Source organism: Podarcis melisellensis (genome assembly GCF_964234715.1).
Source record: "Podarcis melisellensis genome assembly, chromosome: 16".
NCBI lineage: Eukaryota > Metazoa > Chordata > Lepidosauria > Squamata > Lacertidae > Podarcis > Podarcis melisellensis.
In genome coordinates this window covers 23,047,548-23,119,189 of record NC_138533.1, presented here as the reverse complement: position 1 = coordinate 23,119,189, position 71,642 = coordinate 23,047,548, and the positions used below count along the sequence as shown (strand labels likewise).

The 71,642-nt window shown below is 47.5% G+C and overlaps 1 protein-coding gene across 2 annotated transcripts; it reads left to right on the top strand.

Moving 5' to 3' along the window:
• Positions 1-19,071: 19,071 nt before the first annotated feature.
• Positions 19,072-70,840, top strand: CABP7 (calcium binding protein 7). Of its 2 annotated transcripts, XM_081892555.1 has the most exons (6): positions 19,072-20,141; positions 57,831-57,974; positions 63,621-63,733; positions 63,808-63,876; positions 65,842-65,995; positions 70,646-70,840. In XM_081892555.1, the coding sequence occupies exons 1-6, from the start codon at positions 20,030-20,032 to the stop codon at positions 70,771-70,773; spliced, it is 720 nt and encodes a 239-aa protein (XP_081748681.1). In that variant the 5' UTR covers positions 19,072-20,029; the 3' UTR covers positions 70,774-70,840. The 2 variants fall into 2 exon arrangements, with proteins under 2 accessions (XP_081748681.1, XP_081748682.1); XM_081892556.1 differs by lacking the exon at positions 63,808-63,876 and having other exon boundaries at positions 19,081-20,141.
• Positions 70,841-71,642: the final 802 nt, after the last annotated feature.

Sequence of the window (71,642 nt, the reverse complement as noted above, 5' to 3'; positions counted from 1 at the left end):
ATTAGAAACTGCAGGCGGTTGCAGGTTCAATCCCTGCCTGAAACCCTGGAGAGCTGCCGCCAATCAGTGTAAACAAGACTGAGCAAAATGGACTCAGTGTGAGGCAGCTTTCCTGCGTTCCTCTGTTCCTACCCTCAGCCAGAGAAAGCAAACAGCTGTTTAGCATTCTTGAGTACCCCTCAATGTGAAATCGCCCCCCTCTCATGATAAGCCACCCCTAAAATCCCCAGAGACCAAGGAGAGGCCATTGGAGGAGCTGCTTTGCATCTCCCTGAAGACCGTCAACCCTTCAAGGTACTTGTTAATGGACAAAGCAGGTTTATTAATATGCACAGCCTCTCACTCATATGCCCACGCTGGATAATTGTGCTTTGCCTCAGTGCGCCATAGTTTGGGGTGGAAACTTTGTCTTAGCTGGTGCTGAAACCGAGACTTCCCAAGGCATTTTGCTGTCTGTGGCAATGATGGCATCATCCCAATTCCACATGCAACAGCTGGCTGGACTGGCAGTGGGATTTTACTTCAGGCTGGTCCTCTGCCGCACCTGTAAATCTGTCTAATGGTAGGGCTGGCCTTGGCTAAAGCTGGGAGCTGAGTTGCTGACTGCACTCTTCGCACAGTACATTCCAAGCACATGGTTTATCCCAGAGAATTCTGGGAAGCGTTATTATTATTATTATTACCCCAGCCACTCTGGGCGGCTTCCAACAAAACACTAAAATACAATAACCTATTGAACATTAAAAGCTTCCCTAAACAGGGTTGCCTTCAGATGTCTTCTTAAAGTCTGGTAGTTATTTTTCTCTTTGACATCTGATGGGAGGGCGTTCCACAGGGCGGGTGCCACTACTGAGAAGACCCTCTGCCTAGTTCCCTGTAGCTTGGCTTCTCGTGGTGAGGGAACCACCAGAAAGACCTTAGAGCTGGACCTCAGTGTCCGGGGAGAACAATGAAGGTGGAGACGCTCCTTCAGGTATACTGAACCGAGGCCGTTTAGGGCTTTAAAGGTCAGCACCAACACTTTGAATTGTGCTTGGAAACGTACTGGTAGTTTACCTCACACTGAGCTATCATTCCCAGCACCCTGTAAGGTAAACAGTATTGCTGGGATATATTTGCTATCATCATCATCTGTTTTCATGTACCGCCTTCATTATTTCTATCATTAACGTATCTTCTTTTTATGTTTTGACTTTCACGTATTTTTATTGACAACAAGAACATTAGTGGGGAAATGAAGAAACCCATCACCCGGTGTTACATTTAATAATAAATTAAATCCAAGAAGAACTAAATCTAATTATAAGAGAGCCAGTGGTGATCATAGAGGTTAGACGGTTTGAGCTAAGGACCTGGGTGGGGAAGGTTCAAACACAGCCGCCAATTCTGAAACACTTGTTCTGCTATAAGCTTCATTCCTTATAAGTGTGCCATGTCTGTTAATTGCAGCTGGCCTACCCCCAGTGTGGTCAGCATTGGATAGGACTATAGGGATTGTCTGTGTGAACCTGCATTTATTTAGCAAAACTGCTTTGTTTATCACTCCCACCCTTACCCCGCCTTTTATGACAAGGTCCCAGGGTGGGCTGCAGCCATATGACATTTAAAATCCAGTATGGACTGACCCCAACTAAATTCTATGCAGAATAGGTAAAGGTAAAGGGACCCCTGACCATTAGGTCCAGTCGTGGCCAACTCTGGGGTTGCGGCGCTCATCTCGCTTTATTGGCCGAGGGAGCCGGTGTACAGCTTCCGGGTCATGTGGCCAGCATGACTAAGCCGCTTCTGGCGAACCAGAGCAGTGCACGGAAACGCCGTTTACCTTCCCGCCAGAGCGGTACCTATTTATCTACTTGCACTTTTGACGTGCTTTCGAACTGCTAGGTTGGCAGGAGCAGGGACCGAGCAACAGGAGCTCACCCCGTCGCAGGGATTTGAACCGCCGACCTTTTGATCGGCAAGTCCTAGGCTCTGTGGTTTAACCCACAGCACCACCCACGTCCCATTCTATGCAGAATAGGCCTGTTTAAATGAATGGACCTAAGTTAGTCATGTCCATTCATTGCAACGAGCCTCTTCCTGGTATGGCTGATGTTGAGTACAAACCTATGGGAAGGATTCAATAACCAGTCATGCTAGCAGAAGAATCCTCCTGTGTGCTGGATTCACCCTCCAAGAAGTATTTCTGGTGGTGGAACGCAGGGCCATCACGTGGCAACATTCTGTCTGGTGGAACTGCTTGCACTGCCAGAATGATTGTGGTAGTGTTATACTGAATTCCTCCCTGTCTCTCTCTCTCCCTGTCTCTCTATGGAATTGTATATGTGGCTCTACATATTTAGCAAAATGGGTTTATTCATTCATTCCAGGGATTCCTTGTGCATTCTTACTACAATGTCCCATGAGTTATGTTTCTTTCCTATTATTTTGTATTTCACTTATTTATTGCAATTATATCTCACCTTTTCCTCCAAGGAGCTCACGGTTCTCTCTCGCCTCGTTTAATCCCCAAAACAACCCTGTGAGGTAGGTGAGGCTGAGAGGCAGTGACTGGCCCAAAAAAAAATCACACAGCGATTACGCTTGTGCGTAATTTTTATTTTTATTTAGATATTCTGGGCAGGAGGGACTGTCTTGTTTCAGTTGTATGTAAACCACTCTGGGAGAGTTTTTTGGCTGAAGAGAAGAGCACTTTAAATATATAAATAAAAACCCAGGTCCATTAATTTTAATGGGTTTGCTCTGGGTGGAATTTAGCTGGATTGAACCCAGAGATATAGCTGGCCACACACACACACACACGGATACACATATATTGCATTCAGAACATCTAAGGTAGATGCTGCGTCTCAGTCGTGCAGAGATTTCAGCTGCTTCTCTATGATTGCTTTTATTTTTAATTGAATTCCCCTGACCATGCTGAGAGCGGTGGAAAGGGGTGACTTTCAAACATGAATCGCAGCCTAGATTCTCATTTAAGGCAGGGAATTCATTTGCTGCAGAAGTTGCAGAGACATTTCCCCCCAGAATAAACAGTTTCTTTTTAAAAGGGACTCCCGTCTGGTTAAAAATAATAGAATCTTTAACATCTTTCCCCATATCACTAATGACGCCTTTGGGTATTAAAGGCAGAGCAGTGGAACGAATCCAATTCTCTCTCTCTCTCCTCTCGCTCCCTGCAAGTTTTTGTTGTTGTTTTTCCTTCCTTTAGCTCGCATGGTGAAAATAGGGCAGTGCCATTCTTTAGCGGCTTCCCCAACCTGGTGCACTCCACATGTTTTGGATCACAACTCCCGTCAGCACAGTCAATAGGCAGGGGCTGCGGAAGCTGTTTTCCAGCAGAATCTGGAGGGCCATAAGTTCCCCATTTCTGATATAGGCTCATGTCCTGTCCTGGTTTTAACTGGAAGACCACAGGACACAAGGCAGACCAGCAGTTTCAGCACCATGGAGAGCTCTAAGTGAGCTACTTGCTCCTGGAGTGCCTCAGCCTTTTATGCTTCCAGGAACAACACACTCCTCCCACATTCCTCTCCTGTCTCAATCAGTGGAAGGCTGTGTGGTTTGGTCCAGGACATCAGATTGGGAGAAGACTGGTGAGAGAAGAGAGCACAGGGAAGAAAGATGGAGTTTGGTTCAAAAGAGAAAAGGAACTAAAGGAAAAAGGCTGGAGTCAAAATCTTGTCATCCCCACCCCCCGCAAAAACAAACCTGTAGCCCAAAGCATCTGGAAAGCTACCTGGCTGGTGAGAGCCATTCTTTGCTCTCCAGATAGGATTGCCAACTGACCAGGAAAACACCCAAACCCTGTGCTTATGAATGCAGCTTTGTTTGCAATAATAGAAGTGATAGGTGGAGCTTTATACAGCAGGGAGAAAATCACTGTCAATTGCTAAAGACCTCGTGCCTTCAAGACACAGAAACATACTGGTGGGCTGTTTTTGGTGTTAGCTGTTTTTACTCCTGCCACCCTTTCCTCAGTTTCCCCGTGTCAGTTACTAAATTCTAAGCTAAATAGTACAAGGGACTTTTCCTCTGTTGCTCTGAACACTTGTACTTTGAGCTGCTTTACATGCACTCCAGTTTCACTGTATAAATCATTCCCCCTACTTTTGATGCTCTAGCTTGTGAATGCCAATGATTATGCCATCGTGGCTGGTGATGTAGTGACCTACAGTTTGGGGACCTTGAAGCCTGAACTCTCATGTGCAAAAGGGGGAATGTACTCTGCTGTATGAATAAACTCACTATAGCGTGAGTTAGGAAGGATAATATTTAATCAATATATCCTCTCTTGCTACCCACAACATTCCCACAGTTCCTTCGGTGCTTCTATGCCTGTTAGCTTTCTGTGTTGGGAAAAGGCTTCATTGGCTGTGTTTCTGAGAGTCGATCCGCTGTTAAATATGCAGGAGAAGGAAGGGAGCAGCCATTGAGATGGAGGCCGCCCTGCCTGAGTCCACAACAGCTTTCCCAGCCGCCATGCAAAGGCTTCTGAGAGGCCAGGGAGGGCAACTGAATCTATTGAAGTCCAGCTGTACATTTTGGCAAGATCCTGGAGGCTGCGGTGGCGTGTCTGAGACCCAATGCATCGCGGATAAAGGAGAGGCCAATTAATGAACAGACTGAACAACAAAGTAAATGAGCAAGGCATTAAATGAACATTAAGTAAATGAATGTGAGGTGCCAGTATCCCAAAACCATCGCTACGAGGTACCCAGTTGCTAATAACTTCCAAGCCAATTTCTCAGAACCATCGAAGGGACTCCCCCCGTGGACTCGTAACTCTCACCTATAGGGAAGGCAGGAAAAAAGAGAGCAGAGAGGGATCAGACAGGATGAGGATTAAGATGGGGAGGGGGATATGTGGATATGCCGAAGCATTTCGGGAAAAGGACTTGGATGGAGGGCAGTTTTGTGAAGCTTCCAGGCCAAATCTGGTCTCCCCTCCACACGCCCAAGGTGTACTACAGTTTTATTATTGCCATTATATCTATTTATGCCCCAGTTTTGTCCAAAAGTTCCCATATTTTAAAACAACATTATAAAACACAAAGAAAATTTTGGGGAGGTTAAGAACAATAATTAAAGCACATCAGAACATACCGTATTTTTCCATATATAACACGCCCCCATGTAGAAGATGGCCGCTATTTTTGGCGACCCCAAATTAAGAAAATGGGGGGGAGATTGCCCAGAGTTGTTGAGCCAATCGATTACCCACCTGGGCACCGCTGCCCATCACACACCTCGCAGAAGCCACCAATCGACTGCCCGCTCGCCACCATTTCTTTACAATAAAAAACAGTGTCTTATCTTATACGTGAAAAAATATGGTATTTAGAACAAGCAACTAAAATCTAGTTTGCCCTGAGTGCAGCTCAGTGGCATCTTAGTTTTCAGTCTGAACAAGAAGGTCTGCCAGCAGGAGGATAACAGAAAGGGAGGGACTCCCACAATACTGGAGCAGCCACAGAGAAGGTTCTCTTTCAGGTCATTGACAACAGTGTTTTTCCGAGGCAGCTTTAAGGGCAACCTTGCACAGCGCACAATGCAGTAACCTAGCCTTGAGCTTAGCAAAGCAGGAAAGGCTTGCATCTCTCCTGGACGCCGTATCCCAGTGTTGGGGGAGCAGTGATGCTGCACCTGGCGAACTTTTACCTGCCATGCAACCTGTCAAGGCACAGCACCTCTGTCAAGGGATGGGAGGCAGCAGCATAAGCTTAGTGGGGAAAGGAGACCCAGCTCATGGGTTAGAAACATTCAGGAATGGCTTAACAAGGAGGGGGAAGCTTATATAAAAGCAAGAACCAGGCCTGAGCTCAGACAGTATCAAAGAGCCCATGTATTGGTAATGAGGGCCTGGTTTTCTCTCTCTCTGCCTTACAGTGTAAATCACTTTTTATGCTGTGTAAACTTAGGGTGGCTGTTAAGTTCATCTGCACATCTCAGGTGTAACTCCATGCTCACTCAGTGCAGCTCTCTTTCGCCCTCTAGTGGCTGCTGCATCTATGCAGGTGTGTGTGTTGCAGGCCAGTAGAGGATTTTCCAACACAATTTGTCCACTGGGAAAAGCGGGTCCATTTCCCCCCAAAGATTTCCAAAATATTTCCAACTGGCTTCTTTAGGAATGTCCTTGGTTCTTAGCACTGCATCAAAAGTTTGCAGTATACAGGAGGGAGTAGAACATCTGATGAGACATCTGATGAACAGGCTGATGGACTATCTAGCCAGTGGTAGATCAGGAAGCCTGAAAGATGGGTAGGAGCAAGCAACCACGCTCTGCCCACCTGTGAGTCCCAGCAACTGGTCTTCAGAGGCATAATTCAGAGGCATAATGTTCCCCCATGCTTGGTGGAGGACTGGATCAATTGCACCACAGAACACCCCAGAAGGTCCAGAAGGTGATTGAGATCCCTGATGATGTCCAGAGATGCCCATTCCCACAGTTCAATAAACACACAAGATGTAACCGGTTTTACGTTTGAAAAAATAATATATACTATTCATTGTATTGAATTGTAGATTTCAACAGAAGTAGCTCATAAAGTTCAATGAAGAAAGGAGAAGACCCAGTGGATCAGTTCATTCTCTAATCAGTTTATGTGTAAGTGTCTATTCCACCTGTCTGTTCATAGAGTCCAACAGTCCACACGAAAGGTTGTTGCAGTTCCACAGAATCCTTTCCCAGAGTCTAAGACAAGGATTTCCGGAATATTAGCCTTGTTTCGCCGCCTTGGGCTTCATCAGTAGTACAAACTCTAGGTAATGCAAATAAATACAATATCGTAATCTCACACATTTTTACAGCAAAAATAATATAAAAACCGTCAACAACCGTACATACGATATATGATATCACAGGACAGTGGATCTTATAGCACAGTAGTTTTGTGCATTCCCACAGTTCAACTTCTTAGATCAATAATCAGAGCACTCAGCATTTATATTACCCCATTCCAGACAGTCTGTAAGCCTCTATCTAAGCCACTGGATCAGGCCAATGGCCCATTTAGTCATAGAATCATAGAATTGTAGAGTCAGGAGGGACCCCAGCGGTCATCTAGTCCAACCCCCTGCAATGCGGCATCCTGTTCTGACAGTGGCAGGCCAGATGTCCCTTTGGGAAGCATGCAAGCTGGACATGAGTGCAACAGCCCCTCTGCCCCACCTGTGATTCTCAACAACACTTATCCAGAGGAGCAATGCTTCTGGAAGGAGGGCGAAGACAGTCATCATGGCTAGTAGCTGCTGGCAGCCATGCCCTCACTGAATTTCTCTAATCCCCTTTTAATGAGAGAGGCGCTCATTGTATAAGCCCCAGCAGATCCTGACTGAGAGTTCGCCACGCAAGTTCCCTGTGCCGTGCTATTGACCTGAAGACTGAAGAGTCTGTCCCCTGCCTGTCTGCAGGGCTGGAACAGGACTGGAGAGACCCTTCCTATAGAAACAGAGGTTGTTGATTCAAGATGAGAACCCCGAGCCAAGCCACTCCAGGGGAGTTTTTGAGAAACTGTTTCCCGATCGCTGCACCGCTGAGCACTTGAGGGGCTCCGGGTAAGGGAGCGGAAGAGAAGGAGGGCACTCAGCACTCAGAAGGATGCGGCTCCCAGTGAGCCAGTCTGTTCCTACCGCAGTGTCAACACTCTGGTAGGAGCCCAGTCGTAGCAGAGCTGATTAATATTTGCAGAGCACTTTCGCAATGAGAGGCGCTGAGCGGGGTTAAGACTGCAAAGCTCAGGATGTGGCTGTCGGAACCTCACTGCGTCTGGGAGTTGGGAACAGCTGGCCCCACTTGGGGAGCAGGAGAGGGTGCCTTGCAGTGGTGCGGGCGGGGAGGGGGGGACAAAACCCCATCACACAGCAGCATGTGGTTAGAATGGGAGTGAGCAAGCTTTTTTTTTCCTACCAAAGGCCACATTCCCTTGGAGATAATCTCTCTCTCTGTGTGTGTCTCTTTCTCTCTCTCTCTACACACCCACACCCACCCACCCACCCACCTCTCTCTCTCTCTCTCTCTCTCTCTCTCTCTCTCTCTCTCTCTCTCTCTCTCTCTCTCAGACCATATGCTAGGATGAATTTAGCCCAGTGGTACGTGGGTAGAGCTGTGGGTTAAACCATAGAGCCTAGGACTTGTTGATCAGAAGGTCGGCAGTTTGAATCCCCCCGACAGGGTGAGCTCCCATTGCTCGATCCCTGCTCCTGCCCACCTAGCAGTTCGAAAGCACGTCAAAGTGCAAGTAGATAAATAGGTACCACTCCAGTGGGAAGGTAAACGGCATTTCTGTGCGCTGTTCTGGTTAGCAGTTAGAGGATGAGGTGTTGGACACTGAAGAGGTAACAGGGTTTCGTGAGCAGGAAGAGGCTGTGTCAGAGAGCAGTCCAGAATCAGAGGCAGCAGTGGAGGCTGGAGGGGAATGGGTACAGGAGGCAAAGATGAGGCTGGCTGTTGAGTAAGTCTCCCTCTCCAGATGGGATCAGCTCCTCTCCCCCTTGGTGTCCCCGAACCTGACGAGGTATGAAGAGGGTGGATGAAAGTCTGATAAGACAAAGGAGGCAGGGAGCTTCAGTCCTCATTGGGGCAAGACCTACTGAAAAGAGCTGCTGTGATCATTAGGCCTGAGCTGCTTTGTTTCTTTGAAAAAAGAGTTAACTTCCCTGACACCTTGTGAGTTATTGCTGGCCTGCTCCTGACTCCTACCTTGACGTGCATCTGGTTGGCCACCGTGAGAACAGGATGCTGGACTAGACTAGATGCTGCTCCAGATGTTTGGGGACTGCACCTCCCATCAGCCTCAACAAGCACAGACAACGGTCAGGGGGACGATGGGGATGTTGTTGTTGTCCAAAAAAAGCTAGAGGGTCACAGAATCCTTAGCCCTAGACTTCAGGATGGCTTGGAGGTTAGAGATGCTGAACCCCAGATGGGCAATACAGTGGTACCTCAGGTTACATACGCTTCAGGTTACATACGCTTCAGGTTACAGATTCTGCTAACCTAGAAATATTACCTCGGGTTAAGAACTTTGCTTCAGGATGAGAACAGAAATCGGTGCAGCAGCAGCAGGAGGCCCCATTAGCTAAAGTGGTCCTTCAGGTTAAGAACAGTTTCAGGTTAAGTACGGACCTCCAGAACGAATTAAGTACTTAACCAGAGGTACCACTGTACTGACCCCTTTGCCTTCCACTCAGGAGCCATAAGTAGCTGACCCAATGGGATGATTGACAGAGCACAGGAGGCTCCCAGCTTGAATCCTCTCTGATCCTAAGAGGCAGAATCCCCTCGCGATGCAACACCCACACACCCTGGATGTATCAAGGTGGGCCACCCACACGCCTGTTGTCAGTCGCTGCATCTGTTCCGCCACCCCGTGAGAGGAGCAGAGTGTGCCTGCGGAGGTTGAAACGAGGACAGAAAATTGACCGCGCAGCTCTAAAGAATAAAAATGAAGTGGCTGGGGGAATAAGGGGGGAAATGGCAACGTCGAGCTGGAACAAAGACACAGCTGTTGTGTACATCTCCAATGCACAGCTGCTGGTGGGTTGAGGCTGTGGGCGATGGAGGGATCTCACAAGTCCAGCCTTTCCAAGCTCAAGGACACAGTGTGGAGGTGCTTAGCCCAAGGGCCACGTTACCTTCAGGGGAACTGCTTGAGAGCCATGTGCCAGGGGAGGGTGGGGCAACAAATACAACTCCCCACCCAGCTTTGCACAGTAGGCTGGTTTCTTCACACCCACAGACATCACCTCTATCTATCCAGGCAAGCAAAAGTCATCAGTGGTGCTTTTCTTCTATATATATATATGTCAGGCGGCAGAGGAACCAGCTCCCACGGCAGGTTGCCAGGAATGGATAAGACAAGGAAAAGTCCTTATCACCTGCTTATTAGTCAATATTTACATAGAGAGGCGTGGGAATGCAGCCTCTTGGGATAATGGTGTTGTCCTGAGTGACTCTCTACCTCCTTTCCCCCCCCCCCCACTTCCTCATTCTCTTCTATGGGTCGCACTGAGGGCCCTTTGCTTCTGAGGCATTTGCTCTCCTACTTTCAAGGCTCGCCGGGTTCTGGGATAGGGGGCTCTTGAATGCTTTCTAAAGACACTGTGTCCGTCAGCTGGTGCTCCCTCTTCCTCCTCCTCCTCTCCCATTATTTCCCAGCTTTCCCCCTCACCCGCCTCTGAGCTGTGACCTCCCTCAAACCCCTGTTGTAATTCTGAACTGTCTTCTTCTTCTCTGGAAGGGCCAGGCTGGGGAGGTGGTCTCCACCCAGTTTTATGTATATAAAAGGTTCCAGTACCCACCATGAAATTGCTACTGTAAGTGTCACACTTTTATCCAGTGTTTTTCTTCTAGGAAAAATGGTGCCGGCCACGGGCGCCATCTAGGGGGGAACAAGGGGGCGAGGGCCCAAAAAAAATTTCAAGGAGGGGTCTGGGGCCTCTGAATATTCCACGACCTATGGTGTGAAGTGACAGCATCTCCCAGTACTGTGGGGACCAGCATGGTCAAGCAGGCCTGCAAAACGTTGGGAGGAGCAGGTGACGTCACATGTCTCACATGTGATGTCACATGTGTGCGCCGGGCTTCTTCGATCTTGAGGGCAACCCGGGGCCTTTGGTGCTGGCACTGCGTACACCTGAGGACTGCTAGAAGAAGAAAGCACCATTCATAGACTTCCCAGAGTCTTTTCTGCCCATATCCTCTGCTGAGGACAGCACAACCAATCGCAAGCAGCCCGTGGCAGCTGGTGTCCATTGAGACTGGTATTGCAGAAAGCAGGGAGACCCACAGTAGGTAGCTCCAGAACCAACAACTGGTGGAGTCAGTTTGAAGACTCATTGTAAACAACTTAAAACATTAGCAGGATTGACAGCAAACCCATGCAGTAAGAAATAATTAAAAGGGAATGCAAAGGGAAAATAGCAAACAGGCTTGAACTGGGTATGTTTTTTTTGTTAAATATATTTGTAAAATGAGGGGGGGAAATGGGGGGGGACACACAACCTGGCAGAGTCAACTGAGTAGGTTTGTTTCTATCCTCCTTACTGAGTTCCGTGAGGGAAACACCATAAGGTGGAGGAGGAAACTGACAGCTGTTCTTATCAGCTTTGGTTCTGTTTGACTCCTTTTTCAATAAGTATATACACTTTTGGTTTAAGGAATTTTCAGGGGGTGGGTTTTATTGGATCTTTCAAAAAACAGAGTAGTTTGCCAAAGGCCACTAGATGAACTCCTACCGGTAATGAGATTTAAACAAGGGACTGCCTGGTGCACGGCTTAGCCTTTCAACCGTTCAGCCAAACAAGGTTCTCTATTTACACAATCGTGTTAAGTCGCAGGAACAATCCTCAGATTTGCTTCATCTTTTGCCTTCTGTTAATAGGAGTTCTGCTGTGTGCTTTACTCGTTTAGTGCACAACGGGGATACACAGGATCCAACTCCTAGAGGAAGAGGTCCCTTCGTCCCCTCCAAAATAAAATATTTGAGGCAGCCTAGCCCCCCCCCAAGTTGATAGGTATTACCATTCAAAAGGTATGTGTGCACTGTGTCTTGTGATCGAATATGCGAGGCAGGGCTTACCTCCCTCCCCCCAATATTTTATTCAAGTTGACACCCCTGGAATATCCTGCCTTATCCTGAATCAGACCACTTGCCCATCCAGCTCTATATTGCTTACACCAATGGGGTCCAAACTTTTTTCAAAGAGGGCCAGATCTGATGAAGGGCATGAGGGCCCAAAGTTGAGCTTTTTTTAAGATTACTCCCTAAAGCAGAAGAGGAGAGGAGCCAGACCGGGCTGGACTTTGGACATGGCTAGCTTACACTGACCGGCAACAGCTCTCCAGGGTTTCGAACCAATCTCTCCCAGTCCCACCTAGAGCAGCCAGGGATTGAACCTGCGACCTTCTGCATGCAAAGCCTATGCTCTATCACTGAGCCTTCCACTATACCACTAGCTGATCTAAGCCAGTGGTGGCCACACTGGCTGGCAGCAGTTCTCCTGTGTTTTTAAAAATGCAACCTGGAGATGCAGTGGGATTGAACCTGGTTACCGTCTGCAAAGTGTGTTATGTGTTCACTTTCTCTCTTCAGGAGTGTTTGTGTGAATCACCAGGGAGATGGTGCCCACAGCATTTGCTCAAACGTTCAAATGTATCCAAAATATTGGTGACCCTGGAAAGAAAAGGCAAGTTGCCAGCTCCCTTCCTACTCAAGAAGGGGAAAAATCTAAACCCTTTTGAGCAGCAACTCTAAGAAATCACACTGGCAATGTTTTCATAAGGTATCCTCCAAAGGCAACAGGGAAGATGATGGTTTATGGAGTGCCAGGAAACGGGATCTGTTCCTGGGAAATAGGGACAGTTGAAGCATATGCTGTGAGCCCGTCGGCTATTTGTGCGATGTCTGCAAAGAGTGCTAAATAGGCCTCCAGCCTTTCTGGGTGACTGGCGCCAGCAGAACCTTACAGACGCTTCAGAACATTACGCTGCAGAGTTGATCGCAGCCTCACATCTGCCAGGTGAGTCTGCAAGCTTGGCACAGACAAGCGATGCCAACACAGGGGCTGACTGCACCTTCATGCAGCAAGTAGTCCTCTTCTGTCTGAGAGGCAGCTTGGTGCAGTGGTTAGAGTGTCAGACTAGGAGCTCGAAGGCCAGAGTTCAAATCCGTACTTCTTGGCCATGAAACTCACTGGGGGATTTTGTAGGCCATTCACCGCCTCTCACCCCAGCCAACCTCTCAGGGTGGCAGTCCAGCCCCCTAAATTCACCCTTTGCTAGCAGTGCCTGGTCAACCTACACATCTGCCAGCCCCACCAAGCCTGGAGGTCTGTCTCCATCCAAGAGCCAAAATCTCCCCATTTCAGTGGGTGGGGCGCTTCTGTGATCACTCAGGTGTGCCTTTACTTCTTATAAGTTTGCAGAGCTTCTTTTAATCAATGGCAAAGTGAGAAATAAGTAGGGAAGAATCAGGGTTTGAGTGCAACCTGGAAATAATAGAAGTTGGGGAAAGAGAGAGAAGGTTTCTGAGCTGGAATGGATTTCTGTTCTTCTGGGCTACCCCCCACCCCCACACTGGCCTTCTGATGAGGACAACTGATTTCAACAGCGATGCAGCTTGGGAGCAACCAGTCATCTAGCTCAGGGAAGGAGGAGGAGAGAGAGAGAGAGAGAGAGAGAGAGAGAGAGAGAGAGAGAGAGAGAGAGAGAGAGAATATTACCCTGGAGATTGAAGTGTTTATTTGAGTGTCTTTTCATTTTCATAATTGACATGCCCAGCAGCCGCAGTTCCTGCCTCCCTGTCCACAGCTGCCAATCAAAAGTCATGGAAATCTCACAGAGAGCGAGACCCTTTTGTTTAGCAGATCTCTCCATTCAGGAGGCAAGTGATGTGTGTGGCTCAAAGCTTCAGCTGTGCGCTTTCAGCAGAGCAGGGGAAAGCAGGGGGTTCAAGGAGTGTGACACTGAACCAGGAGGTGTCAGTGCAAGGCCGGTCCAATACCTCAAGGGGCCTTCGGCACAGTACCACTGGCCCCACCTCAACACCACCCCCAGCCCCATGCATGCCTCTTCGGCCAGCGCTATGATCTTCCATTGCATTACTCACGTATCCATTCATAAATTGGCGTCTGTTGGCATTATGCCTTTCTCAGGCAAAAGCAATCAGTTCCTGCTCCCTAGGAGGTGACATTCCTTGTGATCTGAGCAGTTCAGCCAATGGCAGTCCCTGGGACTTAACCCAGGGGCAACCCAGCAAGATGGACAGGGTATAAATAACAATTATTATTATTATTATTATTAAACATCCCACAGCAAATACAGAATTGTCCCAAGCTAAAACCAGTGTGTTCCTGGGTCTGGGTTTGCATTGATTCATTTTCGTGTCCACATTCTGCTTTAAATTTATATCTGTGGCTTACAATTTCTATGTTTTGACATATTGGAACAGACCAATGTAGCTAACTGCATAGGTTTGTTTTGATGTTATAAGACCATGTATATGGTTGCAGGGTTTGGGACTTTTTAGTTTAGAAAAACGGTGAGGCAACATGCTAGAACATTATAAAAGCATGCATGGTGCAGACAAAATGGATAGAGAAAGTTTTCCTCCTCTAATAACGCTAGAACTTGTGGACATCTGATGAGGCTGAATGTTGGAAGATCCGGGACAGATAAAAGGAAGGGCTTATTAACGCAGCGCAGAGTTAAACTACAGAACTCATGACTGAGGTGGCGAGGCAGTGTGGTGTAGTGGTTAGAGTGTTGGACCTGGGAGACCAGGGTTCAAAATCCCCACTTGGCCATGAAGCTCACTGGGTGATGTTGAGCCAGTCACTGCCTCTCAGCCTAACCTACCTCACAGGATTGTTGTGGGGATTAGATGAGGAGGAGGAGAACTGTGTGCAGTGGTACCTCAGGTTAAGAACTTAATTCATTCTGGAGGTCCGTTCTTAACCCGAAGCTGTTCTTAACCTGAAGCACCACTTTAGCTAATGGGGCCTCCCGCTGCTTGCGCACTGCCGGAGCACAATTTCTGTTCTCATCCTGAAGCAAAGTTCTTAACCTGAGGTACTATTTCTGGGTTAGCGGAGCCTGTAACCTGAAGCGCCTGTAACCTGAAGCATCTGTAACCTGAGGTACCACTGTACACTGTCTTGGAGAAAAAGGTAGGATATAAATACAAAGAAACAAACGATTTTGTTAATGATCACCATGATTCAGGAGACTGAGCTAGGCTGCTGCTCTCAGGTGGGAGGCAGGTTGCTGTTCTGTCCACAGTTCTGAAGAAAGATTCAGCTGCCCTTCTGGTCAGCTTCTTTATAAGGAATGGTAGGAATCTTGCCCTCTGCCTCACAATATCTTGGCTGATTGCTGTCCCTGGTTTGTCTTTTTCTCCCTCCCGCATCTTGCAACATCTGGTTTGAGTGCAAGCCGCTGGAGTTGTTCTTCTTCTTCAAGGCTCACGTCCTTTTCCAGAGTCAAACCTCAGGGAGCAAATGTATCGTAGCACTGATGCATGTGTGTGGACGTAAGTCCATAAGAACGTAAGAAATGCCTAGTGGATCAGGCCAATGGCCCATCTAGTCCAGCCTCCTGGTCTCACAGTGGCCAACCAGGTGCCTGTGGAAAGCCAGCAAACAGGATCCAAGCTCAAGAGCCCTTTCCCCTCCTGTCATTTCCAGCAACTGGTACTCTGAAGCATCTCTGTCTCGGAGGCGAAGTATGGCCATCATAGCTAGTACCCATTTATGGAGCCTTCCCCTGCATAAATTTGTCCAATTCTCTTTTAAATCCATCCAGGTTGACGGCCAGCACTGCTTCCCGTGGGAGCAAGTTCCATAGTTGCATGAAGAAGGACTTTATTTTATCCCGAATCTTCCAACATTTGTTTAAAGTCCCTGCGTTTAAACTCTGCCTGCCAATTCATTCATAGTACCTGCTAATGTATATTTTGAACTGCTGGTCGTCTGTTGTAAGGCAATTACAGTTTTCAAGTGTGCCATTAATCAAAAGCACAAACACACTCCTGGATTTTGCAGGAGCTGAAGTAAAGTCTTCTCCAACAATGTGTGTGTGTGTGTGTGTGTGTGTGTGTGTGTGTGTGTGTGTAAAAGAGAGAGTGAGAGAGAGAAGGTGACCTTGAGCAGTCATCATACAACGGGTGCCCCCCGTTTTCATCTATAAAAAGGCAAAGACATTGTCCTAAAGCCACATCCACAGCTCATCTTTAAAGCCTGCAGCTTCCCCTCAAAGAATCCTGGGAACTGTAGTCTGTAAAGGGTGTTAGGCATTGGAGCTCTGCAAAGGATGCGCTGTGGTTCTCAGGATTATTGGAGGAAGCCATGCACTTTAAATGTGCTGTGAATGGATGGTGTATGGGTGACCTTGTACCTCTCTAGCCCTAAATCGCACCACATGTCTCTGAAAGTTCTATAAGTTTCCTCACCTCCAGGACCAGCCCTACCATTAAACAAAGTGAGACAGCAGCCTCAGGCAACCAAAGAAGCTGGGAGGGGAGTGGCAGCAGCATCCTGTAGGACAGAATGGGAGTGCCATGTGGCCTGCCTTGTGTTAGTCTTCTTTCCTCAGGTGCTGTGACAATTGCTGTCCCATTACCAGTGGTGAAGCAAGATCATTCATCTGCTGGTCTGGTCAGCTTCAGTACATGGAAATAGCTTTAACAGAGGATTGGACAAATTCATGGAAGCTACTGATGGGTACTAGCCACAATGGCTATTCTCTGCCTCCACCATCAGTGGCAATGATGCTTCAGAGTACCAGCTGCTGGGAACCACAGGAGGGGAGAATTGCTCTTGTGCTCAGGTCCTGCTTAAGGGTTTCCCACAGGGCATCTGCTTGGCCACTGTGAGACCAGGTTGCTGGACTAGATGGGCCATTGGCCCGATCCAACAGGCTCTTCTTGTGCAAGGCAGATAGCACCATTTTCTGGGCAGCTCAGGACCTCCACACACACTGTCCAGGCTTGTGCCCCAGGGAGGTCACTTAGGTGCTGCTAACGCAGCAGTTTGACTTCACCACCGGAGGTACTCTCCACTGTCTCTTGAGACAGATGAATACCAACAACAACAATCATAACTCAGTGATGGAGCATCTGCTTTGCTTGCAGAAGGTCCCAGGTTAAATCCCATGCATTTCCTGGCAGGGCTGGGAGAGACCCCTGTCTGAAATACTGTAGTACCACTACTAATCAGTGTAGACAACTAGGTGAACCAATGGCTCTGACTCAGTATAAGGCAGCTCCCTTTGTTCCTGTGTTCCTTTGTTCTGTGCCCCAAGTGGCAAAGCTTTCAGATGCATTGCTATTTCAACAACTATGTTCAAAATCATACAGTATGGAATACCAGTTAGAGTGTCAGGCTAGGAGCCAGGAGACCCAGCTTCTCAAATCCCCGTTCAGCCACATGGGTGACCTCCAGCTACACAGCCGTCATCTTGATGGGAAGTTTTGCTTCTGCACATGACTCTGGCAAACCATTCTAAGCTGAAGCATCCCTTCCTCACCCTAGAATGTTCAGTTCACATTGAGTTCATGAAACATTGTACCCTGACCTGTTCTTAATGCATGGTTGACCACATCTACGGAATGTGATAGTTATGTTCTTTTAAGCCTTGCTATATCAATCACTAGTAATAGTTTAAGTCTTGCTATATCAATCACTAGTAATAGTTTAATAAGGAGGTTTTCATGCCTGTCCAATTCTGTGTTCCCTTTCCCAGCCTTTAATCTATTGATGATTAATGCTTATATGCAACCTTTGCATTGTATTTGTGTTAACCAATCAGCAACAAGCACATATGTGGCAATGCTGTAATATTCAATAAAAGGGACTCCCCGAGACGTGCTCGAGAGATGCCTCCCATATGACACTTGTCACTCGTCTGTCGTTTATTTCAACCCAACATCATCTCTTGACCTAGCCTACCTTGTTGGGCAGAGGAAATGGAGACAGGAGGGGGAGAAGAACCATGTGCAATGCCTTCAGCTCCTGGAAGGGAAAGTGGGATCTAAATGCAATGAGTGGATAAAAACAACAGCAGGATCCAGAGATGCTGCCTTGGGGTGTCCATCGCTGTGGTCTAGAAGAGATGGGAGGCCTTTCTCATCCCAGCTGGAGACACTTTAGGTTAGGGCCAACAAGGCTGGTGCCTGTGCCCACTTTGCATGCGCTGGGTCCTGGGTGTTAAGTGCTCTACAGACCAGGGGGCCCAACCAACAAAGGCCCTTGTGCTGCGGTCTGAATTCTGGACAAATGAGCCCAATGGAGATGGTGTTCTTTGGGTTTTTTTACGCATTGCTTCTGTTCTTTCTCTCTTCTTAATCCGTTCCCATCCCTCCCTACCATTTTGGGCTCCCCCTCTGCAATCAAACGATGGCTCCTTTTCTTTAGGAGATGCAGGGGATTTTAAAATAGATGAAATGCTTGGCCAGCAAAGTGGGAGGCCTTTGAACATGTACTACAAAAGATACGAAAGAGAACAGCAAGACCAAACTGAGTGTGGCTGTCTGCATACAAGGTGTGTGGCTGCCTTGCAAGGAGAAGGCCCTAGATCCAGCCCCCAGCAACTCCACTGGGGCCTCCTGTTAGAAACCCTGGAGAGCTGCTGCCACTTAGTGTAGACAATACAGAGCTAGATGGACCCCAGGCCTGGCTCACTATGAGGCAACTGTGTTTGTGTGTGCGTGTGTGTAGGGATGTACCGGCACTTCCTGGCTGTTGCCATTTTAAAATTTCCAGGTGGGATCTACAACCATGTACGAGTTTGCCCAATCAAAGATGATTTAGAGCTCTTGTGCAACAAACCTGCCTCCTTAAAAGACCAGACATTTTTGCAGTAAGGTAAGTGACTGGGAAATGCACTGGAAACCGCAGAGTAACATTTGCTTGGTGTAACATTGCCTGACCTCCTCGCAAACAAATCAGGAGTGCTCAATAAACTGGTTCTCCACTGCCCTGTGTGTCTATTGTCGTCCTTTCCCACCCACATAAAGGATGGTTTGAGAGGCCCAAACAGCACCCAGAAGGAACGAAGGGTTCTTTTCATTTATACCTACTGCTTGGCCAGGCTCCAGGTGTTCTTAAGCCAACAGCCTGTGTGTTCCAGGGCTGGGAGGACACACAAAACCCACACTGGTTGTGGGAGGCAGTAGCTGAGCAGCCAGAGCATCTGCCTTGTGTGCGCAGGGTCCGAGGTCCAATATCCCAGTAGGGCTGGGAATGAGAACTGTGTCACTGCCAGTCAGTGTCGACAGTACTGAGCTCGGTATATAAGGCAGCACCCTCTGTTCCGGGGTGTTGTTACTGGGCAGGGGGAAGCTTTCTGCCTTCTGGATGTGTGGGTGCGGTGTGCTCCCCAAGGGCAGCCAAATGTGCAGTGCTCAAGTGTGGCGTGTGTGAGATGAGGGGTGGGTGGAATCTGAGCAAGGAGGTGAATGTTTCTCACCTGCCCCCACCGCCTGCTCTCTCTCTCTCTCCTGCATGTTGCTGATCTTTTCCTCCTATTGATTTAGATGTTCCGCCACTCAGATGTTCATTTGGTTGGTAGTGGGGGGAGTCATGTGTGCATTGTACGTGTGCTGGGTGTGTGTGTGTGCATGAGAGGGGGAGACCGAGGGAGCAAGCAAGAGCGGGAAGAAGCCACACAGCTACACCGATTGGAGAGGCAAAGACTGCAAGAGAAAGGGAGATTAAATTAAGTAAAAAAAATTAGAAAGAGTCTGCCACTCAACTCCTACCGAGGGAAAACTTGCCACTGGGGTGGCACCCTCTCCCCCTCCTCTTCTCCCACCCCCTCCCCATGTGCAACCTCAGGGAGCTGGCCTAGAGCCATGCTGTGCAGCATCTAGCTCCACGAGGTCTTCTGCAGCTGAGTATTTTTTTCAGGCTCCAGCGAGGAAGGATTGCAGCCTTGCGTTGTGACACGCTCAGAGCCAGCAGCAAAGGGACAAGAGAGTTGCTGGTGAATGGAGAAGAACTGATTCTTCCTCTTCCTCCCCGGTTTCGAGGCTGGGGGTTTAGGAATTGGCTGCGGCGGGTGGCGAGGGGGGTGGGAGGGAGAGGAATCCTTTCGCCCCCGGAATTTTGCCACCTGGTTATTTGGATGCGGACAACAGGAGAAAGTCTCGCTGTGCTGTTCACCTGTGCAGAAGCAGCATCGGAGGCGGTTTTTGGAGAGAGAGAGAGCCCTTTCCACCGTGGCCCTAAATCTCTTCGAGGCCGGGGTGGCGAGGCTCCGATCTCAGCCGGAGTCGTCGGGATCTGCCGCGCCAAGGATCTGTTGTGACTAACATAACAACCACTTTAAAAAAATATATTAAAAGAGTTGCGGTTTCTGCTGTGGTTGGGGACAAGGAGGGGGCTTCTCTCTTTGGCTCCGGGAAGACCACAGGTAGCCCCGTGGCAGGTGCGAGCCCTGCCTCCCTTTCCTGCGCTGCTGTGTGTCCGGCCAGGTCGCTTCCTATGACATTTGGGATTAAAGTTTGGCTTTCTGAGAGCGGCTGCCACCATGCCTTTCCACCCAGTCACCGCGGCGTTAATGTACCGGGGCATTTATACCATCCCCAATATCCTTGCAACGGAGCAGCATCCTGTTGACATACCTGAAGATGAACTGGAAGGTGAGTCTGTTTTGGGAACAAGCGTTGAACCCCCCCTGCCCCCCCCAAAAACCCGGGTTGCTTTCTTCTCTCTCTCTGGGATGAGAGAAATGGTCCGCAGCGGTGAAAAACAACCAAGGTAGAGATGGTGGCATCTCAGACCCGGGGTATCCTTCGGTGTTGACTTGGGTCTGTGTTGCAGGTAGAGAGGAGAGGGCAGGATGGGACCCGTTTGGGGTTTGTTTGTATGTGTTTTTGGTCCTAGGGATTCCAGCAGTCGAGGAACTGGGGTAAACCCCGAAATACGCATCAGCCAGAAGGAGATGGCTGGCTGGCTATTGTGTGCTCGCGTGTCAGAGATCGTGTGTGCTTGCGCGTTTACTGTAGATGTCACTTGGGAGGACAAAGGGCAGGAGGGCGAGGAAAGAGAGGGGTCAGGAATGGGGTGCAAGCCTGGCCAAGTCCGGATCAGGTCCGGGAAGTGAGGCGGAAACACCAGCAGCCTCAGGACAAGGAAGCTCCCCAACCCCATAAAAAAGGATCTGGTTTGTTGAGGGAAGTGGGGTGGTGGAAGGACCAGATCCAGGTGGCTGGGAGGCCGGCAGGTATCCGATGGGGGGTGTCGCAGGTGGGGAGAAAACTTCCGTCCGCGCCCCCTTTCTCTCCCTCTCCCTCGTTTTTGCACCCATCATCTCTCTCTCTGTGGGAAGGGAGATTTTCTGCAGTCCGTGCGTGGTGGTGGAACAGGTAGCGGAGGTGTGCATGGAGGATTTGCTCCGGGCGTCCACGAAGGAGACGGACTCCTCCATGCGTCTCTCTCGCCAGTAAGGCACCCACTCCTGGCTTCATCCTGGAGTTGTAACTTGGGAAGCACGCACGCCAGCAACCCTCCTTCCCCTCCTAGATGCACCTGGGACTGTGGATGCCCTAATGCAGGTGGGGTGCCCCACCACCACCCGGTCTACCTTGGGCATCACCAAGCCTGACGGCGGTGGCCCCAATGCAGAAGAATGTATGTATGTATGTATGTATGTATGTATGTATGTATGTATGTATTGGGGGGGGGGTCTGTGCCTGCTGCACCCGTGAGCTGAGGCTGTGAAGAGGGAATCTCTCAAACCCCCCATCACTTCCTTTCCACAGCTCGCCCCCCCCCCCCACTCCAAGAGCTCCCGACCGTTCACTGCGCTTCCCCCGATTGAAATTCCGCTCGCCTCTCTTGAAGAATCCAATCTGTTTGGGTTGAAGGCGAAGCGGAGAAGAAGGCTCTCAAGCACCCCCCCACACACACTCAGTCGCAACCAGCCCCCCCCCCCCATCTCCGCCGCCTTCCCTTCCTTGCCTCAGTCAATCTATCGATTTGCCAAAGTCATCAGAGAGTGGCAGGGCGGGCGGGTTTTGTTATTATTATTTTTTCTTTTTTAGGAGAGGCTTAATGGAGATTGGCAGTGGGGTAGAGAAAGCGGGGGGAAGGGGGCGAGTGGTCAGAGCTCTTGAGTGTGTGCCGGGGGGGGCAAGGGGGCGGCTGATGCTGTGTGTGACTGAGCACGGATCAACAAGTCCCTATCCGAAAAGTAGCAAGGTCCTTAAGGATCTTGCCCTGCTAGTCTTATCTCCGTGGGAGGGGCTGTAGTTCAAATGCTTTGAGTCCAGAAGGTCCCGGGTTCCATCCCCGGCCTCTCCGTGCAAGACTGAGAATGTTGCCCATCTGAAACCCAGGAGAGCAGCTGCCAGTCCGTGTTGGAAATACTGAGCTAGGTGGACCGATGACCTGACACAGTATAGTGGAGGGCAGTTGCTGTGGCAGAGCACCGGCTTTGCATGCAAAGGATGTCAGGTCAAACCATTGGATCCATCTAGCTCAGTATTCCCTACACTGGCTGGAAGCAGCTCTCCGGGGTTTCAGAGAAGAGTCCTTTCCAGCCTTCCTGGGACCTTCTGAATGCAAAGCAGCTGCTCTACCGCTGAGCTACTGCCCTTCCCCTAGGACGCATCTCATCCTAAGGGACTAACCTTAAGGATAAGACAGATCATTGGTCCGTTTAGCTCAGTATTGTCTGCACTGACTGGCAGTGGTTCTTGGGGGTTTCAGTCCTTCCTCTAAAGCTGTTTTTGGACACTACACTGAGGGTGGTTCTTGAACCTCTTTTAGCTTGCTTGTTCACTTAACCCCTGCTGCTTACTCTGACTGGCAGTTGCTCCCTGGGGTCTCAAGCCATTGACCCTTTTAGCTAGGGAACCAGCAGCCTTCTTCAAATCATGCTCAACCACCAGCTCTTTCATACAGAAGAATGCTATGGATAGCTACTAGCCATGATGCCTATGTTCTCCCTCCACCATGGGAGACCCCCATGCTCCTGAATACCAGTTGCTGGAAACTGCAGCTCTTGCGCTTCGGTCCTCCTTGTGAGCTTCCCATTGGAGCATCTGGCTGGCCACTGTGAGATCAGGATGCTGGACTAGATGGGTCATTGGTGTGATCTAGCAAGCCCATCTTATGTTCTTCTGTTCCTCTTGCCTCCCCTAGTGAATGCTGGGCTGGATTTTCTGGTGCTTCCAACATCCTTAGAAGCTCTGTTTAGAAAGGGCAGGGGTGGCTTTTTGCTTCCTAGAACAACTATTATTATTATTATTATTATTATTATTATTATTATTATTATTAAATGTATATGTCACCCTTCATCCAAAGTTCACAGGGTGTTTCATAACATAAAACACAGAATTAAAACACAACACACACATCTTAAAAGGTGCTCCTATCCAAGCTGAGGCTAGGTCATCCGGAAACAATGGTTTGCCTTTACTATGGTTTTCCATGCATTTTGCCTGCTGGGCAATGCATGGAAAGATACTTGCCATTCCCCAGTTATTCCCCATCAGTTGTGCCAAACTAGCAGCCAGAGAGAGGAGAGGACCACTTCCTAGGCAAGGCCCCTTGGCAGACAAGAGCTGCCTGCTGGGACATCGCTGCTGTGCTGGATAATATCACTGTGCAGAAACCTGCTCTGAAAGTCCGCTTTGCCATCACGGCTTTCCTCTGCATGTGCCTATAATTGCTAGTAAAAGAGAGAGAGAGGAAGCTGCTATGTAGTCCAATATTGTCTACACTTACTAGCAGCAGCTCTTTGGGGTTTCAGGCAGAAACCCATACCCTGAAATTTCAGGGACTGAACCTTTTTGCATGGAAGGAATGTCCTGTAAAGGAAGCTAAATCAGAGTGAGTCAAACCATTACTTCATCTAGCTTGGTATTGTCTACACTGGCTTGCAGCAGCTCTCCGGGGTTTCAGATGGGACGTTCCAAGCCCTACCCAGAGATGCCAGGGTTTGAACCTGGGACCTTCAGCATGAAAGGCAGGCCTCCTACGATAGGAGGGTGTCTTATTCTGAGCCAGAGCATTGGTCTGCCTAGCTCACTATTGTATATTGTGGCTCTCCAGGGTTTCAGATCGGGGAAGTCTTCCTTTCCCAGCCCTGCTTGGAGATTCCTAGGATTAACCTGGGACTTTCTGCATGCAGAAAAGATGCTCTTCCCCTGAATCCACAGCCTGTCCCTACTACAAGGCTCTCCCTGCAATCAGGGACCTCAGATGAAACAATTTACTCTAGATGGTGGAAGAGAACCTCTCACCCTACGGGAGAGAGTAAAGGTAAAGGTAAAGGGACCCCTGACCATTAGGTCGAGTCGCGGCCAACTCTGGGGTTGCGGCGCTCATCTTGCTTTACTGGCCAAGGGAGCCAGCGAACAGCTTCCGGCTCATGTGGCCAGCATGACTAAGCTGCGAACCAGAGCAGCACACGGAAACACCGTTTACCTTCCCGCTGGAGTGGTACCTATTTATCTACTTCCACTTTGATGTGCTTTTGAACTGCTAGGTTGGCTGGAGCTGGGACCGAGCAATGGGAGCTCACCCCATCACGGGGATTCGAACCGCCGACCTTCTGATCGGCAAGCCCTAGGCTCTGTGGTTTAACCCACAGCACCACCCACGTCCCCATATGGGAGAGAGTAGAGGGGTGCATTTGGGGGCATCCTCAAGGAAGGGTCAAATCTGCACACTCTGCTGTTGATTCTGCTCTTCACAGAGATGGCTTTCAACTGCAGAGCCTGATATTACTGCCTCACACATGCAGTGGAACAGATGGCAAGCCTTGGACACGGCGTGGTGGTATCTGCGCTGGCTTCCTTCTGATGCAGCAGTCATAAATGGGCAGGGGCATCCCCAAGACCACCTCTCTCTGTGTGTCACAAGAGCACAATACATCCACTGATCACCTAGTTTGCAGTGGAGGAAGCAGTAGAAAAGAAGATGGGTCTCCTGCGCCTTTCATAGTTGCGTAAAGGAAAGGGGGATTTCAGCAGGTGTAGCTCACCATGTCAATGATGATTGCTCAAATCCACTTTGTACTCAACTATTAAAGGAGTGGAGGCAGGATGGAACATTGGAAGATGCCTGTACAAAGGAGAAGAGAAAGTTCCCTTACGTTGAGTGGGGCCATTGCTCCATCTAGCTTATTATTGTTGACACTGACTGGCAGCAGCTCTCCAGGGTTTCAGGCAGGTAATATTCACTGCTTCGTCTGGAGATGCCATTGGGGATTGAACCTGAGACCGGCTGCCTGCAAGGCAGGTCTCTATGCTGAGCTACTGTCCTTCTTCAAAAAATAAATTAAGATTCTAGTCCTTATGGTTTTTAAAAAAGATAACTAAATTAAATAGGAATCAGACCATTGGTCCAGTAGTCCAATATGGTCTGCACTGACTGGAAGCAGCTCTGCAGGGTGTCAGACGTGGAATCTCTCCCAGCCCTACTATGGCAGGGATTGAACCTGGGATCTGCTTTGCCACTGGGCTATGGGTTTTCTATGGTGCCTTCCTCGAGGTTTTTCTCCAAACTGTGTTTTTCCATAGCTTGTAGCATCTTTTGACTCGTATTTGATCATCTGAAACATGGGTGCCTATTGATACTGTTCTCCTCCCAGAGCTACAGTTCCCAGAGTCAATTCCTCTTCACAGGGAATTCTGGGAATTGTGGCTCTAGGACAAAATAAGGGGGGGTCTTCTAACAACTTTCAGCACCCTGAGGTCGGCGGTTTGAATCTCCACGACAGGATGAGCTCCCACTGCTCAGTCCCTGCTCCTGCCAACCTAGCAGTTCATAAGCACATCAAAGTGCAAGTAGATAAATACGTACCACTCCAGCAGGAAGGTAAACGGTGTTTCCGTGTGCTGCTCTGGTTTCGCCAGAAGTGCTTAAGTCATGCTGGCTACATGACCTGGAAAAAATGTCTGTGGACAAATGTCAGCTCCCTCGGCCAATAAAGTGAGATGAGCGCCGCAACCCCAGAGTCGTTCGTGGCTGGACTTAACTGTCAGGGGTCCTTTACCTTTACCTTTTATGACAGTTTAAAGTGGCATCATAGTGCTTTAAATGTACAGTATGAATGTGGCCCTAACCAGGCAAATCAGGAACCCTTGATGATCAACTGCAAACCATCCAGAGACCTTCCAAGTGCTCCTGGTTGTGGAACACTGGCTGGCAGCAGCTGTCTAGTGCTTCAGTCAGAGAGTCATTCCCAGAGGTGCTGAGGATTGAACCTGGGCCCTTCTGCATGCAAGGCAGGGTCTCCACCACAGAGCCAGGGCACTTTCCTTAGCACACAGGAGCACTGGAAGCTACCTGAAGCAGATAATGGTCCATCTAGCACATCACTGTCTGCGCTGACCAGCAGTGGTTCTCCAGGGTTTCACGGTGGAGTCTTCCTGGAGGTACCAAGGCTTGGGCTCCTGGGACCTTCTGCATGCAAATCCAGTGCTCTGCCTCCAAGCTACAGTCTTTCCTCCTCCAAGGTCTCTCGAAATTCAGCATCCTGGAATGGAATTCATCTCAGCCTTAGTGCACATGCATGCAGATGCACCAAAACTATGCATGAGCACTAAAGTCCCATGCAGAGGACAGGTTGGCACCTCACAGAATGGAGCTGGTGGCATAGATTCCAAGCTGTCAACATCACTGCAGTGTGTAGGACCGGCGTGCTTTTCTTGTGCACCTTCAACAGCAGCAGCCAAAAGGAACACCTGCTCGTCTTTTGGAGAAAGACAATTGTAGAATCAAGGAACAGAGAATGTGGAGAAATGGCAGTATTTGGAGCATAGCAATCTGTAATAATACGGCAGGTGGTGAGTTTTAATAGGCAACAAAGAGAAACCCAATTTTGTTTGTGATTTAACGAGAAGCTTCTTAATCGCACTTCTTCTCAAACCAGTACGTGATCTGGTGCGCAGAATACCCTTCGAAATTTGCCTTCCTATGGATTTTGCAGTGCAGTACTCCAACTGATGTGTACTAAAAAAACACATATCTTAGGGAGGAGGCTTGGAAATGTGTATATTTGTGGAAGTAACCTACAAAAATACATTAGATCAGAGGACGTAGCTTGCAAAAAAATGTGTATATTAATCAAAAACGGCACGCACACACAAATGTATTTATTAGAAGACGCTCATTCAAAAATGCTGATGGATTTTCCGTGAGGATTTTTAAAATTATTACTTTGCGATAAAGAAATAAATCGCAAATTGCTGCAGAAATGTGACAGCTGAATGTATGATTGAAACACTGAGAAACCTAAAATGGGCTGATATCTCCATCCCCATGGAGGGGTGAGGAGGAATCCCTTAGGATGAGCCTGGGGGCGTCACATGAGCTTCCATTATTATTATTATTATTATTATTATTTTCTGCAAAATGTTGAAGGGCATGAAGACGTACCTTGGAGTTCTCTGCAACAGAGCAGGGACCTGCCTGCACTGCATCTCTCCACCACTTCTTCAGTGCTCGGAAAGAAATAACAAAAACAATTAGCCATCTCAGTAACTGCCTAGGTGAGGCACCCTGTGTGGTGCTCAGGTTGCTTCAGAACGATGCAAAGTGTTGGGGTGAAATCTCAGCAAATTGGGGCTGACTCCTCAAGACCTTTCTGGCAGGGATGTTGCCTAGCAGTCGGCTGCTGTGATTTCATTGCGATCTAACAGTGCCATTGATTCGTACAATATGACAGGCCTGGGAAAGTGATGGTTTGCTCTTCCGAAGCTACATGGATTATGCAACACAGGGGCGAGACTATCTTTCCATCAAAGTGCATCATTGTGCTTTTTACATAATAATACGGGCAAGGGGGCTATAACCTGGAGAACACAGGACCTGGTGGCCATGCAGAGCAGATTACAGTTGCTTATCACTGCTGATACGTTTCTGAAGGCAGTCACTCTCGTGCTTCGCGTTGTCATGATAATGATGGAGAAGGTGAGAGTTTTCATAGGTTCAGGACAAGAGACAACCATTTCAAATTCTTTACTGTGTGAGACAGGGTTAGGGTGGGGTGGAGGAAGGCTTCTCAGCCTCGTTTAAAAATCTTGCCCTTGGATATTCGCACTGGAGAACTCAACCCAAAATGCCCGAGAATATGAAACTGCTAAAATAAAGCCTAGCTGGACAGCATTTTGCTGTGGTCATTTTGGAACCTCTCTGGGAAACTGCTGTTGACATTAGCAAAGCTGTGTTCGCAATGTTACCAATGCAATGGAGGTGGGTGGGTGGGAGGGAGAGAAGAGGGGGAGAAAATGTGCCTTTGGCATGCATAGATGGCACATAGAGCCATTTTTGTGGCTTCTGATTACAGTCACACTGTGTGGCATTGAGGAAGGAGTTGTTTGTTACCCACAAACAGGTGTAATGAGGCCGTGATTGTTCATTTTTAAATGAAAAGCAGCTGCTGGGGGCTGCAGTTCTGAGCAGATAAGAAGTGTGCTTAACCCTTTCTTTGCAAGCTGTGTTTGCACTTCATCTTCCAGCTAACATCCCACCTCTCACCACCCTGTGGGCTTGCAGATTCTAGATGTGTGATTACTCAGGGCTTCCCCAGATCGACCTGAGATTTATTTATTTAATCTAGAGATTTCTGTGCTGTAATAATCCTGGCTTCATCAGCTAGTGAGGACCAGGGTGACATAACATGCTCTCACCCCGCTCCCACTGTGGTTCATATCCGGCTCTTCAGTTCTGGTTATGCCAAGCCACAGTTTCCCATGACGTTCAACACAAGAAAATGCCGGCGGTGTCCGTTTACAAGCTAGCTTGTTTGGAAGCCACTAACCATAGTTTCCTGCTTCATATGTAATTGAAAGCTACAGCTGATTGCAGCTTTCTGGCTTCTTTTCCCACATGAAGGGAAGAGGCAAATGGGGGTGCGTAGTTAAACTATGGAACTCGCTGCCACAAGAGACATTGGTGACCACAAACTTGTATTATTTAGTCGTGCCCAACTCTTCATGACCCCATGGACCAGAGCATGCCAGGCACTCCTGTCTTCCACTGCCTCCCACAGCTTGGTCAAACTCATGCTGGTAGCTTCAAGAACACTGTCTAACCATCTCGTCCTCTGTTGTCCCCTTCTCCTTATGCCCTCCATCTTTCCCACCATCAGGGTCTTTTTCAGGGAGTCTTCTCTTCTCATGAGGTGGCCAAAGTATTGGGGCCTCACCTTCATCTGTCCTTCCAGTGAGCACTCAGGGCTGATTTCCTTAAGAATGGAGAGGTTTGATCTTCTTGCAGTCCATGGAACTCTCAAGAGTCTCCTCCAGCACCATAATTCAAAAGCATCAATTCTTTGGCGATCAGTCTTCTTTATGGTCCAGCTCTCACTTCCATACATCACTACTGGGAAAACCATAGCTTTAAGTATACGGACCTTTCTTGGCAAGGTGATGTCTCTACTTAAAACATACAAAAGTTGAACTAGTAAAACAGATTAGAATTGCCCCAGCTTTCTAAGCATCTTGGCTGCAGACAGCGTGAGTTTTGGAGCCTTTGCTCTCCCCCACCCCCTACAAACACTATGCCATGGGTGAGCAAACTTTTTCAGCAGGGGGCCAGTCCACTGTCCCTCAGACCTTGTGGGGGGGCGGACTATATTTTGAGGGGGGAAATGAACGAATTCCTATGCCCCACAAATAACCCAGAGATGCATCTTAAATAAAAGCACACATTCTACTCATGTAAAAACACGCTGATTCCCGGACCATCCGCGGGCCAGATTGAGAAGGCGATTGGGCCAGATCTGGCCCCCAGGCCTTAGTTTGCTGACCCCTGCACTATGCCCTTTTCCAAACAGATTGCTGGTTATAACATACACTCCAGGCATCCTCATTGAGTGAGGGCATCCCCTCTTCCTGGTTACCTGGTTCCAAATAAATCACAATTATTCCCTTGGAGGTTGTTTTGAGCACATGCCAAATGTTGTTTATTTGCCGATGGAGGCCATAATGTTTTTGAAGACCAGTTGCTGAAAACTGCAAGAGGAGAGAGAGTGCCTTTGCAATTGGGTCCTGCTTGCAGGTTTCCCACAGCATCTTGCTGGCCACTGTGAGAACAGGATGCCGGACTAGATGGGCCCTCATTGGCCTGATCCAGCACAGTCCTTTTTGGTTCTTAATGCTTCTTAGTATCAGCTGCTGGAGACTGCAGGAGGGGAAAGTGCTCTTGCATTTGGGTCCTGCTTTGGGGTACCTGGGTGGCCACTGTGAAGACTAGATACTGAGCAGGATGGGACCTTGGCCTGATCCAGCAGGCAGAATGGAAATCTGAGAAGAATGGAACAGCAGGTTTCTTGAAAGGGGATGTTCCGCACTGGGTTCTGAAGCAGGGCGTGCAAATTAGTCACCCCTAACATAAAGTTTCATCTCACAATGGATCTGGATGTGCTTTTCACAGAACAGCTGCAGCTCAGAACATATTCAGCTACATTTATTATCTGGAAAAAAGGCTCAGGCACACGGCATCCTGTCTGTCTGTCTGTCTGTCTGTCCACGTTCCTGCAAAGTAACTTTTTTTTTTAATTAAAAAAAATGTGTCTTCAAAGATGGGGACAAGGGGTATCATAGGGAAAGGGGGTTGTTTTTTTTGAAGTAACAATTGGCATATTTTCATGCTGGAAATTGCTTTTGTGGAGTGCTCACTGGAAGGACAGATCCTGAAGCTGAGACTCCAATACTTTGGCCACCTCATGAGAAGAGAAAACTCCCTGGAAAAGACCCTGATGTTGGGAAAGATGGAGGGCACAAGGAGAAGGGGATGACAGAGGACAAGATGGCTGGACAGTGTTCTCGAAGCTACCAGCATGAGTTTGACCAAACTGCGGGAGGCAGTGGAAGACAGGAGTGCCTGGCGTGCTCTGGTCCAGGGGGTCACGAAGAGTCGGACATGACAACAGTCGGTTAGTGTGTGGTGCGGATAACTCCAAGGTCACAGGATCAATCCCCATACGGGGCAGCTGCATATTCCTACATTGCAGGGGGTTGGACTAGATGATCTTCAGGGTCCCTTCCAACTCTACAATTCTATGATTCTATTAAATAACTTTGATACGAATAAGATTTTGCTTTGCCGGTAGCAGCAGCTATTTTTATTTATTTGTTGCATAATAGTTGTTTTTAAAAAAACACCCCTCCAAGTGGTTTACGAAAAAGATAAGACAATAAAAATATCAATAAGAGAAAATAACAACAATTATTTAAGACTTAAGTTAAAATAACAATAAACAACCGCACATCAATGTGCTAAACATCTGAGTACGCTTGTCTAAACAAACATGGTTTTAGCAGGCACTGAAAAGAGACCAGTGAAGGCACTGATGCCTGATGTCAATTGGCCGGGAGGCTTGAAAGTCCTGGGTTCAAGTCTCCCTCTGTTGGGCTGCTTGGTACAAAATAGCATGTTCATCACAAAGAAAGGCAGGGAAAATAATCCCACAAATGAGAATCTTATACAGAGAAGTGTGGAGAGGGCAGGACTATAGCTTAGGGGGAAAGCATCCATCTTGAATGCAGAAAGTATGAGGTTCAATTCCTGGTGTCTCCAGAAAGGGCTGGGAGACAGTCTTGCTTGAAACCATGGAGAGATTCTGCCAGTCAACACTGAACTGGGTGAACCAGTGGTCTGACCTGGAGTAAGGCAGCTTCCTATGTTAAAAATTGTGTTTGTATCTTGTATCTTATTCTTTGCACTGCCCTGAGCTTTTGGGATGATGGGCAGCATAGGTGCCAACTCCCTGATCCCCTGGGTGCCCGAGCACCCACAAAATTCCCCGTGAAGGGGCCGGGCACCCACAAATTTTGGTGCCAGGGCCATGCACACTGCATGGCACCCACGGCCCTGGGCACCCACAGTTGCAGGGCCAAGTTGGCACTCCTGATGGACAGTATAAAAATTTAAGAAATACATTAAAATACAGGGTTGGGTTTAGATTAGTCTCACTCAGAGCAGTCCCACTGAAATCAATTGGCCTCACTTAAGACCTCTTGGTTTATGTAAGTCACTAAAGTACCACAGCTCAGTGGTAGAGCACCTGCTTTGCATGCAGAAAGTCCCAAGCTGACATCTCCAAGTAGGTCTAGGAAGGACACTTACCTGGACAGCTGCTGCCAGTCAGTGTAGGCAATACTAATCTAAGTGAACCAGCAATCTGACTCAGCATAAGGCACCTTCTTATGTTCCAATGTGCAAGCATGGCTACAATGCAATCTTAACCATGTCTGCTCAGAAGTACGTCCCATTTGAATTCAGTGGGGTTACTTGCAGGTAATAGGGACGCAGGTGGCACTGTGGGTTAAACCACAGAGCCTAGGACTTGCCAATCAGAAGGTCGGCGGTTTGAATCCCCACGACGGGGTGAGCTCCTGTTGCTCGGTTCCTGCTCCTGCCAACCTAGCAGTTCAAAAGCACGTCAAAGTGCAAGTAGATAAATAGGTACCGCTCCAGCGGGAAGGTAAACGGTGTTTCCGTGTGCTGCTCTGGTTTGCCAGAAGCAGCTTAGTCATGCTGGCCACATGACCCGGAAGCTGTACGCCAGCTCCCACGGCCAATAAAGCGAGATGAGCGTTGCAACCCCAGAGTCGGTCACAACTGGACCTAATGGTCAAGGGCCCCTTTACCTTTTAATCGGATCCTTAGCCTGCATCCAATTTACCGAGGAGAATTTAGAAGAGGTCTTTTGGAAATAAATCCCTCCTTCTCTTCTCCATGACCCACACCACGTTCGTACCTTCTGGGGGGTGATGCTACTTGGACCTAGGGATTCCTGTCTGAGAAACCTCACTGCTCTACATCCACATCATGCCTGGTGGGTAAAGAAAATGAATTTGCATTTCCCTGGTCCTCCTGGGGTGATTTACAGCTCTGGACACTGCAGGAGATAAAGGTAGATCAAAGTCCAATGCGTCGCAGCCCAGGTAAATAGAAATCGAGCGCAGCTGGTAATCGAGATGGAATTCTAGTTCTCTTTGCAGGAAAGGACATGTGTAGGTCTGGGCTGAGATGCTCAATGGAAATGATTGTGATTCAGAAAGAAAAAAATTGCACTAGGCCAGTGTTTGTCAGCCCCATACCCTCCAGGTGTTTTGGGAGGCAACCTCCATCAGCCCCAGCCAAATAAATGGTCATGCTGATGGGTCCAAAATATCTTGTTCCCCCATACTGTGTAATATCTACCATATTTTTTGCTCTATAAGACTCACTTTTTCTCTTCTAAAAAGTAATGGGAAATGTGTGTGCGTCTTATGGAGCGAATGCAGGCTGCGCAGCTATCCCAGAAGCCAGAACAGCAAGAGGGATTGCTGCTTTCACTGTGCAGTGATCCCTCTTGCTGTTCTGGCTTCTGAGATTCAGAATGTTTTTTCTCCTTGTTTTCCTCCTCCAAAAACTAGGTGCGTCTTATGGTCTGGTGCGTCTTATAGAGCCAAAAATACGGTATATTAATCCTCTGGGAACTGACATCCAGGGATTTGGAGCCTAAGAACAATAAGAAGAGCCTGCAAGATCAGGCCAATAGCCCATTTAGTCCAGCATCTGGTCAACCAGATGCCCCCAAAGGGAAACTCGCTAGCAGGACCTGGGAGCAACATCACCTTGCACCTTCTGTGGCTTCCAGAAACTGGCATTTAGAAGCATTACTGCCTCAACTGTGCAAGGAGAGCAAAGTCACTGTGGCTAGCAGCCCTTGAGAGCCTTCCATGAATTTGTTTAATCCTCTTTGAAAGCCATCCAAGTGGGTGGTCCCCACCACCTCCTGTGGCAGTAAGTTCCGTAGTTTAACTATGCATTGGATGAAGAAATCCTTTCTTTTAGCTGTCCCGAATCTTCTAACATTCAGCCTCGTGAGATGTCCATGAGGTTTAGTGTTTAAGAGTGGGGCAGAAAGGTGAGAACATGAAAGCACTATACAGTCGTATCTTGGATCCCAAATGCCTTGCGAGTTGAACGTTTTGGCTCCCGAACACTGCAAACCTGGAAGTGGGTGTTCTGGTTTGTGAACGTTCTTTGGAACCCAAACTTCCGACATGGGTTCCACGGCTTCCAGTTGGCTCCAGGAGTTTTCTGCAGCCAATCGGAAGACGCGCCTTGGTTTCTGAACGTTTTGGAAGTCAAACGGACTTCTGGAACGGATTCCGTTTGACTTCCAAGGTACCACTGTACCTGTCAGTTGTCCAGAATTGGTGTTATTTAGAAGCGCCCATTGCTTGATCCTCACAAGCAATTGAGCTGCAGCATGTGAGTCATCTTCAAGGACAGCCCCACGGAGATTGCACTGCGGCAGTCTAGCCTGCATGTGACCAGGACACATGCAACTGTGGCAAGGTCCATCTTCTTTAAAAGAGGTTTAAACAGCTGACAAGTCAGCCTCAGTGGATAAAAGGGTTTTATTGTGGCCACAAGAGGCAAAAAAAATTGTAGCAATCTCTGTGGTGGTGCCCAAGGGAATTGCGCAATTACACCAGGAGTAAACTTATGGACTGCAATGTAGCTGCTTTTTTTGATGCAAAATAACCAAATAGAAGCTTTGGGCTGCAAAGAAGAAACAAAGGAGGGAAGAGATTTCTGGAGACCCAGAGGGCAGAGGGAGCTTCAACTGATCTTCACTGGAGACGCCTCCGGCGGCGTTTGGAGAATGGAAGAAAACGCCCTCAGCATAGCAAAATGTTTGTAGCTGGAGGGGAGAGGAGGAGAAAATATCTTCCCATAAATGCAATCTTTTCTCCTCTGCTTTTTCTTATTATGTTTAGAGGGCTCTGTTTATATTTATTGAGTGGGCTGTCAAAGCTTCTCCACCGGCTGCTGTGAATCAGAGCTCAGCTGGTGCACCCCGGTGCCTTCGGATCTAGGCCCAAAGAGGAGGCAGCTGCCATAAATGGGGGGTGAGGATGTGTCTGGCATCTCCACTAGGAATGATAGCAGTGGGAAGAGAGTGCCAACCTCACTAAAGAGGCACTGGGGGGGAGAGCCATAGCTCAGTGGTTAGAGCACCTGCCTTGTCCCAGGTGCTACTCTTGACATCTCCAGGTAAGGCTTGGAGAGTTTCCTTACATCAACCCTGCCTGAAACTCTAATTAATTACTTGTTTTAATTTTATTCTGCAAACCACCCTGAGATCTTATGATACAAAAGAGTATATAAATATAATTAACATCAACAACAATAATAGCAACCCTGGAGAGCTGCTGCCAGAACAATGTCCTGACTCAGTCTATACCAACTTCCTACATTCCTATTTAATTCAGTCCTTAAAAAGAAGAAGAACCATGAGGACTAGAACCTTAATTTATGTTTAGGAAAAGAGTCATAACTCAGCCATAGAGCGTCTGCTTTGCGTGCAGAAGGTTCCAAGTTCAATCACTGACATCTCCAGGTTAAGCTGAGAAAGACGTCCCACCTGAAACCCTGGGCAGCTGCTGCCAGTCAGTGCTGGCAATACTAAGCTAGGTGGACCAAGGAGTGACTCGGCATGAGGCAGTTTCCTGTGTTCCCTTTCCTTTTGCCAAATGCACAGTCATTGGTTAGCAAGCTGATGGGGCCTCGATGAAATCTGTGTCTTGCCTTCCCACCCGTTAAAACCAACATCACCCCCTCTACAGCCTTCTAAAAACTGTATCTAAAAACTGGGGTTATACAGTGGTACCTCGGGTTACATACGCTTCAGGTTACATATGCTTCAGGTTACAGATTCCACTAACCCAGAAATAGTACCTCGGGTTAAGAACTTTGCCTCAGGATGGGAACAGAAATTGTGTGGGGCAGTGGGAGGCCCCATTAGCTAAAGTGGTGCTTCAGTTTAAAAACAGTTTCAGGTTAAGAACGGACCTCTGGAACGAATTAAGTACGTAACCAGAGGTACCACTGTATACAAAAGCGCAGGGGGCCAGCCCTCCCTCCTCCTGCAAGCCCTATCTTATGCATGGACTTCACTTTGCTTTTCCTGCTGTGCGGGCCGATTGAGACCTGGACAATTTGGGGTCCGCTTAAGATCAGTTCAGAGGAACTTAATGGCTTGTGTTACTCTTTGAACCTACAAGGACATATAGCCTACTGGCTTCTACATTTGCAGTGCAATCCCAGTTTAAGAACTGCTGCATTTGATATAAAACAGGGTGGTCCCCCCCCCCCACACACAGTAAGCTTCAAGGGCCGCCAAATTTGCTCTGTCTGACTGTCTCTGAAGTTTCTGTACATACCGAGGGAATTCCTGGCAGGAGAGGCTCTCTTGGGATTCATTATTCCTCCCTTATCAGTTCCATTGAATTACCAGGGTGAACAGGATCCACACCACAGGTGGTGGAGACATCTGGAATCTAGATCAGAGAGAGATTCCAATGCCCATTAGCCTCAAGGAAGCATGATCCAATGGTCAGAGATAATGTTTGTGTTAGTTAGTTAGTTAGTTAGTTAGTTAGTTAGTTAGTTGGTTGGTTAGTTTTAGTTAGTTAGTTAACAGAATTTATATCGCACTTGATTGTAATGTAACCTCTAAGCAGTTTACAGGAAATGTTAAAATTAAAAGGTGTTGTTGTAGTTTAGTAATTTAGTTGTGTCCGACTCTTCGTGACCCCATGGACCAAAGCACGCCAGGCACTCCTGTCTTCCACTGCCTCCCACACTTTGGTCAAACTCATGTTAGTAGCTTTGAGAACACTGTCCAGTATGACCAACAGTCAGAGATGATGAGACTTGTAGTCCAAAGACACTCAGAAGGCCATACATTCCCCACACTTGATGTAGATGTTTGGACACTACCTGGGAGGTCCAGCCTGCACCTCCACCTTTCCTCTCTCTTTCTTCCTCAGGTTGCCTCTCAGCTAGGGATAGTGGAACAGACTTTGTCTGTCCCACTCCAGCCCCACTTCCCCCTTCCCCATAATTGCCACCGCATCCTTGAGCCTCCACTGGGTCTTTCACGGCAGATTAGTGATGATCAAAATAAAGGGCTACCCCTGTATAGAGGGCTGGTTGCTTCCTGTAAAATCCATCACATGGGACAAATGTCCCCATTGTCCAACACCCAAGGGACCTCTTTTCCATTGACAACAGTTGCTTTGAATAAAGAAGATAGATGGGGGTCAGTTTAAAAGAGTTTTGCTGCCTCTGGTGTTCATGGTGTAGAACTGCACTATGGTGTTCCAGCTCTGGAGGACTCGGTTAAAGTCAATTAATGAGGAGTCATTCTGGTCCATGTGCATGTATCTATCCATATATGCAAATACATAGATGACTGATAAGAGATAAGTGAAAAGCTTCTGGGAAATGATATATAATGAGATGAAAAAGATGTTGAAATATACATTTATATTAAAAAATCCAGAAGTGTTTCTACTGGGCATTGTAGGTGAGGATATTAATAGACAAGATAATAAATTGTTTTTATATGCGACAACAGCAGCAAGTGTACTATTGGCACAGAAATGGAAACAAGAAGAATTACCGATGAAAGAAGAATGGCAGACGAAATTAATGGACTATGCAGAATTGGATAAGATGACAGGAAGGATTCAAAATCGGCAGGATCAGAGGTTCTCAGAAGAATGGAGTAAATATGTGAACTATTTGAAAACCAACTGTAATCAACAGATTACACTAGTAGGACTACAAGAAGTTTTGTAAGGAGGACTTTGTGAAATATTGCAGAGAAAATTTATGAATAGAATTATTAGTTAAGGACTATTAAAAGTAATAGTGAACTTAATGAAATGCAGATTAAGCGATAAGGATTGAAAAATCTTCAGATGTAGTTGATGGAAGTCCAAAATGTTGTATAAGATAAGAAAACAGGCTATATGTTGGAAATTATATGTAAAAATCAATAAAAAAAATATTTTTTAAAAAAAGATGACAGATAAGAGATGATAGATAGATGATAGATTAGATAGATAGATGATAGATAGATGATGATAGATTAGATAGATAGATAGATGATAGATAGGTAGATGATGATAGATTAATGATAGATAGATATAGATAGGTAGGTAGATAGATGATAGATAGATAGATAGTTAGATATAGATAGATGATAGATGATAGATAGATAGATAGATAGATAGATAGATAGATAGATAGATAGATAGAGATAGATAGATAGATGATAGATAGATGATAGATAGATGATAGATAGATAGATGATAGATAGATGATAGATAGATGATAGATTAGATAGATAGATAGATAGATAGATAGATAGATAGATAGATGATAGATAGATAGATAGATAGATAGATAGATAGATAGATAGATGATAGATAGATAGATAGATAGATAGATAGATAGATAGATAGATAGATAGATATAGATAGATAGATAGATGATAGATAGAAAGAGATGATAGATAGATATAGATAGTAGGTAGATAGATGAGCAGAGTGCAAAATTAAGCCTGCAGTCATGCAAGATGTGGAGAAAATAGATAAGGAGAAGTTTTTCTCCCTCCCTCATAACACCAGAACTCCTGGACGCCCAAGGAAGCTGAATGTTGGAAGAGTCGAGACAAATAAAAGAAATTCCTTCTTCATGAAGCACATAGTTAAACTGCGGAACTTGTTTCCACAGGAACACAGGGATGGTTACCAACTTGGATGGGATCAGACAAATTCATGGAGGATGAGGCTGTCAATGACTACTACCCATAATGGCTATATTCCACCTCTACTGCCAGAGTCAGTAAATGCCCTTGAATACTAGTTACTGGAAATCCCAAGAGCACTGCTGGCATTTGAGCTTCCCTTTGGGGCATCTGTGAAAACAGGGTGCTGAACTAGATGGACCTTTGACCTGAACCACCCTGAGGCTTCAGGATGAATTGTCGGCAATAAATCATTACCACTACTGTACCACCATGGAATGGCATCTAGCATTCTGAATACCAGTTGCTGGAAACGTAGGATAGGAGAGAGCTCTTGTACCCAAGTCCTCCTTGCTGGTTTCTCATGTGCATCTGGTTGGCCCCTGTTGAGAACAGGATGCTGGCCATTGCCCTCATCCAGCAAGCTCTTCTTAAGTTCTTATGACCTTCATCCTGCAAACACGTGCTTTTACTACTGAGCTACAGCACTCCCCAAAAACCTTTCGCATGTACTGTAACACAGTAACAGATGAAGCTGCTTTAGGCTGAGTCAAGCCAGTGATTCATTGAGACCGGCATTGGCTGATCTGACTCACAGAAACATTTCAGTCTCAGCCAGAGGTATTTCCCAGCTCTGCTACCCAAGGTGCTTTTAATTAGTTTTGGAGAACTCATCTAACCCCTGTTTTGAAACAGCTGTATTGGTTGCCAGTTCATTTCCGGAACCAATTCAAGGTAATCACTATGGTGTTTAAAGCCCCAAGTGACTCAGGCCCCAAACACCTGAAAGACCCCTTCCTTCCCTGGCTGTGGGGGGATCCTCTTAGTAGTCCCTCTACCCTCAGATATCTGTTGACAGGTGGCCTAGGAGAGGGCCTTCTTTGTGGCAGCCCCTAAGTTGTGGAACTCCTTCCCCATAAAGGTGTGTCCGGCCACCTTCATTATATGGCTTCTGTTGTATGCCAAAGACTCACCACTTTACCCTGGCCTTTGAGAAAGACTAACAGGCAACTCCCTTCAAGATGGAGATTTGCGACTGAATGCTCTACTCACATGATTTAGGGTTAAACACTCATGTGAGACCAAGCAAAGAACATCAACAGTGAATTATCAAACTGTTAAGAGCTCAGAGAGCTTCAGTATGCTTCAATGGAATTTTGCCAGTATTAAACCCTTCAGGCATTTCTTCAGTTCAGTGTGCAATTAAACAATTATACTTAACAGCTTTCTCCAGCTTTTGGCCTCTATGATCTAAGAACATGAGAAGAGCCTGGTAGAGGGAGAGCCAATGGTCCGTCTAGTCCAGCTTTCTGTTCTCACAGTGGCCAACCAGATGCCAGTGGGAGACCAGAAAGCAGGACTCAAGCACAAGAGCTCTCTCCTATCCTGTGGTTTCCAACAACTGGTAAACATTTTTGCTTTCAACTGTGGTGGTGTGGAGCATAGCCATTATGGCTGGTAGCCATCAATAGCCCCCTTCTCCATGATTTTTAAAAAAGCTTATTTATTAATTTTTCACAAAGAAAAAAAACTTTTAAAATTTTAACATAAACCATAAGTTTATCAGTTGACTTCCCGCCCTCCCCTTCTATGGTTTCCATATTTACCCTTGAACACTGCTTATTTCGCCTATATTATTTAATACATTCCATTTAACCTATTTATCTTAATTATTCACACTGTTGCTCACATTTCAAGCCCTGCTCATATTTTCATCTCACTATAATAGCTCTTGAAATACTCAATAGAAGGTTTCCAGTCCTCAAGGAATTTTTCGTCATTTTGGTCTCCAATCTTTGCTCTTCATCTTGCCAGTTCTGCCAGTACTCCATCATTGCCAAAAGCCAGTCTTCCTTTGCTGGAACCTCTCCTTCTTTCCATCTTTGGGCACACAATATTTGTGCTGCTGTCGTCATGTACATAAATAAGTTAGCCAGCAACTTGCTCCTCCTGTGACTTCCAGCAACTGGCATTGGGAAGCATATCTGCCTCCAGCTGAGCAAGGAGAGCAAAGTCATTGTGGCTAGGAGCCCTTGAGAGCCTTCCATGACTTTGTCTCATCTTCTTTCAAAGCCATCTAAGTTGGTGGCCATCACTGCCTCCTGTTGGAGCGAGTTCCATAGTCTTAACTACAGTGCTACCTCGGGTTAAGTACTTAATTCATTCCGGAGCTCCGTACTTAACCTGAAACTGTTCTTAACCTGAAGCACCACTTTAGCTAATGGGGCCTCCTGCTGCTGCCACACCGCCGAAGCACAATTTCTGTTCTCATCCTGAAGCAAAGTTCTTAACCTGAAGCAATATTTCTGGGTTAGCGGAGTCCTGTAACCTGAAGCGTATGTAACCTGAAGCGTATGTAACCCGAGGTACCACTGTATATGCCATTGAGGAAGCATCTCCCTAAATGTGCATGCCTGCTGGGAAAACAGGAGCTTCCAGGAAAGGTCATCTCACTTTGCCCGAACCATAACTCTCTCTCTCCCTCTCTCAAACTCATACACACACACACACACACACACACAGTGTGTGTATTTAATGGGCCTGTTTCCACTTGACTGAAATTGAAGAGAGTGTTGAAATCCTGAGCTGGGAGTCGGTCTGCAGTACCTGTCCATTAAAAAAATAATAATGTGCATTTCACATTTGAACTTCACATCTTGAATCATCTCGAGGTGTGTTGATGAGCCACTGGAACCCCCGGAGGCACCGATTATGCCTCCCACCATCAAGCCGTGACTTGCTAGCATGCCAAATGTATAATGAATGCATTTTTATGCGTCAGGCTCCGGAGGACTTTGCAGACCTCCTCAATAGCCAGCTTTGGGGACATGGTCCACTTAATTCATATCTGGCTCCTTGATTGACTTCTGTCGGCAGGTGGTGATCATTCCCTTGCTGTGTGCGAAGGGAGGGGGTGTCTGAGTGCCTCAGAGACGTCAGTATCAGGAGAGCTGGATTTACAATGCTCTTAGATTCCGGAGGGACTCTGGGAAGAATACAGTGGATGGATCAGTGTCATAGGATGGAGGTTTTCCAACTAGGTTCAGGGGGCTTTTGAGACTCCTTGTAAGCTTAAATTGGATTTCTCAAAACAGTAATGTTAGGTGAGATTCCTTGTAAAGACAGATGTCTCACAAAGACATTGAAAGTCAACCTTCCTGCGTAAAGTGTGTCTGTGGGAGGGAAATGACTGCCTTGCTGTTCTGGGGAAAAACAGGATCTCCCTTGTTTCCCTGAACGCTTGCAGAGTATGCAGTTCCATGCATTTGGGGACCCATTTTTGCCATCTCTTTGTATGTTGGTTGTGGTACTGTTGCGGCCCAACTTAGATCAGTCCAAACCCACCAGTGGCCGATCAATGTTCTCGGGCATAATCCCAATTCACATGGAGCAACAATGAAGTCCAGAAAGCCTCTAGAGCAGTGGTTCTCAACCTGTGGGTCCCCAGATGTTGTTGGACTACAACTCCCATCATCTCTGAGCTCTGGCCTTGCTAGCTAGGGGCGATGGGAGTTGTAGTTCAACAACATCTGGGGACCCACAGGTTGAGAAAGGCTGCTCTAGAGCATGTGTGGGGGACGTTGGACCCTTCCGAGGTTGCTAAACTACAGCTTCCATCAGCCCCAGCAAGCATAGCCAATGACAAGGATGATGGGAGTTGTAGTTCAGCAATCTCTGGAAGGCCACACCTCTAGACTATGCCCCACAGTTCTCAGCTGTGTGTCAGAGTTCCATAACTGCTAGTTTTCTTTACAGCTCCCCCATATGGTTAACCTATGGGCTACTTTGGTAGCCTTTTCTGGGCGGTGCCTTCAGGCCTTAGACTGACTCTTCTGATCCAAGCTGCCAAGCTGGAGCCCCCTGTGCAGGAACGAGCATAAGAGGACTTCTTGCTCCAACTGAGCCTTGCTTGACCAAGCAGGTCTTCCTGATCTGCGGTGTTTTCCTGTATCTGCAGTTGCTCCTTGGTCCTGCATCTTGCTTTCTCCTTTGGTCCAGACTTCCAACTTCTATTGAAGCAGAATATCAGAAAATTCATGAAAGACAAAAGGAAGAGCATCTTCGCACAGCACAGAATTACAACTATGGAATTGTCTACCACAAGAGGGAGCAACAGCCACCTACTTGGGTGGATTTAAAAGAGGATAAAACAAATTCATGGAGGGGAAGGTTATCAATGGCTACCAGCCGCAATGACTACATTCAACCTACTCTGTTGGAGCCAGAATGCCCCTGAGTACCAGCTGCTGGGAATCACAAATGGGGAGAGACCTTCTGTGCTCTGGTTCTGCTTTTCAGCTATCTATAGTTTCCTGGTTTGGGTGTGATGGGAAACAGTGGTTTGACAAGACCCAGAAGTGTTCTGTTACAACACATAAGAGAAGGGATGAGTAGTTTAGGCATAACACTATTTCCTGGTGTTTGTGTGAACTGGATGTTGGAATAAATGGGTCTTGGGCCTGATCCAACAGGGTTCTTATGGAATGCAACCACCACCATGGGGAAGGCTGATTTGGGACACAGGAAAGTGCCTTATGCTGAGACCATCTAGCTCAGCATTGCCTTTCAATACCAGTTCCTAGGAACTGCAACTGGGGAGAGAGTGGTCCAGCATCTGAGCTTCCCTTTGGGACATCTGTGAGAACAGGATACTGGGCTGGATGGACCTGATCCAGTCAGACTTTTATCACATTCTTATGGATGGCTTTAATAGGGGATTAGACAAACTCATAGAGGATAAAGCTATTGATGGCTACTAGCCAGGCTTGTTATGTCCAGCCTCTACGGCTGGAGGTAGGAGGGCTCTGAATACCAGTTACTGGGGATTGCAGGTGGGGAAAGTGCTCATATAACATTCTTATGTTCCTGGGATCAGCAGTTGTGCTCAAGCTTCCCTTTCATCTCTTTGCTTCAAAGGCTGTGGCATCAAGTTGTGCACAAACCCCAAGTGATCTCTTTTTTGCGCCAGAGTTTGGCAATCCAACTGAAGACACACTATACTTCCAGAATGTCTTTGATAATGCCCTTTGGGCCACAGGCACCTCAGAAGCCTGGACACAGCATCAAAGAGAATACCGCTTTGAGGAGTACAGGAAGGTCTGATGAAAAGACAGGGAGGGAGGAAATGATCCTGTTTATCTTAAGAACACATAGAAGTATAGTGGACCCTCCAGATACAAACTTAATTCGTTCCGGGGGTCCATTCGCACCCCGAAAATTACATAAATAGAGGCGCATTTCTGTGCATGTGCGTGGCATGATTGAGCGCTTCTGCGCTGTGTACACTTCTGGGTTTGCTGTGGCCATAACCCAAAGATTCCGTATCCAGAGGGATACGTAAGTAGAGGTACGACTGTCGTGAGTTTTTGCCCAGGTGGGCTGAGATGGAGAGAAGGGCGTTTGCTCCCCAGGCTCAAATCAAGGTGCTGTTTAACTTAGAAAGGGACTTTCCTGAAGGCTACAGTTGTCATATGGGGCTGTGCTCCAAATCTCTCAACCCTGAGAAGTAAGGTTGCTGTCAGATGCAGTAGAGAAGAGAGGGGAAGTCCAAGGACAACCTCTTGGGGGCCACATGCAAGTGGTCTGCAGAGCCGGAAGCAAAAGTAGCCAGAGCAATGGGATGGCGATCTGACTTTTGTACAGTAGGCTTGTTTAAAGCAACCCTGGATAGCTCAGTTGGTTAGAGCGTGGTGCTGATAATGCCAAGGCTGCAGATCCAATCCCCATATGGGACAGTTGCATATTCATTCCCGCATTGCAGGTGGTCAGACTAGATCAGTGGTTCTCAACCTGTGGGTCCCCAGATGTTGTTGGACTACAACTCCCATCATTCCTAGCCAACATGACCAGTGGACAGGGATGATGGGAGCTGTAGTCCAACAACATGTGGGGACCCACAGGTTGAGAACCACTGGACTAGATGATCCTCTGGATCTTTTCCAACTCTATGATTTTATTCTCCTTCCAGGCAACCAAGTGGTATTGTCAGAGTTCAAGGGCACATTCCAGCCAGGCAAAAGCATTCACCGAAGTGTGTGAAGTAGGGTCAGTGATGGGTGTGGCCTAGGAAGAGGGGGTGTGACCTGAAGAGAGGGTGTGGCCTAGGAAGAGCCCTGAGGGCAAGGCAGAGAAGGCCACAATATACTCAGTCAGGGTACTGGTCTATCCAGCTCTCTGCACTTACTAGCAGTGACCCTCTGTAATTTCAGGCGGGGAGTCTCTCCCTGTCCTGCCAGGAGATGTCAGGGTTTCAATCCAGGACCTTCTAGATGCTAAGCAGATGCTCCTCCAACAGAGCTATAGACCTTCCCCAGCCAGCATGGCATCTGTGCATGCACATTTCTGGTACTGGTTCCATAATTCTGGGGGCCTGTGGAAATGGCACCTTCAATGAGAATTCTTGGATACTCTGTGGTAACTGGAAGGGAATGAGTGGCACTGCCAGGGCTGGGGTGGACCCTCTTTGGGGCAAATGCCCAACCTAGACACCTTCCAGAGCTAGTCCTAGGATGCACACAGTGTTCTGGGGGCAAATGCAACAGCTAGTTGCATAAGGGGTTCACGCCATTGTGCAGAGAACTGTAAAGTTTTGGTTAATAATCACAGGCTGCCCGTTTGTTTCTGGGCCCAGTTCCAAGTACCTACGAAGCAGGGACAGGGAAGTGTTTTCCTACGCAAGGTTCTCTGAGCGAGTCCCACGGACTTGGACACTGACGCAGGCTGTGGTGCACATCTCAGAGGCTGGCAACGCTCCAGCCCCCACATCGATCTCCTCATTAATTCCACCATTGTCCTGTCTCCCCGCCTGGTTTCACAGTCTGCTCAGTGCCACCTGCCTCTCCTGCACCAGCAGACTCTTGAACAGGACTGAAGGTGCCCCGTGGACGATGCATGTCCTTGTATAACAGCACCTTTGCTTGCTTGCATTTAACTCATTTATCCAGCCTCACAAAGGGCTGTTGCCGTGGAGGGCAGAGAAGGGGGAGCCTGTTCCTCTCAAGGGTATTGCAAGCCTCTTCCCTGAGCTTGGAAGGGCCACAGCTGAGTGGCAGGGCGTTTTCGCCGCATGCAGAAGATCCCCAGTCCAATCCCCTGCAACCCCAGGAAGAACCAGAAATTCCCTTGCCTGAATCCCTGGAGAATATTGTCAGCGCTGACAATACTGAGCTAGATGGGTGCGACTCAGTATAGTAAAGGGATGTAGCTCAATGGGAGAGCATCTGCTTTGCATACAGATTCAATCCTTGGTGTCTCCAGGTAGGGCTTAGGAGAGACCTGTATCCCTGCACAGACTCTGCCAGCCATTCATTGTTGACAAGACAAAGTTGGATGGACCAACGTTCTGATGTAATATAATGAAGAACCATAGCTCAGTGGTTCAACATCTGCTTTGCCTGCTGAAGGTACCAGATTCAATCATTGACTTCTCCAGGAAAGGATGGGAATGTCTCCCTGTCTGGAATCCAGGAGAGCCTCTGCCTGTCAGTTTAGACAATAATGAGCTAGATGAATGAACAAGTCCAGCTTCCTCTTCCAAACTTTTCAGCTGACGTTCAAAAAGCCCCTAGTCTGTCCTTGAAGATACAAGATGGAAGGACAATACGTAAGGCCTGCGCTCTGTCCATCTTGATGGCATCAAATGGCCTGTTTTGCCTGCATTGGTGATCAGCTGGTTGTCTTTGCTGATCAGTTGATCAGCAGTGCCTGGAAACCCCTATTGGCCCAGCTGAATCTTTACCTGGCCCACACCTGACATCATATATGACGGCACATGTAGGGAAGGCCATTTGGCCAAAATTGCTACAAAGGGCAAATGAGGAAGTCTGATGAGTGTTCTCCCACCCTTGATCTATGGCCCTCCAGCAGATGTGGGGATCCTTTGGCCCTCGGGATGCTTCTGAATTATGTAAGATCATAAGAAGAGCCTACTGGATCAGGTCCATCAAGTCCAGCATCCTGTTATCAAAGTTGCCAGTTTCCAAAGGGAAACTCTCAAGCAGGATCTGGGCACAAGAACCCTCTCTTCTCCTGTGGCTTCCAGCAACTGGTCCTCAGAAGCATTCCTGCCTCTGACCATAGAGGAAGAGTATAGCCATTCTGGCTGGAAGGCCTCCATAGCTCTCTTCTACACGAATTTGTCCAGTCCTCTTTTAAAGCCATCCAAGTCGCTGGCCATCAGTGCTTCCTGCAAGAGTGAGTTCCATAGCTTAACTGGCTATCATCCATGCTTGCTGGGGCTGATGGGAGTTGTAGTCCACCCAGCAGTATCTGGAGGCCTTATGGTTCCGTCACCTGCATTACAGGATCTTCTCAATCTCCTTGCAAACCCACCCCGCTCCCAGTACCTGCTTTTCAACTCTGAAGCCAAGTCTCCCTCCCCCCACCCCCTGCCCTGGGGGCTCCCAATCCTTGCAACCAGCGCCCCCCCCCCTCTCGTGTGCTCACCCACTCAGCCAAGTGTAATTAATTTCACCGTGCAGGTCCCATGAAACGCTTGCCTGTGTAAAACACTTGCCTAAATGCCGAACGGTATTATGTGCCTCCGGATTCGCTCCGTCTATTAATTTCACAACCCTAATTTACCAAACCACCAATCAAATAGTCTTTGGCAATATTTGTACTTTATCACCCATGATGTTTAATTGCTCGTAGCTTCCCCTCTTTCCAGGACTTTTCGAGGTGGTTCTCTGTTTAATATTCAAACCAAGCAGTGAAATGAGACACATTAATCGAACTGTGTGGTTATGAAAACCTTCTTTTCCTTCTCCTTCTCCTTCTCCTTCTCCTTCTCCTTTTCCTTTTCCTTTCTCTCTCTCTCTCTCTCTCTCCCTCTCTCGCCTTGGCTGGAAACGGAGGCTGTATCTCGCTTCCTGCAGAATGTGGGCAGGACCGCCCTACAACCTTGTTGGCTTCGGGAATAATGGCTTGGAAATGGATCCTTCTCTCTCTCTCTTTGGCTAATTTCCCTTTTGTCACAGACAAGATGCCAGCACACAGAGAACGACAGATGTTAAGCCTTTGTCATAGTTAGCTTGGGCTTGTCAAAGTCAGGACGGGGAACGGAGCCGAATGGAAGGAAGTTTTCCAAACTGCGCTATAAATATAGTCAAAACCACATCTTTAAAAGCAATTAGGCGAAAGGCATCTTTGCGGATTAATTGCATGGTTTTCGGTGGATTAACCGGTTGATTAAATCTGCATGCAAATAGGACAACGGCCCAGGAGAATGACGAAAAGGGCTCTTTCTTTGTTTTTAGATCAGAGGGGGAGAATCTCAGGCCAGGAGTCCGCATGCAGCCACAACCCACCCACCCCCAGTCTCTCTATCTGCCCCTTGGGACTCCCCCCATGCCACACCCCTCACTGGTCCTCCTTCACGCCTCTGGTGGTTTTGCTTGGCTGCGGTGTCCCCTTGAACTCTGATAAAGCCTCCGTATAGCTTGGGCGGAGGAAAGAGCAGGGTATGTGAGAGAGTGTAGGAACTACCTTACCATACAAAAGTTGCTCCACCCACTTTTGCCTCTAGCCCCGCCCACCATTGGCACGTGGCGCTTAGAAGGTCACCTGGAAGGGAATGAGGGTCCCTGACTGAGATAATTCTCTCCCTGCTGTTGTAGATTATATAGGTATGTGTCCCAGCAGGCAAGCCTCAGAAGAGGTATTCCTTCCTGGGTGTGAGGTGTTAAGGGTAATGGTTTAATTGACACAGAACTGAAGAATGGCTTAAGGTAGGGTTAGCACAACTCCAGAATTTCCTGGGCATATCCAGAATACAGTGTCTGGGCAGAAATCAGTAAGAATGCCTGGGGAAATCCTGATTGTGTGGCAGCCCATGTCAGAAGTGTCATTTAAAAAAATTTTTTTTTTGCCAATTTTCCATAAAAATAGCCCAAAGGCTTAAAAAATAATAATATAGCCCCTCCCATCTTGGGACGTGGGTGGCACTGTGGGTAAATCCTCAGCGCCTAGGGCTTGCCGATCGCATGGTCGGCGGTTCGAATCCCCGTGGCGGGGTGAGCTCCCGCCTACGGTCCCAGCTCCTACCCACCTAGCAGTTCAAAAGCACCCCTAAATTGCAAGTAGATAAATAGGTACCGCTTTCTAGCGGGAAGGTAAACGGAGTTTCCGTGTGCTGTGCTGGTGCCGGCTCGCCAAAGCAGCTTCGTCACACAGGCCACGTGACCCTGAAGTGTCTCCGGACAGCGCTGGCCCCCAGCCTCTTAAGTGAGATGGGCGCACAACCCTAGAGTCGGACACGACTGCCCCATACGGGCAGGGGTACCTTTATCTTACCTCCCATCTTATGCTGGTCTAAGGCCATTATAAAGGTTTGTTGTTGTTTTTGTTGTTGGGTAGTTAAAAAAAGGTCAACAACTTAGCTGCCAACCCCCCAAAAAAGAAAAGAAAAATCTCAACAAATTTTCTGTCCAGATTTTCACTGTTTGAAATATGGCAACTGTAGCTAAAGGTATATCGCAGAAGGTTTAACATGGGGTTCCACCATGAGGCTATATTGAAATCAAGGAGAGCACTTTGCACTCTTGGTAAGTTGATGATTAATTAACCGATGGTTCTCTCTGGTAGCTAACATTTGAGTGTTGTAACCTTAGATCATGTGAGAGGTATTGGGTTGCAAATCTCCATTTTGAAGGGAGTTGCCTTTGAGTCTTCCAAACGCAATGGAGTGAAGATGTAAAATGAAGCTCTCCTGAAGGGAGAGTAAACAGCCTGGTGGCTGGAATTGTTTGGCTGTTTTGGCTGTGGAGAGAGAGAGACCTTTGCTTTTAGTTCTCTTTGGATTGTTTCATATTTTCTAAGATGCTGAGCCTGTGCTGGACAGCACAAGACAATATAGGCATATTTTGGACATAACATTTGATGTATTCTGTTTCATTTTAATGAGTTCTGCCAGTAAAAGTTTAAATAATATTTTTATGGGTCTGGGCAAAGATTTATTCCAAAAGGAGTCCGTTCTTATGCTTCCAATTGCTTCAAACTGCAACAATATTAATATCTGCAACAAGAGATGCAGAGGAAAGTCTCATCTAAGATTTGTAGGTAGTTATATTAATGAACGCTATTCATCAGCCAAAAGGTTTTTCATCCAATAAGCCAGCCTTTGGCAATGTGGTGCCCTCTGGGTGTTTTGGACTACAGCTCCTATCAGCCCCAGAAAGCACAGCTTTGCTGATGGTCTGGCTAAGAATAAGGCAACTTCCTACATTCTTATGGAAATCAGCCCTTTATTCTGAATACTGAGGATTAGAACCTTACTTTAGTTTAAGGGAAGGACCGAAGCTCAGGTACAACTATCTCTCCCCTTGCTTCAAACCACCCAAAAGTGTTTAGGCAGCTCTGTTATTTACTTATTAGTAAAATGAGGAGGGCAATAGCTCATTGGCAGAGCATCTGCCTTGCAAGCAGGAGGTCTCAGATTCAGTTCCTGGCATCTCCAGGTTGGGCTACCTGAAACCCTGGACGGCAGCTACCAACCAGTGTCAGCAGCACTGAGCTAAGTGGACAAGGCAGCTTCCTGTGTTTTGCTGTTTCAATAGCTGGCCCCTTCCTTTTTTGCACAGAGTGCTCCAAAAAGGCCAGAAGCAGTATTCATGAATTCTCCATTGCCCATTTCACCTCTTCCGAGCTAAAGGGGTTCACAAGGAGCCCTCAGCTGCCTAGAAAACATCCTCGCTGCAGCAGCTGCTGAACAACAGTCATAACTTACCAACCAAGAATTCATTTCCAAGAGCAGAGGAAATTGGGACACACACACACCCCACTGTGACACTTCAGTTTCAGGTTTAATGTTCCTATTTAGTTCAAATGCCCAATTTCTACACTGATTTATACTTCTTCTCCTTTCCATTTATCTTTGCTCTGTTCGAAACATTTAAAAAGGTCTTTCTTCAGCAATAGAAGTGGTGGAATGGCAGGAAGGGTGTTATGTAATTCAAGCCCCGGGATGGGGCGGACACAAGAGATTCACCTCCTTCCTTGACCCCCTTCATCACTTTAATGCAGGATTTCTTAAATGCTCTGTGAGCATCCCTTATTTGCATGTGAACCACTGAAATGAAATAGTGGTGAGTGGTGCACATTGAAACTGATAGGGTGGGAAGCAGGGAGCTGGACAGCAGGTGGCGCCACAGCCCGTGACACGCAAAGCCAACTACTTCTAGTTTTGCCCTCATCCTCCTATACGCTGCAACACTAAGACTAAGGAGGAGGGAGCTGACAGGCAGGGCCAGCCCTGGACAAGTTGTAAGAAAGAAGGCTGGCAGGTGGAGGCTGACTGGGAGCAAACTAAAGTTGATGGGTCACTGCCTCTTTCACCCTAACAGACCAGCCACCGCTGTTGAAATGGACTTCCACTGAGCGATTATATTTTAAAATTTAACGTGAAATGTTAACTTGGAATATGGAATGTCCTAAGGCTACTTGAGGGACGCGGGTGGCGCTGTGGGTTAAACCACAGAGCCTAGGACTTGCCGATCAGAATGGTGGCGGTTTGAATCCCCATGACGGGGTGAGCTCCCGTGCTCGGTCCCTGCTCCTGCCAACCTAGCAGTTCGAAAGCACCTCAAAGTGCAGGTAGATAAATAGGTACCGCTCCGGTGGGAAGGTAAACGGCATTTCCGTGCTCTGCTCTGGTTCGCCAGAAGTGGCTTAGTCATGCTGGCCACATGACCCGGAAGCTGTACGCCGGCTCCCTCGACCAATAAAGCGAGATGAGCACCGCAACCCCAGAGTCGGTCACGACTGGACCTAATGGTCAGGGGTCCCTTTACCTTTACTTTTAAAGGCTACTTGAGGGTTTTGCCAAGAGATCTTGTTGGCTACTAAGAGAACAAGATGCTGGATTTTATTATTATTATTAATACCCCACCCATCTGTCTTACCTGGACCATTGGCCTGATCCAGCAGGGCTTTTCTGATGCACTTAAGCAGACATATGTAGGATAGGTCAGTCGGTAGAACATGAGACTCATAATCGCAGGGTAATTGGTTTGGGCCCCACACTGGGCAAACGATTCCTGCATTGCAGAGGGTTTGACTTAGATGACCCTCATGGTCCCTTCCAACTCTATGGTTCTGTGAGTCTATGACTGCAGTGTTCGACATACAGGCACCTCTTGATTGTTTACGGAGACATCATGCAGGCCGTCACGCAAGCTGACAGCTATCAAGCACTGCCAAGCAGCTAATAGGACGGTATGTCCACTGTCAGATTCTATCAAGGACTTAACGCCTACCAACCCACAAATGGTCCAATGCAAGATCTCATTACATAGAGCTATCAAATGCAGTCAAGTTCCGAGCACCACGGGATGTCAATTCGAGTCACCAAAGATCCTGTGAACACATCAGGAAAATAGTTAAGTGTTCTAAAAGAATAACCAGCATCAAAACTGGCTTGCAGCTGTCCAGGTTTGAAGAAGTTAACTCAAGGACCTTGCGGTGTAGGTTGGTTGGTGTTAAAAGGGGGGAGGGGACACCCCAGGAGCGAGGTACAATTTTTCTTATCGACATTTATGTTTATGGGAACAGTAATTGAGAGGAGTTATAGTGGATCTGTGTGCAGTGGGCATGCCATAGTGCTCTATTGCCCACGTGCCCAGGGTCTTAAGAAGCTGGCACAAGCTGCCATCACACAGGGAAAAATTCTTTAAATACAGCCCTTAAAGTATTTCAAGCAGCCTTGCCTACTCTACTGCCTGTTCCTTGTCTGTGTTTTATTTCCTGTGGACTGAAAGTGTGTGTGTGTGTGTGTGTGTGTGTGTGTGTGTGTGTGTGTGGTTACTGGGCATTGCTAGACAGGGAAAATTAAACTGCTGATACCCTAATGTCATACACACACACACACCCTACGGTGCGACTGCATTTGGAATACTGTACTTTTTCTGGTTGTCTCACCTCAAAAAAGATATTGTAGAGTAATGAAAGGTTCAAAAAAAGGGCAACCAAAATGATCGAGAGGGTGGAGAGACTCCCCTATGAGGAGAGATTGCAGCATTTGGGAGTTTAGAGAAAAGGAGCGTTAGAGGCGATATGATGGAAATGTATAAAATGATGCACAGCATGGCAGAAGTGGACAGAGAAATGTTTTCCTCTCTCTCATAACACCAGAGCTGGCAGACATCCAGTGAAGCCTGAATGTTGAAAGAGTCTGGACAGAGAAAAGAAAGGGCTTCTTCACACGGAGTTAAACTATAGAGTTGTCGTCCCCTGTCCCCCCCAGGAAGCAGTGATAGCCACCAACTCGGATGGCTTTTTGAGAGAATTGGACAAATTCATAGAGGAGAGGGCTGTCAGTGGCTACTAGTCATAACGGTTGTGTTCTGCCTCCACAGTCGGATACAGTTACTATGGTTCTAAAGAACAGTTGCTGGAAACAGCAGGAGGGGAGAGGGCTCTTGCGTTCGAATCCTGCTTACGGGCTTTCCACAGGCATCTGGTTGGCCACTGAGAGAACAGGACACTAGACTAGATGGGTCATTGGCCTGACCTAGAGAGGCTCTTCTTATGGGTATTTTTTTAGTTCAGAATATGGACACCTGTGTGTGTTCTGGGTGCAGCCCAACCAAAGACTGTGGGGCTTGACAAATGCCTAACAATGTCATCTCCCTGATAGTGGTACCTCGGGTTACAGACGCTTCAGGTTACAGACGCTTCAGGTTACAGACTCCGCTAACCCGGAAGCAGTACCTCGGGTTAAGAACTTTACCTCAGGATGAGAACAGAAATCGCACGGCAGCAACAAGAGGCCCCATTAGCTAAAGTGGTACCTCAGGTTAAGAACAGTTTCAGGTTAAGAACGGACCTCCAGAAGGAATTAAGTTCTTAACCTGAGGTACCACTGTATTTGTTTGAAGGAGCTGCCCCAGGTCCTTTCTCCCCTCCATTCTCCTCCCAGCTGTGGAATATATGCCCATGCTGCCCAGGGCAGGCGTTCTCCCGAGGGGGATGTGGTGCGGAGGGTGCCCTCCCAGGCATGGGATAGCCGCTCAGGTGCACAGAGCAGCGAGCATGCCCTGCAGCCGGGGGCAGAGCAAGCCTCCCATGATGGACATTCAAAGCGCCACCCACCCACAACTCCCAAGCCTCCCCCAAGCTGTCAAAACAAAGGAGGAAGGGGGAAAATGCTGTCGGCAAAGTGGCGCAGCTCCTCCCCTTACCCCAATGGCTTGGGGTAGGCTGGGGAGTCGCTGGCGGGAGGTGCGTCGAAGGTCACCCCCCTCAGTGAGGGCACCTGGGATGATCCGCCCCCACCCACCCCTTCCTACACCCCTGCCTTCTCCCACTGTATTGTCCCTCTGGTGCAGGATGTGGAAACAGCTTCCCCATTGGCAAAGGAAGCCCACCCCCCACATCCTTTCGAGCTACACACCTGACCAGTAAAACACCCAAGTTTACTATATGTTTTGGTGAGGTGTACACTGGTGCGCGAGGGACACGGGTGGGGCTGTGGGTTAAACCACAGAGCCTAGGACTTGCCAATCAGAAGCTTGGCGGTTCGAATTCCCGTGATGGGGTGAGCTCCCGTTGCTCAGTCCCTGCTCCTGCCAACCTAGCAGTTCGAAAGCACGTCAAAGTGCAATTAGATAAATAGGCACCACTCTGACGGGAAGGTAAACAGCGTTTCCATGAGCTGCTCTGGTTTGCCAGAAGCTGTACGCCGGCTCCCTCGGACAGTAAAGCGAGATGAGTGCCACAACCCCAGAGTCAGCCACGACTGGACCTAATCGTTAGGGGTCCCTTTACCTTTACTTTTATACTGGTGCCCATGCAGAGTGCTGCTATTCTCAAGCAGGTTTCAGTCACCTGCAAGCAAATTCAGGCCACTCGGTCAAAGTGGATTCAGAGCTCTTGCGCAACAAACCCACTTCCCCAAAATATCAGACCATTTTTTGTGACAAAGCAGCTGGGAAGTGGAGGGTGAGAACGTAAGTGGTAACTCCAAACATATGTAGTGGACAAGTATCAATGTATTTGTGTTCTGGGATCAGGTTTTCAATGAAACTGATAAAATTGCTCAACAATATGTCAGGAAGACCCCAGAGCTTGCTCTGCTAAATTTATTTACAGATGATAATATGGACTTGAGAGATAAAACACGATAGGATACTTATTAGAAGCTGCACATATGACTATTGCACCTTTTTGGAAAGACCGTTAAGGTGCTAATTTAACAGCATGGTATGAAAGGTTTCAGCAGATAAAATCACATGTAAACTAAGAATAGCTAGAGGAAATAAACACAGAGATTGGTTTGCGAGAGACCAGTGGAATTTTATCGCTTATTGCTTATACAAATACTTCAGACAGCAAACAGAAAGTCCCTAGGGTGTACTCCAGAATATGGATCTGTTAAATGTTTGTTTTCACTTTTTATTAATTTAAATACGCTATCTCTGCATTTATATGAACTTCTTTGTGGGTTTCTGTGCATAGAAGCTTCTTGGTGTTTTTCTTCTGATTTTGTTCAGCTTGTTACGGGGTAGATTTCATAACGTCCTTTCGTCTTTTGTTAAATTGTTGATGCTTGTTATGTAACTTAAGAAAATAAATAAAAGACAGACACACAGAGACAGAAAATAGTTGTTTTCAACTGTTTTTAATATTGTGTAATACTGTATGTTAATATTAATGTTTGTGTCCATTGTTGTAACCCACCCTGGGACCTGAGGGTGATGGGTGATGGGTGGATTAATAATAATGATGATGATGATGATGATGATGATGATGATGATGATGATGATGATGCCCTGCTGGATCAGGCCAGCAGCCCATCTAGTCCAGCATCCTGTTCTTACAACAGCTAGCCAGATGCCTGTGCAAAACTCTCAAGTGAGACCAGAGCACAACAGCACAACAAGAGCACAACAACCCTAACCCCTCCTGTGACTTCCAGCAACTAATATTCAGAAGTATCCCTGCCTCTGACTGTAGAGCAGGAGTAGGCAACCTAAGTAATAATAATAATAATAATAATAATAATAATAATAATAATAATTTTTTTGTACCCCAGCCATCTGGCTGGGTTTTCCCAGCCACTCTGGGCTGCTTCAAAAATATGTCACACATTAAAAACTTCCCTGAACAGGGCTGCTTTCAGGTTATTTTAAATTTCAGGTAGTGGTTTGTCTCTTTGACATCTGATGAGAGGGCGTTCCACAGGGCAGGTCCCACTACCGAGGCCCTCTGCCTGGTTCCCTGTAGATTTGCTTCTCACAGTGAGGGAACCACCAGGAGGCCCTCGGCACTGGACCTCAGCGTCCGGGCTGAACAATGGGGGTGGAGACGCTCCTTCAGGCATACTGGACCAAGGCCATTTAGGGCTTTAAAGGTCAATACCAACACTTTGAATTGTGCCCGGAAACAAGTGGTCCATGGGGGTCATTTAACTGGCCCCTGAACTGACCTGCCCGCTCACCGAGTACCCACATGCTGCACTACACCAGCGCAGCATGGTGCGGGGAATCGCTTCCGCGGTGCCAGAAATCACATCTGCACATGCTCAGATGCCGAAAATCACAGCTGCGCATGCTCAGACACTGGAAATTGCATCTGCGCAGATGCAGACACTGGAAATCATGGCTGTGCACACTCATGCACGTGCACAATCTGGCCCACAGAGGGATCTCCGCTGGAGTGAACCGGCCCAGGTGAGGTGAACCTTGCCGACTCCTGCTGTAGAGGCATCATGATTATTTGCCACTGATAGCCTTAGCCTTCATGAGCATGCAGTTTCAAGCAAATCAGAATACATGTTCAATAAATAGCAGATGTTGTCTAACTCCCCTCCAAACAAATCAGAACGAATGCTCAATAAACAAGTCATCTAGAAGCAACCTAAGTGTTTTGTCTGTTTGGAAGAGGGGGATTCTGTGCCTCACTGGGTTTTCTCCTGTGAAACGTGTGTGTGTGTGTCCATGACAGTTTTTGATTTCCAAATGTTCCCTCAAGGCCACAAAGAGTTAGGAGCCCATAAATCCACACATAAATAATAAATTGCCCCCTTGCCTGGATGGGGTTTCTTGTGTGTAATTAAATGGTAGCTTAAGCAAGGAGGGACTGGCTTTGTTTCTGACATCTAACCTGATCTCCTTGCCAATTTCCTGGAATGAATCTGAAAGCAAGGTGTTTTACTGCCCATAAATTTCAAGTGAGGTTTACGAGATGCTGAGGAAGACAAGAGAGGGGTGGCTGTTACCCTTTCACCCTGTTCGTCTCCCACCAGAGATATCTGGCTGGCTGGTGGCTGCTGGAAGCAGCACACAGGAGCACATGCAGTTCTAGTAAGGACACAAAACAAGTGAAGATCATGCCACCCTTTGCATGGAACCAGGTTGTTGCTGTTGTTTAGTCGTTCAGTCGTGTCCGACTCTTCGTGACCCCATGGACCAGAGCACGCCAGGCACTCCTGTCTTCCACTGCCTCCTGCAGTTTGGTCAAACTCATGCTGGTAGCTTCAAGAACACTATCCAAGCATCTTGTCCTCTGTCGTCCCCTTCTCCTTGTGCCCTCCATCTTTCCCAACATCAGGGTCTTTTCCAGAGAGTCTTCTCTTCTCATGAGGTGGCCAAAGTCTTGGAGCCTCAGCTTCAGGATCTGTCCTTCGAGTGAGCACTCAGGGCTGATTTCCTTAAGAATGGAGAGGTTTGATCTTCTTGCAGTCCATGGGACAGGTAGCTGTTCTAAAATGTTATAAGCATTCGAGATCCAACTTGCTTCCATCATGGGGGTTCAGAGCAAATAAAACTAAGGTAGAATAACACCATAGCCATTTAGGGGTTTTAGTTTATAGAGGTGACATCATAGACATTTATAAAATTATGTGTAGCATGGAGAAAGTAGATAGAGAAAAGGTTTTATCCCTCTTTCATAACACTGGAACTCAGGGACATCCAGTGAAGCTGAAGATTGGAAGATTCCAGACCAAGACCTCTAAAAGGAGCTTTGTCAGGAACAGCCCTGTTTCCATGCCCTGGATTTTCTGAGAACAGAATGTTGAACTAGATGAGCCACTGGCCAGATTCAACAAGCTCCTCTTATATTCTTATATTCTCTGGTAGGGATGGGTGTGAAATTCAATTGCATTACAGTGGTACCTCGGGTTACATACGCTTCAGGTTACAGACTCCGCTAACCCAGAATTAGTGCTTCAGGTTAAGAACTTTGCTTCAGGATGAGAACAGAAATCGTGCTCCGGCTGCACGGCAGCAGCAGAAGGCCCCATTAGCTAAAGTGGTGCTTCAGGTTAAGAACAGTTTCAGGTTAAGAAGAAACCTTCAGAATGAATTAAGTACTTAACCCGAGGTACCACTGTAGTATCAAAAGGCAAACCACCTGATTCTCACTTTCCAAAACAGTACTAGACCTTTGAAAGTTGCACTTTGCCAAATGTTGAAATGTAGCATTGTGTTCAACCAAGTACTGTACAAAACTGCATATTCTGGGGTAAAGTGTGCATTAAAATGTATACATTTTTTAAAAACAACAATAATACAAAAATGCATTCTGCTTTGCAAAACCGTGTACGCTAGGAAAAATTGCATACAAATATGCTTGTCAAGAGAAATTCGCACTAAAATTATGGTGAATTTTGATGTGGACTTGCTTCTGAAAAATTTGCAGCCTAATGTGGAAATGAGGAGAATTAAACTTAAAAAGGGGGGGGGAGAAACCAAAATTGACAAATATGCCTATCTGCAAGGCCTAGTCACAAACCCTAGTAGCCTAAATAACAACCTTTTCTCTCTCCTTACAGAGATCCGTGAGGCATTCAAAGTTTTTGACCGGGACGGCAACGGTTTCATCTCCAAGCAGGAACTGGGCACAGCAATGAGGTCCCTTGGCTACATGCCCAATGAGGTGGAACTGGAAGTCATCATCCAGAGACTAGACATGGATGGTAAGACTTTTTGGAGGGGGGGTGGGAAAAGTTTTGGATGCTCCCCTCCCCCTCTTGTTGCTCTTCTCTTTTGAATCAAACTCCCTGTTTCTTCTGTGTGCTCTCCTCCCTGACTAGCCTTCCCCCAGTCTGGTGTCCTCCAGATGTTGTGAACCAGCCAGCAAAGACTCCCACTCCTGGAGGAAGAAATGGCATTTGGGAGGAGTGATCTGTCCCTGAAGGCATAAAAGGCTTCAGTCAAGTCCCAGGCACTCTATGAGCAAGTAGCTCACTTAGAGCTCTCCGTGGTGCTGAAACTACTGGCCAGCCTTGTGCTCATTTGTCAAATCCCTGTGCCTTCTCCCTGGTGCTATTAGGCGTGGATGTGGGGAACAGAGAGGCGACGTGTTTCGGGGAGGGTGCTCAATCTTGATCCTTCTTATCCCACCTTCACCTCACACCTTTCCCCCTTCTGTTCCTAGCTTGCTCAGCCAGGCTGCCTTCCCTCCCGCACTGAACTTCATGAGCGTCCCCGGCTGATGTGCCTCTAATGTGACCATTGCCAGAGCTATTACAGATTTGATGTCCCCCAGCTAAAGGGAATATTTGTCTTTCAGAAAAGAGTCTCATCCCAGAGTTGTAAAAAAAGGTTGACAGCTCCATAAAATTCAAGCTGCGAATTTGCCAGCGCTCAGAATTGCTCTTATCTCTGGGCTGCTTTCCATGGAAGGGATTGATATTAAAGGTGGCAAAACTGACCCTACTTGGCTGGCTCCAGAGAGTAAGCCAACTGGACTCGGGTCCCTGGCCCACAGATTCAGGAAGGGCCCATTCATAGGGGCAAGGGGCATCCATGGAGTAGCTGAATTCTATCCCTTCTTTTGCTTGTCTACCTTATGTGATGGCCCCCATTAGCTACTGTTTTAGAAGGCTGCAAAAGAGGCACGATTTCCCCTCTTGCACCACCTGAAGCTGCTGGGAGTTGCAGTGCAAAATAACTAGAGGGCTCCAGCTTGGGGAAGACTGCTTAATTAGGGGAAAGGCCATAGCTGAATGGTAGAGCTTTTTTTTTACATGCACAAGATCTCAGGTTCAATCCCTGGCATATCCTCAGTCTGAAACCCTGGAGAGTTGCCACTAGTCAGTGTAGACAATACTGACCTAGATGGACTAATGGTGTGACTCGGTTTAATGCAGCTTGCTGCATTCCTAATTGTAGCTCTGTGGTAGAGCATCTAGTTTACATGCAGAAGGTCCCAGGTTCAATCCCCAGCAGTTCAAGGTAGTGCTGGGAAAGTCTCTTGGCTGACAACCTGGGGAGCCACTGATGGTCAGTGTAGATAATTCTGAGCTGGATAGACAAGTGGTCTGACTCAGTATAAGTTAGCTTCCTTTGGCACAGCACATGCATTGCATGCAAGTGGTCTCCCGTTCGATCCCTAACATCTCAGGGTAGGGCAAGGAAACCCTGGAGAGCTGCTGTCAGTCAGCACAGATGATACTGGAGCACATGGACCAGTGGTCCGACTCAATGTAAGGCAGCTTCCTATATTACTAACTTTAGCTCAGTCAGTAGAGCATCTGCCTTGCATGCCAAAGGTTCCGGGTTAAATTCCTGGCATTTCCAGGTGAAGCTGAGAGAGACCAGTGCCTGAAATCCTGGAGAGATGCTGCCAGTCAGTGTAGATGATATTGAGCTACGTGGACCAAGGTCTAACTCAGCATAATACAGCTTTCTATCTCCATCTTTTAGTAGCAGTCAATTATAGGTGCATGCAGAGGAAAGCCATGGTGGCAAAGTGGATTTGAGGAGCAGGTGTCTGCACAGGGGTATTATCCAGCTCAGTAGTGATGCCTTGGCTGGCAACTCCTGTGTGCCAAGGGGGCTTGCCCAGGAAATTGGTTCTCTCTCACACACACACACCGGCTGCCGGTTTGGCCCAGCAGCTGGGGAATGACAAGTATCTTTCTGAGCAGCCCAGTGGTGACTATAGGTAATCCATAGTTTCTGGATAACCCAGCCCACCTTGGCTCTGCACTGGCAAAAAGCACATCAGCTTGAATAGGGACATTATTTTCAAATATGTTTGGGGGAAATAGTCTGGGGGAAATAGTTTCAGTTCACAGCCTGAAAACAGCTTTAGTTGGAAGGCCGTTGCTCAGCAGCAGAGTATCTGCTTTGCATATGCAGAAGGTCTCACAGGTTCAATCCTTCAATACAGTCATACCTCATGCTACGTCCGCTTCATGTTACGTTCTTTCAGGATACGTCCCGTGGCGACCCGGAAGTACCGGAAAGGGTTACTTCCGGGTTTCGCCCCTCGCGCTTGCGCAGAAACGCAAAATGACGTCATGCGCATGCACAGAAGCAGCGAATTGCAACCTGCATGCACGCAGACGCACCACAGCGGCTTGCATTCTTTTCATGGTAAATGGGCCTCCAAAACGGATCCTGTTCGCAACCAGAGGTACCATTTGTACACACCTTTTGGTGCTAGGCAAAAACATTCCTCTTTAACCAGGCCTTTGGCTGATTGACGTCCAATGCCCTTTTAAAATGTGTTGAGGGCAGGGGTTATAGGGTTGTTCTTGTTTTTATTTTGTGTTTTGTGTTTTTATTTTGTGATTTTATGTTGTCAACTGCCCAGAGACTGGTGAGCATAGGGCAGAATACATGTTAAACAAACAAACTATCCATGACATCTCCAGGTAGGACTGTGAAAGACTCCTCCTGCCTGAAACCCTGGAGAACCACTCTGTCAGGGACTGGACTGAACAGGAAGAATGGAAATTGAGCCCTCTGTCTGATCAGCTCCTCTCAGAAGAGGAGGAGGAGTGGGAAATTTTGACCCCCATGTCTCCAGCAGTTTCAGGAGGAGAGGGAGACATGGATGATGCACAGCAGAATGAGGAAATGTCTAGTTACGAGATAGTGGTGGAGGAGGGAGAAGTTAGAGAGCAGACAGCAGGGATCTCCCTGGAGAGTATGGGAGACCCTCCTAGTCCAAGGGCTCGCTGGTCCCTCCGTGTTCAAGAACAGAGAATGCAGAGGGATGTGACTTCTGTGACTTCCCGTAGGTTTCCAGGATGTTGTGGGAGACAGAAGAGGAGGGACTCAGAGTAGCCAACGTCTCCTATGCATGGAGACGTAGATCCTTTGTCTTGCAACCAGATGACTTAATCAAAAGCCGTAAAATATGAACAGTTTGTTCTTCTTGCCTCTGAGGCTACTGGTGGAGAAGAGGATACTGTCAGGAGCTTGCCCTACTCTCGAGTAGGACCCTGGCAGAGACACATGCCCGACTGGCATGTTCCCTCCCTCCTGGTCGATCGTTCAGGAGCTTCAAAAGCTTTCTTCTGCCCAAACATCACAGCGATCGATGCCAACAGACATTGGCACACTTAGGGATCTGCAGAGTCTTCGCAGCTTGTGTAACAGACCTCAGCAACTCGGCATTTTGGCTAAACTACCTTACTTACATATAAACACACATGGAGCACTGCAACATGGCTCCCTCTCTCTCTAGTATCAGACAGCAAAGAGAAAAAGAACAAAGGATAATAGTCCCACTTCACGGAACACAGCAACACAAACATCCTGTCTCCATCACTTTCCACTCTGTGGAGTCAAAACATACACCGTCATGTGATAGACAAAAATCCCATGACTGCAATAATGGAGCAGGAATTCTAACAGATACTCCACACTTGAAACACTGCCAGTCAATGTAGACAATGAACCAATGAACCAACCAATCGATGAACCAATAGTCTGACTCAATACAGTGAAGGGACGTAGCATCTCCTTTGCATGCCAAAAGTCCTAGGTTCAATCCTTGGCATCTCTGAGTATGGCTGTTCTCCACTAAAAATGAGATGGGTCCTTGGGCAAGGGTGGTATTTCAGTGGTAGAACATCTGCTTTTCATGCAGAAGGTCCTAGTTTCAATCTGTGACATCTCCAGGAAGTTCTGGGAAAGACTCCATCCTGAACCCTGGAAAGCAGCTGCCAGTCAGTGTAGACAATACTGAGCTGGATGGACCAATACTCTGACTCAGTATAAGGCAGTGTTCCTGCACTGATCAGCTGGAGAATAATATACCTTCATTTTCTGCTGCCGCCTTTGGGCTGCCTTTGTTGCAGTGACAGATTAACAGAGCTGTCCGTGTAATGGAGATAATTAACTCTGGCATTCCCCAATAATTATCCAGAGGCCATGCCAGCTCATCTGATCTACTCACCAGATCACCAGGGTAGATAGAAGATCCCCAGAGGGATGGTGTTTTCAACCCAACTCTATTTCCTAGGTTATTGACTTCCTTGCTGGATTTTAATCTGTGAGCTGGTTACCTAATGGGGTTTTTAACCTTTGTGCCTGTTTCTTCGGGGGCAGCAGGGAATGAGGGGGGGCCGGTCCAATCAGAAGGAATGGCTGTTTGTCAAGGCAGCTGGGAAGGAAGGCAGTGAAAGGCAGTGTGTGAAGTGATACAGACGGTGGCAAAGCATCTCACTAGCATATATATTTATCTCCTAACACATGCACTAATGGGAACGGAATTGGTGGTTGACTGACCAAGGATGAGATATATAGGGGTCGTGGCAAATAGCTTGATGAAAATGTTGGCCCAGTGTGCCTATCAGCTGTGGAGGGGAAAGGTGAATTCCATGCTAGGGGTCATTAGGAAAGGGATGTAGAATTATTATTATTATTATTATTATTATTATTATTATTATTATTATTATTATTATCTGCCAGAGTCATAATGCAGTTGTACAAATCTATCCTGTGACCACACCTGGAAGATAGGTCAAAAAGGATACTGCAGAGCTGGGGGGCGGTGTTTTCAGGAAAAGGGCAATCAAAACCATCAAGGCTTTAGAGCAAGCCCAGGCTTTCGCTGACCCATAAAAATGGACCCTGTGTTTATGTCTTTGAATCGCATTAACAGTTTGTTTGTTTGTTTGTTTGTTTGTTTGTTTGTTTAATTAAATAATTAAAGCAACCTTACAGGAGAAGCTATCTGACTAACACAACGTATCATTTGGACCTCAGAAAACATTCTGTGTGAAAGCAAAGCTAAAAAGCAAACATATCCCTTCTCAAACTATTTAGAGACAAACAAAAGCAAGAAATAACTTACCATATAAATATAAATGTAAGACTGTCATCACGCAGGTGGTTGGCAAGCAATGCAAGCAGGGGAGGTAACCCCTAGTAAAAACACATACAGTGGTACCTCGGGTTAAGTACTTAATTCATTCCGGAGGTCCGTACTTAACCTGAAACTGTTCTTAACCTGAAACACCACTTTAGCTAATGGGGCCTGCTGCTGCTGCTGCGCCGCCGGAGCACGATTTCTGTTCTCATCCTGAAGCAAAGTTCTTAACCCGAGGTACTATTTCTGGGTTAGCGGAGTCTGTAACCTGAAGCATATGTAACCTGAAGCGTATGTAACCCAAGGTACCACTGTGCTTCTAACACTAGTATGCCCATTTGGTTGTTTTCTATGAAGCATTGCTAAGAACAATTCTTGCCTTCCACAAAGAAGCTGCCTGCCTGTGAATTGTTTTTAGTTATTTTAGTATTGTGTTTTTATATGGTTTTAACCTGCCATGGGGACCTGGTGCTGCCTCGTTTTCACCTGTGCTGATGTCTGTCATTTCCAGGCGATGGACAAGTGGACTTTGAGGAGTTTGTGACGTTGCTTGGCCCCAAACTTTCCACATCCGGCATCCCGGAAAAATTCCACGGCACTGATTTTGACACTGTGTTTTGGAAGGTAAGGAAACACCGATTCCCGCCCCCTGCCCCTGAAACCTGATGGTTTGGCCCTCTTTCTTGATTTTACTGCAGATATATGTACTGAAGATGCGTATTTTCCCGTTTTTCATGGTGACTGGAACTGCTGGTTCACACCAGGAGGTAGGCATCACCATTTTCCTTAATTATGTCATGCTCCTTCATGCTTCCCAGCTCAATTTCCATCTCGCAGAGGAAGGGAATGGGGATTCTTCAGGGTGTTTCTACATTTTATGGCAGCCTCCCCTCAGCCTGGTGCCATCCATGTGTTTTGGACTACAACTCCCTTCAGCCCCATCTGCATGGCCTTCTACTCTTTGAGGTAGGGATGGAATCTGGGAGAAGTGATGGTGAAGTCAAACAGGTTTCAGTCATCATTGGAGCAAGCAGCTCACTTAGAGCTCTCCGTGGTGCTGAAACTACTGACCTGCATTGTGCCCTGTGGAAGGACATTAGCCTATCAGGGATGGTGGACCTGTAGTCCACCAGATGTTGATGGGACTACAGCTCCCATCATGCCTGACCATTGGCCATGCTGGCTGAGCCTGATGGGAGCTGTAGTCCAACAACATCTGGATGGCCACAACCTCCCTGTCCCAAGCCTATATGAAATCCTAGAACAGCCTCCCCAACCTGGTGCCCTTTAGATGTTTCAGACTACAACTCACATCAGCCCCAACCATGTTCTTATCTACCCTACCATCATACAGCAGTGCTGGTTTGGGGCTGATGGGAACTGTAGTCCAAAACCAAGTTGAAGGAGGCTGCTGCTGGGTTTGGCACCCTGTCTTTAAAACAACGTCCATAGGATCACTTTTAGCAAATCAATATATCAAAACACTCTATTCCCTCCACCGTTTTCAAGTAGCCCCATTTGTGCAAATATGCCACACAGCCAGTCTGTGATGGCCTGCCACCTTCCTTTTAAAAGATCCGTGGGTCTAGAATTACAAACACCAGTCATTGACTAAGGAGCTTCTCTCTTTTATCTTAAGATTCATAGCATTGAGCCTGTTCATGCAAAGCTCTAACCATGGCTCAGTCGTTTCTTCATGTGAACCACATTCCTCTTGGCCAGGGACGGAAAACCATTTCCAGCCAGTGGGATGGATATGTATTTATTTATTTAAAAATATTTACATGCCGCTGTGTCAGAAAAATCTATAACAAAGCGGTTTCCAGCGATAAAACCATAGAATAAAAACCATAACAAAAGGTTAAAACAGACATCAATTAACCATTTTGGAAAGATGTACTCTTAATTGCCTACATAGGCCTGGCACAGTAGTAAGGTTTTCAGCATAGAATGTGCCTGCTGAATATCTATTGGCAATGAGTTCCACAAGACTGGCCCAGTAACATTAAAGGTTCAGTTTCTTGTTGCTGTCAAACGAGTCTCAGCAAGTCAGGGAATGGCCAACGATGCTCCTGCGGATGATCTCAGATACTGATCTGGGGCATAAAGGTTCAGGCAATCCCTGTGGTACGCTAGAGCTAAGTTGTTTGGAGCTTTGTAAATTAACCTTGAACCTGGCTTGGTAGTAGATGGGCAGACAGTGCAGCTGTTTTAGCAATAGTGTCTCATGTCCTCGACCAGAAGCTCCTGTCAGCCGTCTGGCCACTGCATTCTGCAGACCCGCATAGAGTGCATTACAGCAATCCAGCCTTGATGTTACCAATGTATGGACTACAGTGGTCAGGCTATCCCTGTCCAGTTGATGAAGCTGATAAAATGGTCCCCCAACCTCCCCTGCCCAGAGCTGCTTTGAGAGGTGGATAGAGCCACCTACCTGTCAGTCACCTGACCTCACAATGCCATCGGGTAGCATATTTTCCTTTGCCCGTGTGGTTTGAAACGGAACCGGAAGTCATTCCTTGGATACAACCCAATTTCCCATCATATCCAATCATTGGTCATGCTGGCAAGGGCTGATGGGAATTGTAGTCCAACAACATCTGGAAGTCACCACATTGGCTAACCCTGGTGTATGTGTGTATATGTGTGTGTGCTCCCTGGCTCAACCAAAGCTCCATGCAATGGATTCAGGAGCTGTGACCATCCTTTGACGACTGTTCCTACCTCTGCAGTGCGACATGCAGAAGCTGACGGTTGACGAGCTGAAGCGGCTGCTGTACGACACTTTCTGCGAGCACCTCTCCATGAAGGACATTGAGAACATCATCATGACAGAGGAGGAAAGCCACATGGGGAATGCAGAGGAGTGTCCAGTTGATGTGGAGAGTAAGCAAATCTTTGCCAGCACTTGGATCACTGGGTGCCATGGGATTTCAGTTTGGGAGCCACGGAAATCATGGGAGCCATGGGAGCTGGACATCAGCTCCATACGTACACTTCTACCAGCTGGCCATAAAAGGGAACTACTTGCCCTTCGATCCCATAGGCAGGAGCATCTACGTAGAAGCCTTCCAGCCAAGGTATCAGGTGATGGGGAAGGAGCCAATCATCTCCGGCATCTCCCTGTAGGTAGGATAGGGGTTCTTTAAACTGAACTAAAAGTACTCTGGGACGCAGGTGGCACTGTGGGTTAAACCACAGAGCCTAGGATTTGCCGATCAGAAGGTCGGCGGTTCGAATCCCCATGACAGGGTGAGCTCCCGTTGCTCGGTGCCTGCTCCTGCCAACCTAGCAGTTCAAAAGCACGTCAAAGTGCAAGTAGATAAATAGGTACTGCTCCGGTGGGAAGGTAAACGGCGTTTCTGTGCGCTGCTCTGGTTTGCCAGAAGCAACTTAGTCATGCTGGCCACATGACCCGGAAGCTGTACGCCGGCTCCCTCAGCCAATAAAGCGAGATGAGCGCTGCAACCTGAGTCAGCCACAACTGGACCTAATGGTCAGGGGTTCCTTTACCTTTAAAAGTACTCTGGGAAGCCACATGGTTGTCCCTCAGTACCTTTCTCCATCCACCTAGATCTGATCCAGGACTCAGAGGGATGGAGAACTTTGGCCCTAGAAAAGTTGTTGGACTCCAATTCCCATCATCCCTACCTAGCTTAGCCAACAGTCAGGGATGGTGGGAGCTGTAGTCCAGCAATCTCCAGAGGGCCGCAGGTTCTTTACCCCTGCAGTACTATATACCTGGGCAAGAAGCGGTTCTACAGGGTCTCTGGCTAGTATGTTCCCTGGCCCTGCTACACCAAAAGAACCAGATCTTATGCATAATGTTCATAAAGTCCAGACTGTCCTCAGGATAAATCGAACTAGACAGCAACCCTCCAGCAGGTACTCAGTGGTTCAGGAAGCTTCCTCACCTAGAGACCCACACTGTTAAACTGAGTGGGGCAAATTAGCTCAGCAACCACCAGTTGTCATGAATTCAACCTGAGACCTTCTGCATGCAAAGCAGATGCTCTACCACTGAGCTAAGGTCCTTCATTGAGGTTTTCCCCTTTTAACCCACTGGCTATGGTCTCTATTCCCATTCTCCCAGCTATTGGGGTATCCATCCCTCAGGCCTTCCTTTCCTCTCAACCTATTCAGGGTCATAAGGGACAGTGGGTGGCGCTGTGGTCTAAACCACTGAGCCTCTTGGGCTTGCTGATCAGAAGGTCGGCGGTTTGAATCCCCACGATGGGGTGCTTGCTCTGTCCCAGCTCCTGCCAACCTAGCAGTTCAAAAGCAGACCAGTGCAAGTAGATAAATAGGTACCGCTGTGGTGGGAAGGTAAGCGGTGTTTCCGTGAGCTCTGGCGCTCACCATGGTCCTCCATGCGCCAGTAGCGGTTTAGCCATGCTGGCCACATGAACCGGAAAACTGTCTGTGGACAAATGCCTGGTCCCTCAGCCTGAAAGCAAGATGAGCACTACAACCCCAGAATCAGCTTTGACTGGACTTAACCGTCCAGGGTTCCTTTACCTTTTTACCTTTACCTATTCAGGGGCATGATTCACCCGCTAGCAGCCAACCTCAAAGAGGGGAGGTAAACCATCCTTTTACAAAGGCTGTAGTATCTAACTCTCCTTAAGAAACTGCAGCACCTGGGAACCAAAAGGAAGGGCAGAGCAGGTGGTTAGCTGTTCAGTGTCCCAAAAGGACTGAGGACTGGGACAAATGCCCCACATGTCCTGTGTCGATCCGGCCCTGGCAAGGCCGCAACATCAGCAAGTCCTGTCTGTTCCTGTGCTAGATCTTGCTCACTCGTCTTTTGTTTAATTAGGGAAGTGGTTGTTCTGTTTAGGCTATGAGCTGCTTTGAATACTAATGCCAATGGTGGCGGCAAGGGGACCAGTGGAGAAAGAATGGCTTTGCATGCCAAATCACACCAGCCCAGAGCAGCGGGGGGTTGGCAGTCACTGTGTAGGAAGCAGCAAGTCTCAGAAGTTGGATATATCACTGGAAACGGATCCCCAGATATTGCAGGGAGCGCAGGGGCTCCAGGTTGAAGATTTCCCACGGGCATCTGTAAGAACAGGATACGGGACTAAATGAATTACAGTGGTATCTCTGGTTAAGAACTTAATTCGTTCTGGAGGTCTGTTCTTAACCTGAAACTGTTGTTAACCTGAAGCACCACTTTAGCTAATGGGACCTCCCGCTGCCCCCGCACCACCACTGCACAATTTCTGTTCTCATCCTGAAGCAAAGTTCTTAACCTGAAGCACTATTTCTGGGTTAGCGGAGTCTGTAACCTGAAGCGTATGTAACCTGAAGCCCAAGGTGTACCACTGTATTGGCCTGATCCAGTAGGTTTTTCTTATATTCTTAATGCTTCTGAATACCAGCTACAGAAAAGCGCTGGAGAGGAGAGTTGGTCTTGCACTCGGGTCCCGCATGTGGGCTTCCCATATCTGGTTGACTAGCAAGTCTGCCATTGGGGGGGGCAAGCCCCCCCAAAAAAAAATCAAGGAGGGGGCCAGGCCCCCTTAAAATTCCCAGGCGGCCATGAAAGAAATCAGACCTGAGGCTGCATGCAGACCACAGGTTCCCCACCCCTGGCCTAGCTAACACTGAGCTGAATCAACCAACATTCTTACTTGGTGCTCTAAATCCTTTCCAACTGCTCCAAGTTACCCTCATTATCAGTATTACAATTAGTTTATCAATTACCTTCTAAACTGCTGTCTAAAGACAATTTGCCCATAAGATAATATTTTTTAAAATGGCTTAAAACACCAAAAGCAACAAATGCAGTGGTACTTCGGGTTACAAACACCTCAGGTTACAGACTCTGCTAGTACCTTGGGCTAAGAACTTTGCCCCAGGATGAGAACAGAAATCGTGTGCCGGTGGCGTGGCGGCAGCCGGAGGCCCCATTAGCTAAACTGGTACCTCAGGTTAAGAACGGACCTCCGGAATGAATTAAGTTTGTAACCAGAAGTACCACTTTACGTTTAAAACAAGGCTGAAACCCTAACAAGAGCACACACATAGTAAAGACCCATTTATCCTGCTGGAGAACCTTGTTGGAACAAAAATGTTTCTGGAAAGTGCAGAGAATGGGTGCCTGCCATAGCCCTGCTTCAAGAAAAACTGTAGGCAGCAACCTGTATAAATTATGCATATATTTACATGTTATTTTTTTTATTTTTTGCACAACGTGTTCTTAAATATATATCCCATCAATTCTATTTGGGTTTTGCTAGTCACGGGGAAGACCCCAAAATAATTGTTCAGAGTGGCATTATTGGCTACCATTTTCTGATGGTTTGGAAACCCAGCATCCATGCTTCCAGGGGGTTAGCAATATTTGCTGGCATGTGTCTTTTATTCCCCCAAAGAGCTCTGATGTTAATATATGCTGTAAGGGTGTGGAAGTGGAACTGAAGAACCAGGAAGCTCAAGTATTTTTTTTAAAAAAAATGATTGGAGTACATTATTAATTTACTTAAAAGACCACTGTAAACAGTTAAAATCATTGGCAGGGATGTAATGACACTTGTAATGAGGAATTAATGATGGCAACTATTGATATGTAACAGTTAGATAACAGTAAAAGATGAAGAAAAACTAATTTTATTCCATGTTTGAAATGGTTAGAGATAAAATGTATAAAGTTTTGTAAAAAAAAACACACATACATACAGTGGTACCTCTAAGTTATGAACTTAATTCATTCCGGAGGTCCGTTCTTAACCTGAAACTGTTCTTAACTAGAGGTGTGCTTTCGCTAATGGGGCCTCTTGCTGCTGCTGCGCCACCGGCACACGATTTCCGTTCTCATCCTGGGGCAAAGTTCTCAACTCGAGGTAACTCTTCCAGGTTAGCAAAGTTTGTAACTTGGAGCGTTTGTAACCCAAGGTGTTTGTAACTCAAGGTACCACTGTGTGTGTGTGTGTGTGTGTGTGTGTGTGTGTGTGTGCGTGTGTGTGTATATATATATATATATATATATATATATATATATATATATATTTAAAGGAACTGACGCTCATGAAGGTTCTGTCCTTCAAGGGCTAGAGCAAAGGTAGGCAACCTAAGGCCCATGAGCCACAAGCACCCCACGAGGGTCATTTAACTGGCCCACAAGCCACCCCCAAACCGAGCCACCCGCTTGAGGAGTCCCCGAGCGCTGCACTAAACTGGCACAGAGTGGCACGGGTACTCACTTCCGCAGCGCCAGAAATCATGTCTGCGCAGAAGCAGACACCGGAAATTGCATCTGTGCAGGCGCAGGCACTGGAAATCGCGTTCACATGTGCAATCCGGCCTACAGAGGGATCTCCGCTGGAGTGAACTGGCCCAGGCGAGGTAAACCTTGCCGACCCCTGGGCTAGAGAATCTTTAAGCTGAGCAGGTATCCTTTTTCTGCCGCCATCCCATAGTTATGCCACTGACCTCTATGCTCTCTTTTTTCTCATTCTCTGTTCAAACCACCCTCCTCCTCCTCCTCTTCTCCTTGTTCCTCCCTCCTCCCCTTTCCTCCCTCTTCTTCAGCCTGCTCAAACCAACAGATCAGACAGACGTGCGTCCGCAAAAGCCTCATCTGCGCCTTTGCCATCGCGTTCATCATCAGTGTCATGTTGATTGCTGCCAACCAGGTGCTGAGAAGTGGGATGAAGTAGCCACAGCTGGAAGGATGGATGGATGGATGGACGGCTGGACGGATGGATAATTGGAGAGATGGACTTCCTTGAAGAACAAATGGAGAAAACAAACTATACATATCTATAAATACCTATAGCCACGAGGGCCAGGGGTGGGATAGGGGGGGAATTGTGATTCCTCCACGGCAAGCCTCCTGCACACACACCCATAAACCCACCTCCCCTCCCTCCTATATTTGGAGGGGGGGCTCCCCTCCTTACCCGAGATGCTGCTGTCTTCTCTCAGCAGATAGCATGGTCTCCCCCTGGGGTGGGTCCAGCTCAGTCCGGCTGGGGAGTCCCTGGAACCACCCCCTCCCCACGGAACTTTTAAACTCAACTTTAAAAGCATGTTGACGTGCATGGAGACCCCACCCCACCTCCTAAAATCTGAGTGATGCAATACCGTGTGCTTTTATAACCAGATATTAGACTCCTACAAATATATATATATATATATATGAAATTATTATTCTTCTTATTATTATATATAATATACATATATATATTTATGATAAACTGAATAATCAGTTAAGCAATACACTTGCGTCAGGATTTTCCAATCTGAAATTCAGGCGCTGCATGAACATTATACACTCCAAGGGCTGGACACGAATCACTTGCTGTTTGTATTTTCATTCGACCTCCCCACCCCCTTCCCAGCAGGCCCTTTGGGGGGCATCTATGCACTTTTTTCTCCCCGACCCCTACCCTCCAAAAAGAACCTGGGAGGGAGGGGCTTAGTAGAGCCTGCTTTATGTGGACCTGGGGGTTGTTCAGATGGTGGACGCCGGCCAAAGGTCGGCTTGCTCAGAGGAGGAACTGCGCTTTGTGTGGCCTCTGCAGCC

Coding starts and splice junctions, on each gene's coding strand:
- CABP7 (XM_081892555.1), top strand. CDS start 20,030: ATGCCTTTCCACCCAGTCACCGCGGCGTTAATGTACCGGGGCATTTAT. Junction 63,734..63,807: donor TTGACACTGTGTTTTGGAAG/GTAAGGAAACAC, acceptor ATTTTACTGCAG/ATATATGTACTGAAGATGCG. Junction 65,996..70,645: donor GTGTCCAGTTGATGTGGAGA/GTAAGCAAATCT, acceptor CCTCTTCTTCAG/CCTGCTCAAACCAACAGATC.